The 55383-nt window shown below is 41.6% G+C and overlaps 3 protein-coding genes across 5 annotated transcripts; 1 reads left to right on the top strand and 2 right to left on the bottom strand.

Annotated features, from left to right (window-relative positions):
- Window positions 1-1380: 1380 nt before the first annotated feature.
- Window positions 1381-23484, bottom strand: abcb7 (ATP-binding cassette, sub-family B (MDR/TAP), member 7). 2 transcript variants are annotated; one of them, XM_053428243.1, is made up of 16 exons: window positions 23287-23484; window positions 21051-21134; window positions 20890-20967; window positions 19570-19689; window positions 16607-16739; window positions 14612-14880; window positions 13857-13945; window positions 12490-12577; window positions 10844-10967; window positions 10429-10586; window positions 7675-7838; window positions 7381-7510; window positions 6830-7001; window positions 5019-5122; window positions 4228-4335; window positions 1381-2846 (listed from the first exon to the last, which is right to left on the bottom strand). In XM_053428243.1, the coding sequence occupies exons 1-16, from the start codon at window positions 23434-23436 to the stop codon at window positions 2628-2630; spliced, it is 2190 nt and encodes a 729-aa protein (XP_053284218.1). In that variant the 5' UTR covers window positions 23437-23484; the 3' UTR covers window positions 1381-2627. The 2 variants fall into 2 exon arrangements, with proteins under 2 accessions (XP_053284218.1, XP_053284217.1); XM_053428242.1 differs by having other exon boundaries at window positions 10844-11018.
- On the top strand, window positions 23482-29313 carry uprt (uracil phosphoribosyltransferase (FUR1) homolog (S. cerevisiae)). 2 transcript variants are annotated; one of them, XR_008339475.1, is made up of 8 exons: window positions 23482-24029; window positions 25290-25332; window positions 25413-25482; window positions 25714-25776; window positions 26945-27106; window positions 27820-27918; window positions 28126-28273; window positions 28909-29313. XR_008339475.1 is itself a non-coding variant. In XM_053428246.1 (8 exons), exons 2-8 carry the CDS (start codon window positions 23809-23811, stop codon window positions 29013-29015), a joined length of 765 nt encoding a protein of 254 aa, XP_053284221.1. In that variant the 5' UTR covers window positions 23490-23600; window positions 23724-23808; the 3' UTR covers window positions 29016-29313. The 2 variants fall into 2 exon arrangements, 1 of the variants encoding a protein (XP_053284221.1); XM_053428246.1 differs by lacking the exon at window positions 28126-28273 and having other exon boundaries at window positions 23490-23600; window positions 23724-24029.
- Window positions 29223-35313, bottom strand: zdhhc15b (zinc finger DHHC-type palmitoyltransferase 15b). Its single transcript, XM_053428244.1, has 11 exons — window positions 35011-35313; window positions 34570-34596; window positions 34358-34452; window positions 34138-34258; window positions 33747-33816; window positions 33441-33473; window positions 32888-33008; window positions 32579-32711; window positions 32274-32400; window positions 31944-32062; window positions 29223-31175 (listed from the first exon to the last, which is right to left on the bottom strand). The coding sequence occupies exons 1-11, from the start codon at window positions 35180-35182 to the stop codon at window positions 31132-31134; spliced, it is 1062 nt and encodes a 353-aa protein (XP_053284219.1). The 5' UTR covers window positions 35183-35313; the 3' UTR covers window positions 29223-31131.
- Window positions 35314-55383: the final 20070 nt, after the last annotated feature.

Consider the following 55383-nt stretch of genomic DNA (forward strand, 5'->3'; position numbering starts at 1 on the left):
CGCAGGGACTAGGGTCTGGTGTGTCCGGTCCCAGCGGAGGATCCAGGGAGCGGCAAGGGTTCTCCAGGAGGACCCACCGCCTCCCTGTCCACGGAGAACAGGACGAGAGCGAACGAGGATCACTGCTGTGTTCATGGAGTTAACGTTTCACCTGTATCCAGAGGACAGATCGACAATCTGTTAACTAGCCAATCTAGAACTACACAAATTTCATATCTACAGATTTCCTTTGAACAAAGACACATATTATAATAAGTTGTGAGTAATTTGGTGCTTTGAACATATATTGAAAATTGGTTTGATCCAAAAACAAATTGAGGATATTTGGTTTGTCTTTTTGAACATTGCAGATGAGTTGCTTCAGAATGAAGGAAGTGGATGAGTTCTTGAGAAAATCAACAAGCAATGATTCCTCCATTTATACTAGACTGTGAATTGCGCCGACCATGCACATTTGTATTGTGTTATTTTCTATGACTCGTCTCTCTTGAAAATAAACTTTATTGACTAAGATATTGTCGCATAATGTTAGGTACAAACCAGTACACAACATAGCTGATAACAAGGAATGAATGTACTGAGAAAAATGTTCTAAATATGTACAAAAACATTGTAAATTCAAATAGAATAAAAATATGAACTAAATAAGACATCAGACAGACAGACATTGAAAAACACAACTTATCTGACTTCATGGGGGCTTCATTAAAATATTTCTGTAACATTCTGAAAACGAATGAATTATTTATTGTTTTTAAGACACCGGAAGTTGAGCATCGAGGTCAATTTAATCAAAAAAAGGGGGAAACGTTTATCATGTAAACACGTTGAAGAGAAAACCCTTCAATGTTCTCACTGCTGACAATATTCACACACTCTCTTGACAGACACTGCACGATTACAAATAAAATAACAGACCCATCTGTGAATAAACATTCAGCTCATATCAGATAAAACATTTATTGCTTCCATTAAGAGTTTTCAGTCGCGTTTCTTTGTTAGTTTGCAGGATGGATTACAACAGAACTTGGTGAAAGGATGTGGGTCAGAGAAGAACCCATTCAATGTTGGTGCGGATCTATTTAGCCTGATCCCGCACTGTCGTTTTTTATACTAAGCAAAGCTGACTGGTAGTTTAATTATAAGCAAAGATAAATGTCATAGCTTTAAATAGCATAAATTTATATTTACAGCTTGCTCACCATTGTTCTGGGCCCTAAAATGGGTTCTGATCCTAATGTTAGGAACCACTGTTCTAATACAATTACAGGTATTAAGCCTTACTTGTTATCAACTGTAAGACATCTTTCGTTTAATCATATGGATTTATTATATCATGAAATCAACAAATCCTGATCAGAATGAAACAATGTGGAAAGCTTGTTTATTTAGCCAAATGCCAACATTTATTGATGTGTCTGCAGTGTACTCATACAGTCAACAACACAAAGTCACAGGTTTTACATTGTGTGTATCGTACAAGTCCCAAATTAAAAGTTTCCAGATGATAGATACAACACCGTAGCAAGGTTCCTAACAACATGTGCATATCCCTCAGAAAATGAGGATAACTGTGTAGTTTCAGTGTTTAAATATTAACATTCACATTTTACCTCCAAGAGGAGGTCTTTGTATTCCGACGAAACAATCCAAAACGCTGTCACGGTTAAAATCTCAAACATAACTTTTCTTTAGAGGCGGCCCGTCTGCCAGGGCTAAATGATATGACTGCGGAATGTTCCCAGAGGAGGCTTTCAAGTCGTTGCCTCTTAATGTGGCTGCAGGGTGGTGGAATCCATTCATGATTTATTAGAGGTTCCACTTGTTATTCTCAGAGTGGTATATTTACATGAATGTGACTGTGACATATTGCTAATTCACTGGGGAGCTGTTTTGCACGTTCGCGCGTCCAAACATCCATATTATGATGCGATTTGTCTGAAAGACTTGATTATCTGCCAAAGTTGGTATTTTTAGAACAATATCATGGGCAATGTGCATTATGACTAAACGGCGCTGAGGTTTCAGCTTTCTCAAATGGTGTTTTTCAAACAACCTTTGTTGATCTGCATTCCAACCCCGATGGCAGAGCACATTTCTATATGTACACATCATTAATATAAAAAGCTAGCTATAGGTTCAGTTTATTTTGAAAATAATTTAAAAATGTAATTAATACAAATCAAGGCATATGTACATCATTACGTGTGCTCTCATCCTTTTCCAGTGCGATGGAAGATGTCAATAAACCTGATGTCAAAAATGAGGAGGAAGGGGGGGGGGGGGGGCAACCGTGTTGACTAACAGATGTCTTACACACACGTATGTGATATACAAGGTCTCTTATGCTTGGCTCAGCTGAGGCAACTGGCATAAAAGCTTGTTCTCTGGACACCAGCCAGTGCTAAACACCATTGCTCCCTGTTCTGCTCCTCCTCCTTCACTTTGGCGAGCACTGGCCTTTACTCACATGAGGAGGGGGAGGTATAGTCACATGGGTGGAGGCTTGGCTGGAGTTGGGAGTGGGTAGCGGGGACGTAGCCCCCCCTCCCTAATACCGCACAGACCAGGGATTCCAGCATAGGCCATCTGTGAAGGACCAAGAGACGTGGAGGTAGCAGCTTCTCTCAACAGGAGCAGTTCCCACAGCCCTTCACACCGTTGAGGATCTCCTCCTGCAATTTTTTCCTCTCCTCTTCCTTCTGGGACAGGCGCTCAGCCTTCGGCTTGAGCGAGTTCTTGCTATCGTTCAGGATTCTGCTGTTCTGGGTGTTCCACAGGTCTGCGTACAAGCTGCCGGGGGTGCTGAGGAGGGAGAGGTGGTCGCCACGCTCTGCCACTTTACCCTGGCAGAGAAAAGGAGGAGAGTGAAGAGAATCACGGAAAAATAGAAACATAAATTGGCTGAACATGAGAAGTGAAAACGAAGGGGCCACACACACTACGTCCTATAGTTAGCATATCTTTCTGATCACACAACACTGACCACATTCTCAGCAGAGAGTTGCCCCCCCCACCTAGAATCCCTGCCGCCTCCCCAACAACTGTTGCATTTCTTCTCGCAAAAACACGGCCTCGCAGACACACGCGTGCATCTACACGCAACAAACACACATCCCTCCCACACAGTCGAACACAAATGAAGGCACCCTCTTCCCCCACCTCCCATGAGCATGCAGAGGTGTTGGCATCATCTTTAGTGCACCCAAGACAGGCACGTGACTGCTTCCGCTCGTTATTTTAATGAGCACCCCAGGCAGTCCTCTGCTGGTGACACCAGCAAACGGCATGGCGACATCACACGCAAACATGCCTCCTCACCGCGACCCTCTGATCCCCGCCATCTGACTCTGGAAACACGGAACCACACATGCTCACTCGCCGAGGTTCAAAAGAAAGCTCTCCTCATTTTATCCTTTCTGACTCCACTGGTGGAAACTGTCACTTCACCGCTGTTAAATTTTTATATTAACTCCTGACCTCTAGATGATAACTGACTTTACTCCATCTCTTTGTGTGATAAAACATCTCAAAGCTCAATCGTTAACATGCTGCAGCATTTTTCCTTCACTTGGGGATTTGTCTGATACACAGCAGAGATTCACTGTTTCCACATAAAAACAAATATCCCATCTTTGTCTCCATGGCACCTCGAACCTGACTTTCACACGTGGGTCTAAAAACTGTGTAGACGAAGCGTTGCAATGACGATCTCTGATGAAAGACATGTTTAGCCCTGGATAATGCCTCATCAGCGTCTGGGAAGCTGGCCCATACATTATTAGTCACCGAGAAAAACAAGACGCGCCATCTGACCAAAACAGCCAGTTGAGTCTGACTGCTTTAATGAGCCCTTATGGAGAAAATAATACATTCACTTCAACTAACAGCACCCTGTTGTTGTTAAAGTTAATGAGAAAAGCTAAACAAAGCATGTCTTCATCACGTACAGTGAAGAAAGGTTACTGAAAATAAATGAGTGGCAAAAGCGGAGGCTACTTGTTGCTGGCAGACCTGATGCGCTGAGGGTCACGCAGAGTGCGGTCCATCATCTCTCCCTTCAATGCACAATCCTCTAATTGGACTTGCAATTAACACTGAGCAGGTTTTTACTTGGAAACTCTGAACCTTCCTGTAATTTGCTTTTATGAAATTGACGTGAGAACTGGAAATGTTAATCAGGGAAAGGTTCAAGATCAAGTAAAAAATAAACGGATGAGTTCTTACCTCGTTGAGCACTATAATCTCATCCGCGTCTACAATTGTGGAGAGCCTGTGGGCGATGAACACTGATGTCCGGTCCTTTATCATCACCTTCATTGAATTCAGGATGTTCTGCAAGACATAAGACAAATATAATAATCACTTGGTTGACAAGAGTATCCCCTAATCCAAAGGAAAATAGTTCCCCAGGTTTGCAATAATGCTGGTCGGCAAAAATAATAAGAAAGAAAAGTGCATGAATGACAGGATATATATGAAATGTACTCCCAAACTTTGATTTGAAAAAGCGGCTAAGTCAACACTATGTTGCTCGGCAACATCCACCTTCATATGTTTTTCTACCCAGTGTTTACATATGATGATTTATTTTGTGATGGGAAAATCTCAATTAACAGCCACGTCTACTGCCCCGCTCTTTTTCTTGAAGTTCAGAGAGGACACACTGAACTTTCTTATTAAATGTAACATTTACAAAGACTGTGGAGTTTAAGCTGTGCTGGAGATTAATGCGCAGAAAACAGTGGCAGGTGTCAGAGGAGAACGTACGTGTGTGTACGTGTCTGTGTCGAGTGGGGGGGGGGGGATATGCCACAGCAGGTATGTGACGCTGGAGTGAGCTGACTTACTCTGTACCTTCAGCAGGTGAGTGAGTGGGTGCTTGTTCAGATAAAAGTGTATACAGGGTCTTTTGAGGTGTCAAACTGTGAGTGCAGCAGAGAACGGGCATTTGATGGTAAGTCATGAACGCAGGCCTGCATCTGTCAGTGTATGTGTTCGTGCACTCTCAGGCCCACCTCTTCTGTGATGGAGTCGAGGGAGGACGTTGCTTCGTCATACAGGAGAATGGGTGGATTCTTTAGAACCGCGCGGGCGATGGCGACACGTTGCTTCTCCCCTCCTGAAACGGCGAGACAGACATCATCAATAAAAGCAAAGCAGGCTTAAGACAAGAGGTTTGAAATACGTGAATATACAGCAGGTCTCTGGCACCAGCACATCAAAACTGCAGCCAAAACAACACGGACGCTACAGGCTTCAAAGTGGTAGAAGCCACTTTAATTTAACTGTGAAGGAAAATCAGCAGGATGCAAAAAGTTGATTCAGCCTTTATTGCACATAAGTTGTGTGTGGCCTCCTGAAAGTAAGGTGAATTCAGCGGATATGAATATCCACCCAGTGGATAACAGCAATGAAGGAAGTGAGGAGCCTAACATCCCAGACTGCCCAGCTCCCTGAACCACTCCTCGCCCCCCCCCCCCCCCCCCCCCCGTCTCAAAAACTCACTGGCAGCTGTCACGTACAACAGCGGCAGAATTACTGAGAAGTTAGTTATGTCTTTATTTTGTCCGTTCGCTCACTCTTTGACTCTGTCACTCCTCAGAAAGAAATCTGTGCTGCCAGTAATTGCATCTTGAATGTTGAGTGAAAGTGCTCACAGTGTTTACATGAGCTAAATGAGTCGCAGAGTGATGCTAGCAGCCAAATACTACATAGGCTTGTGTTATCGCTGCACATCAAATAATATAACTGTAAGGCAACATGCCAAGTTCATACACTACATAGAGGAAGACAATGACAACATTAAGATGATGCTAGAGATTAACCCCTAATTCCCACCATGATTTTATGTTACATTTAATAATTAGATACATTTGAATTAGCTACATTTAGAAGAAAAAGCTCATAATCACAGTTTCAAAAGTATTTCAAATCCCATATTCCCTTATAAATATTCAAATGAATATTTATGCAGAAACTTGAAAATAATGTGGATCCGTTCAAACTTAAATCTTCCATGGCAGCGCCATACAACTATCCTGTTTATTATGCTAAAGTTGCTCACAGCAGACATCCCTTAAACTACTTTTCTAAATAAACAGTATGTCCTGTGCAGCGGGAAAAACTTCATTATGATGATTAGAAGAATTAGACAATTGAGCATTGTATCATTTCCACTAGTACCTACACAGAAATAACCAACTGTGTGAAATCTGCCTTCAGTTGTTTAAGAGAGCAAAACTGACAGCATCAAATATACAAATATCTTATACTCAATACCCTAAATAATAATGTTGGAACATTTCTGCTGTCATATAATAATGAGCAGGCAACTAACACAAGTCATGAATGTGATTAAGTTTAACAGCTAAAACATTATTAAAATTAGAAAATGTATTAACATTCACAGTAAAGCAACCCGGGACTAGAACTCATTAACCAGCAACTATTGAGATAAATCATTAAAGCAATAATATATAATTCACTGGTGTTGGATTTAAAACATGTTCAAATTGATTTGCAACTGGCTCTGACTGATTTCTGTCACCTTACAGAATCAATTAGTAATTAATCAATTGACAATATAAATAAATCTTTCATTAATATAACACTCAATCAAAATTGTAGAGAAATGGTCCAGAATATATATTTTGGAATAAAACTACTAGTAGCCAGCTATTCAGATAACAGCTGTATTTTTCAGTTTGTTTGTTGTTGTTTTTTCCAGCTTAGTGAACCATCCAGGCAATGCACAAAACACACAGCTCTTTCAACTGCTGGTGCTCAGAGACCATATTTTAACAGTAGTCAAAATGGTGCAGCAAACCTGACAGCTTGAGGCCCCGCTCCCCGACCTGGGTGTCATAGCCATGGGGCATGCGGAGGATAGCGTCATGGATGCCTGCTAGACGTGCCACTTGGTAAACGTCCTCTGCTGTCGCGTTGATGTTCCCGTACTGCAGGTTGTAGAAGATGGTGTTGTGGAACAGAACTGCATCCTAACAACAACGCAGTTAGAGGAAAAAAATTAGGCTTCAGAGAATGTTTTTATTGCAGCAGCGACAGAAACAGAGGACTGCGGTTACAAAGACCAGGGCAGGAGGGAGGAAGAGAACGAACGCAAATGACAAAAATACTGTTCATGGACCATCTGTTCAGATCAGCCTCTGAGCTCATTGCAGTTAAAACTTAATGGAATTCAGTTTATTTCTAATGCTGCTGTTAATGTTACATGTTCTAAGCTGCCAATTTGTTTTATATAATTATCAATAATTACTCTCAAATGCACATTTCATTTGTGGTGAAGGATGACAATCAATTTGATTATAATTCATTATTATCAAATCAATTCTTTGATTGTGTTGGTGTGTCTCATACCTGAGGCACGACCCCCAAAGCCTTCCTCAGGCTGTCGAGGCTGACGTCTCGGATATTCTGTCCCGCTATGTAGATGTTCCCCCGCTGGGGCTCGAAGAAGCGGAACAACAGGCGCACAATGGTGCTCTTCCTGCAACCAGACGTGGAATCAATCGTCAGCACCAATCTGTCTGTGAGCTGTACCCCCACAGTCTACTGATGATATCCGATGATACGACTGACTGCACATACAAATGAGATGACACACTGGCTAAAGGTTTAACAGTCTGTGTATTTCTGTGAAAGCAGACCCACCCAGACCCGCTGCCACCAACGATGGCCACCTTCTTGCCAGCAGGCACGTCAAAGGACACTCCGGCCAACACTTTCTGACCCTCCAGGTATTCAAAATATACGTCCTCAAATCGGATGGTGGCCTCCTGCGGTGTGATGGCTATAACCGGGGCGAGATCCTTCTCCTGGAGCAAACCATCAGAGGGTTAAGACAGATGAAACAGAAACAGAGGAGATTGATACAGAACAGCCAGTGGCAGAGAAGCGCAGCATGATGCAACGTTACTCCAACACCTTGAAAAAAGGGATAATAGTGGAGCACACAGGCTGCTTAAAGCAGCGGCATTCACATCAGATTCAAGAGGTCGTTTCAAAAGACCATCTGAACCTTCACACCCTAACCTTCACAGCGACGGATCAATAGGCGTGAAAACTTTGGGAACATACTGAGCTGAGCTGCAGTGCTGAGATGTAATCAAGGTCAGCAGTGAATAAAACACGGCCTTACCCTGAGAGTAAAAGCCTGTTATGCTCTGACTCTATTCTACCTAACAGAAAAATAATCCCCCCCATCATTCACCTCAGCCAATTAATACAAATAACTCACTGTCAATTTGTATAAACGGATGTAAAAAGCCGAAAATAAAATTATCTGACATCTACATAATAGGCACATGTGCTATACAAAAATAACCGAAGCATTCAGACAGTAATGGCGAGCTGGGCAGTGCCATTCTACAGGGAATCACAATGGAGAGGAGAATTACTGATGAAAAATAAAATACTTAAGAATAACTGGACAGACTTGTTTCCAGAGACGGTAACAACATTTACATTGTTAACCAGCAGGTCCACATTGGTGTGTGTGTTCTTCTGAGACAAGATGGGTTGTTGTGTTAAAAAAAAAAAAAAAAAAAAATAAGATGAATGAAATTAATAAGGTCTAACAATAACAACTGACAGGTTTTCCACTGAGGAAACACCGAGGGTTGAACGCTTAGGCAAATGTTCAGTCTAGAAAGATGAGCTAGTTTTACATGTTTGAATATAACTTTGTATTTTCTAGGTGACTTTAAAGATAGGCGGGTTATACCAACAGGAAGATGTAATTGGGGGTCTGGTCAAACTAGTAAAAAAACTGTACATTTTAAATAATTTGTTCTCAAAGGTGGCTTCTGTCATTTTAATAAGCTGTTGTAATGGATGTTTGTCCAACTGTTAAATTTTCCTGTATATTTGGGTTCAATTATTTAGTAATGGATATGGTCCCATTCCCTAATTGCTAATGCAAAGATTGCAGCATGCGTATTAAGGATATTTTGGCTTTACTCCTGGATAGTGGGAGCAAGTGGGGACACAAGCTCTTTATATACATTATCTGATCATATATTAGGGCTGCTCGATTATGGAAAAAATCATAATCACGATTATTTTGGACAATATCAAAATCACGATTATTCAAACGATTATTAATATGTGCCCTTATTCTGAAGTCTATGCTTTATTTTTTTTAATGGTGTGCTGCTGCCCTCCCTGCTTTTCCACTCACGCTGTTTTTTCACCACACACACAACTGGCCTCCTTCACTTTACAGCTGCTTGAGAGTGAGAGCCAATCAGCTGGGCCGCTGAATTCTTTGGGGGAAGGACTGAATTGCGCATGCGCGTTTCTTTCGAAAAAAATGTCAAATAATCTTTTCAACTCGATTATAGTAGTTTGGAGATCGTTTGACCCCATAATCGTAATCACGATAAAATTTCGATTAATCGAGCAGCCCTATCATATATGACCGCAAAGTCACTATTTAGGCATCCTGGCCTGTTGAGCGTATTTAGAAAATAATTTGATATTACCTTGGGCTGTTAAATCACAATAATTATTTCATAGACACAATGATTAATTGATTAAAATATGGAAATAACAGATTAGTCGATACTGAAAAAACGTGCAGTGTTCACTGAATAAATACAAATGAAACAGGCAAAAACCTAAACAAATAACATTTTACAAAAACAACTCCAAACGGAATAGTTTCTCTCTTCCTTCCTTAACCTGACAGAGCTCATTCACTCTCTGTTTAGAGGAGCCATCCCTGACTGAAAAGATTATCCGCACCAAAATCACAGGCACAACAACAAGCCTCTAATAGATCACTACTAGTGTAAGGTTTTTTTCTTCTTATCGGATTATCACCAGCGGAAAAATTTAATAAAATACACAACTAAAACAGTTATTTGTAAAACGTCACTGTGATTGATGACTAACACAATGAAACTGTTACACTCTAAGAAACCATTAAAAAGAAATAGTGCACCAATTGAGATTTCTACTGATTAAGTAAATACTCAGAATAAATCATCAAAAATGTGCCATTCAAAGCTCTCCTGCAATTTGTTATATCCAGAATATCTTAATTATATCTCTAATGCAGCAAGTACACTACACATGGCAATCAATCAGGAAGCACCTGAGTCACATCAAGCACATAATTACTAGGTTTGACTACAACCTATCATTTTGTAAAGCACATGCAGATAAGTTATCCATGTCGTGCAGCTAGAAGTGGTAGCTAGAATACCTCAGTGGTGAGTTAAAACACTAACCGATGCAATTCCAGGCTTTATCAAATTCATATTGGACAAAATATGCACTGTGCAGTGTGTACAAGTTCTTCTTCCCTGGTCTATTTTGTTAGAGGAAGAAAAAAATGGACACAAAACATTTTGCAAATAACTGCCACAGTGTGGATCAGAGCATGTCTGGCCAAGACGATACCTTGATCCTGGAGTCGATGCTGAGCAGAGTGAAAAGAGTGTTCATGTCTATCAGAGCCTGTCTGGTCTCTCTGTACACTGTGCCCAGGAAGTTGAGAGGGAGGGAGAGCTGGAAGAGCAGACCGTTCACCATCACCAGGTCTCCCACCGTCATCGTGCCTGCATGAATGCGACAGAACAACTTACAGAGATGCACATAATCTAGCTCTGTTGTATCATGCATCTTTCACTGGGTATATGATCTATAAAAAAAATGTCTCAAACAACTCCTACTATCAAGTTATTGAAGGAGATAACAAATGTTACAGGTAAATTCCAGTCAGGTGATGTTTAATACATGGATGGAATCAAATTTTTTGTAATGGTTTACAAATGTTGATGGATCGTTTTCCCAAAATAACCCCAAACCCACTCACCTGCTGCGATGCTCTTGCTGGCCAGCAGCATGATGGTAGTGAGGCCGACACTGAAGATGGCATTCTGACCAAAGTTGAGCATGGCGAGCGTGGATGTGGTTTTTAAAGAGGATGACTCATAAACCTTCAGGAATGCATCATATCTTTCAGCTTCATACTTCTCATTGTTGAAGTACTGCAGCAGAGATGAGAAACATGGATGGAGGGAGGAGAGCGAGGAGAGCGGGGAGCACAGGGCACGCAGACGGATTTACAAAAGGGAAGAAAGTGTAAGTTGAAAGAAAAAGAGGGAGAGGGAGAGATACAAAATATGGTTAAGGTTAAAGGTTAAGGAAGCATGGAGAGCAGTGTCAGGCAGATGGACACTTAAGTAGATCCTGCCTCAAGGCCGCATTTGTTCTCAGTGACCCCTCTGGGCATAGCCTGAGTCTCAGTTGGCCTCTAAAGCACTTTTTCATGTCTCTGTAGCTTCATCTTCTCCCCACTGATCTTAAAGGACATGGAGGGCGATGGAACACAATCCAGAGTCTGCATTACTGAGCAGGCTGGAGCTCTGAAGCTTTGGCAGAGGATAGTGCTTGTGGCAAAATAGTTTATAAAAATATTAGGCAGATATAATAATAAGTAATAAGTAATAAGCAAAAACAACACTTGAAAGTTAAATAATCACAGGATCTGTAGCAGCTCAGACAGACATTTACCCACAGAGCACAGATTGCTCTCTCAAGTGTCACGTCAAATAAAAAATGTTATTAAGACATGTAGCTATCATTTAGATGGAAAGCTTAATGAATCAGCGACAAGCACATCTTTTAAATTCAGCCTATAAAAACCGCAGCATGATCATAACAACCACCCTCCTCAACTCTGCTGCCAATTACCTAATATTGCTGTTTGTTTAGTTTGCACTATTGTTTCTCTGCTCGTTAAGTGGGCGATTTGCTTCTCTAGCTAACGGCACTGGTGCTGAGCTGCTACCGGCTTGTCACTGATTTACATATACGGAAATGCAGGGAACCAGAGCGAGAGACGGAGAAGGGAAGAAAAGGAGCACATTGAGGACGAACTGAAGCAGTGCAAGGCACCGCGTTCAGGTTCTCTTCCAGCCCTTTGTGAAAGTGGAACGGATTTCTGAGTGGGCGGAGATCTAATTACATATGCACACTCACAGCTCAGAGTGATGCTAAATCCGGCCGCATTGACACAGATGACACAAAATAACACAGAACAAAAAACGTTAAGAAAAACAGGACGCAAAATAATACAGCAAAGAAAACAACACTGATACCAAAATATATCCGGAATGGTAAACAAAGCAGCCGAACTGGAAGCTGATAATGTGTTCATGTGTTTTGTCTACAATAAGGGTTACCTCGAAAGAGACTTCGAAACAGCAGAAGGTTAAGATTTAGGATTACCGTGCCTGTGTGAGAGCTTTTCTTTGATTAGTAATCATGGCAGTGAAATAGTATTAACACAGACAAGTAAATAATTCTTCAAATCAGTGTTTTGGGCTTAAGTGAACAGGAAAAAATTCAAGCGACGAGGAGCTAAACAGGGACGGTTTGAAAGGAGGGTGGTAGTGTGCGTGTGCGTGTGCGTGTGTGTGTGTGTGCGCATTTACACGTGGGGAGGTTGGATCTTACCTTTACAGTCTCATAGTTAAGAAGGGAGTCTATAGCTGTGTTGCCTGCTTCATTGTCCGCTTTGTTCATCTCTATCCGGAAGCGAGTCCTGTGTGCAGGGACACATGCAGACATCACTTGTCTTGTTCATGATAAACTCTCCGTACAAATGGCGGACTAGAGCAGTACTAAATGTGAATTTGGGAGAGATGTTGAGATAGGTACACGGCAAACGATTAATAACTGTCAAGATAAATGGTCTGTAGTTATATAGCACTTTTCTAGTCTTGACGACCACTCAAAGCACTTTAAAGTACAGGTTTTTCCCATTCGCACACATTCATGGAGTTGATCTATGGTCAGCACTTTTTCTATAAGGTGCAATTTGGGGTTCAGCATCTTGCCCAAGGACACTTCAGCATGCATATGGGGAAGTGGTATCGAACCGCCAACCCTCTGGTCAGAGGATAGCTCAACCCCTTCAGCCAGATGGGAAGAAAAAAAATACTGTATGATCGAAATAATAAAGGTCAATGTAGTTCTTCTGTTTTAAGAGTAAAAGAGCAACAAAAAAGGAAAACAACGATTTGTTGACAGTTGATTTGAATCTGGAAACCCAATAATAGCAAATTAAAGGGAATTATAGTAGATTATTTACATTGAGTTGTCTGTTACTTCAATGTCTGTTATCTCCTTCAATAACATGACTTCGTGGCTCTCTTTCCCCTGGTGAAGGCTATTATAGTTCAACCCAACATTACAAAACAACATACTTGATCCATAGTGGTTTATCAAAACCAAGTGTGTCTCTGACGTCTCTTGAAGATGTAAAGAAGGGGTGAGAGCAGTTAAAACCTTGTAGACAAACATCAGAATTAAATTAACTCTGTAGCTGACAAACAGAAGTCTAGAGAGAATTTATCTTAGTTAGTAAATGAAGAAGAGTTGCATTGAGCTTCATTAATTAATACCCTGTTTGTTTTTCTTAAACCTGTGACCCTTGTTTGTTTCTACACTCAACCACCTTGTCCATCATTTTACCACCCTGGAGCTGTTTTTTGAAGGTTCAGTCAGGACCTGCTTGCAGATTTCTCAGCAGCATGATAGGAGCTAGATTTTAAGTTCAATTTCATGGCTAGACATTTCAGAGCGTGTCAATTAGTTCAGGCACTTGACAGGCACTGCAACCTTGCAAATGTCCTCCAGAACTGAGTCAGCTAAATGTAGACACAACCCTTGAGGAGTTTTTCTCCTCTGAAGCCCTCTGAAGATTTAAGAACATTAACCAAGTAGATAAGGAGCTGAACTTCACTTTCGAACATAACAAACAAGACAATCAATAGAATTACAGGCAGATACGGAAAAAGTACAAACATCCTCGTTGTTACCTCCACTGAGTGACGAGAATGGTGAACAGGGTGTATGATGATAAGGTACCCAAGGCCACTGCTGCAAACTGCCCACCGCACTTGTAATACTACAGAAGAGAAAAGCACAGTTCAGACAAACCATATTTTACAAGCTGTGACTCAACAGCTTCGTGAAAAAACCATCGGACCATCAGGCTCCACTGCTGGCGTCACAAGGTGTTCTGCGAGCGCAGTGTTTTTGATCATTCCACTATGAAATTGAGTGTTACAAATGGGAGGAAAACTACTAGAAGTAATCGTGCTAATGCTTTAGCTATTTGGGCAATGGAGTCTGGCGTCATTACAGGCAAGCTGACATTATAGTCCAGAGTGTAATAATAGCAGGAAGCTATAGAAGAGCCAGTGCTGGCCAAGGAGGGGGCATCTGTTTAGGGCATACTCTGCAGGAGGACATTAAGCTGCTACAAAAGCTTTGGGATTCATCATTGGCACTAATGGGCTCCGTATTGCCACCCAAAGTTCATGGGGATTCATATTCCATTTAGAATGCAAATGAGACGGTATTCCCACAATTAATTTCCGGACAATCTGCTTTGAGGAGGGTTAAGGTGATGGACGGTCCTGTACTAACATGAATAACTGATCAGTAACAGCTAAATGAAATAAGAGCCATGAGATTTGTAAGCAGTGTTTCTGGTAGTATCCTACAATAAGTTAATGGCCAGCGCAAATGACTACCAACATCTGTCGGTTAATTTCACTCAACAACTCACCAAAATGGCAGTGACGAGGCCCATCTCGAAGATCGTGGGTCCTAGGTTGAAGACGATCGCACTGAGAATGAAGGAGATGCCTCGTGTGCCACGGTCGATGGCCTTGGACAGCGCTCCTGTCTGGCGGCTGAGATGAAAACCCAGATCCAGATTGTGCAAGTGGAGGAAGACGTTCTTGGCGATGCGTCGGATGGAGCTCTGGGCCACCTTGCCGAACACAGTGTTCCTCAGCTCGTTGAAGAGGGCCGCACAAGCCCGTGACACGCCATCTGGGATAGCAGAGGAGACCGAGACTTTAGCACAACAGCTGTGAAAAGCAGTGCTGCTGGGTACTATCTGGTGAAAATGTATCCCCCATCCCAAACAGATATGACTGTTATGGAGCAGCAAAATAAGAATCTGACCCAAATCTTCGCTGTCCTGTATGATGTAACACAGAATATTGAGATTGTTAAGACAGGAACAGGCTGAGGTATGTCACATGCTCTAAAGTGAGGGCATGTGTGAGGTGGCTGGTTCAGTTTTTCCACTTCATCTCAGGGCTGCAGTTTCTCCAAGCCTCTGTAATTACAGAGCAGGATGCTGTCTAAAGCCTTGCTACTGTGGCAGACCAACACACTGAGGCAAGGAAATCTATGTACATGTAGTGTTGCTGAGTGTGCGTGTGGCGGAGAGCAAGCAACATGTTGTAGCAGAGTAATACAAGAGGGGGAGGAGGAGTTCGTAAGAGTGTCATGAAAGGATGTGACAATGAGTTGTCAATGAATGGGCTTGATTTCACCAGTGTCTGCGGCAACACTTTCTCTGGCTGATCCACACTGATGAGGGTGGATGCACTCAACACAGTCTTCCTATAAAATGTTATTATTATTGTACAATTTGAGTTTTGAAAAAGAATCGACATGGGAGTTATAATTCACTTAAATCACCACCTTAATCAAATCCAAGAAATTACTCCTATTTGATCCCTTTCATTTCTCAAACTGTTACACAAGCAGATTGCGAGCATGGCTGTCAGAAATTTATTTAAGTCCGTGTTTAAATGACACATGGCCTTTCTGTGGGGATTTCAGCGAGCTGTATCAATACTTGACTTTTCCGCTGAGACCAGGAGTCAGGTTAATAATTGCTCTGTCTGCCGGTCATCCCAGGGTTGTAATGTGGCGTTAAATAGGAATGCCCGTCTAAAGAACAATGTGTCCACATCTGACAAGGTAGGTAGAGAACTACATAACCTTTTCATCCGAATTACCCTGGACACCACTGGCTCAAAGTACCAAGCCACGCGAGTCGCAAGAAGGACCAAAAAATTACAATTTCTTTCTTTAAAAGCATATTCTTCATTCTTTCTCGTCATCCTTATTTGTCCTGTCTGGAGTCCTGTTCATGTGCTCCAGTTATTCAACACACAGCATTAGTGTGCAAGACCTAAATGGGCTCATTAAAATAACTGGCTAGAGGGCGAAGTGTACATTGCATCCATGCTGATCTCACTCAAGGCCGGAGTGACTTGCAGAGGGTGTTAGGTTCACAATACAATTTTTCATTTTAGCTTTTCATCAGCTGCTCAGAGTAAAAAGCAAAAATCATCTAATCATTCAAATTCACACTCTCGCATCTCAGTCCTCCTGAAAGGAAGACTCTCTTAAGGGAAGAAGTGAAAGAAATATCCCTGGCCTCTTGGCCACTTTCAAAGGGTTATTAGTAATTTTTTCCCCACTGCTTTGAAAATGTATCCAGCTCTGTTTGCCTCAGGAGCACACAGGTATCGTACTGAAAAGTCATCAGCATTCAAGGGAGGGCTGTAAGGATTAATAGAAGTGAACTCAGACAGAGCAGAGCACATCATGTAAATAGTGTGAGGGGGAGGCCGAGATTGCGGCGAGGCATTGATATGAATGCGTTGGGAAAGGTCGTCCTGTAGATAACAGGCCGTCCCACTGTCCCCTCCGATGAGCGCGGCACCTGCCAGTGCAATACAAGTCTGGGACTCACAGCCAATCAGCACGGCCGTTGCCATGGTAGCCACTGTGCTTGGCGCGTCATTCAGGTTCAGCATGTGTCCCGACATCTGGTTAAGCTCGTCCACTGCATACTTAAACATGAAGGGCACCGTCACATTGGTCATCTGGGGAGGCAGAGAGGGAAGGAGGACACATTCAGATGGGAGGACGAGAGAAAAACAAAAAAAGAGAGAGGGAGCATAGTTTCAAATAGCCCATTAGATAGACATATGCTCAATATATTCCAGAGCCATTCTTTGCCATTAGTCCGCTGTACATTATCCATGTATGTGCACCCCACGTGCTTCACATACATGCATATCCTTGAATGCACCTGAAAAGGTTATGTAGGATTCACTGCCTAAATGTATGGTATGCTGTGCGAGTGCTGATTCCTCCTGACTAGCTCTGCTGGTGCTTCCTGCTAATGGAATTGAAATGGTTATTAGGGCTAATTAAAAGCACAGGGACAGCTGTGTGACTCAGGATAGGCGGTCTGCAGTGCATTAGGGCAGCCGGAGAACACAGCAGCACACCAAAGCATTTTCATCTGAAACCCATTTCATTTGAACCTCTCAACCCCGAACACACGGGAGAGCTTCCTTTTTTTCTAACTTTTCTTTTTGTTCCATTATCCCTGTTAAATTCTGCAGGATATAATTCAGACAAAACAGTTAAAATAATCAGATAAAAATAATAAATAAGAGTTCAAGAAAAGCACGTAGACTGTTGTAGGACTGTATAAAAAGGCACCAAATAATGCACCATTTGTACTGCAAAGGCTACATCTCCAGGGATCTTGCTTTATACACATGGGTATTATACAATGGCCAAACAATTGGAGTCCTTCAAGAGAAAAAAAAAATCCTGCCACTTTGCTACCAAGACAACAGAACATGGCAAAAAAAAAAAAAAATCCTCAATTTTACCACTATCACACGGTAAGGTTGGATGTGCCCTATTTTAATCCTTTAATTTTCGACACGGCAGAGTAAATGGACACCGTGTCAATCTGTACCTGGATATATGTCATCTCATTGGAGAGATATTGTGTCATGTAATGGAGAAGAGGCTCCAGGCTGTCATGAATAAGCTTCATCCTATAGCATGACACACAGACGGAGGGGGCAACGGCCAACAATAACATAATCAGTTATTTGGAATGAAAATGTCACTGATAATGTGAAGTGCGGAGGGGTGATGCGCTGTAACCACATAATTATTTAGCTGATTTAAAAATTGCCTCTGCACTGCTGGTGGCTTCGTCTCAAACAGGCAAACTGGAGAAATCGAGTCTTACCCCAGCCAAGCAGAAAAATAGTGGAAATAGATTGGATTGCACAAGTGTGCTCTCTCCTACTTAACATACACTAGAGGGAGCCGTGGTGAGGGCAGCAGGACATGCTTATTGAGCAGCTGAGAGTGTGTGATTGTTTTCCAGGGTGCAAATTAGAGACCATCAACAAAGGAAGAGGAGATACATCATGCACTGATTAATGCTGGCAGTTAATCATTAAAAAAAAAATACTATCTGTTTTTAATGCACAGTGTTTTTGACACAGTGTAATTATACTGAGCCCTCATGCCGCTTTAGAAAATGCAACCCTATTTAACGGTGGTTTGGAGTTTACCACAAATAAAAATAATATTAATGTAACCTTGATCATGCTGTATCCTGTACAACTAAATGAATCTTGGCCTGATTGCCTAACTAAGGCATTGTTGCCTTGATGTCATCAGAAGATCCTGACCTTGGCTTAGAAACAACCTCAACCAGGGGAGGAAGGATCCAAATGTATAAAGAGAAAGTACAGCTTCCTATCGGTGTGCATATTACAAACCAACCTTTGTCTTGTGCACCATGCTCTGAGCATTAAAGTGTGACAATACTATAAGAGAGTCGTGTAAGAGAATCACGTAAGTACATTAGCTTAAAAAAAGCCAAACTACAAAGAAAGTGCAACTTAACTTAGACCCTCTTCTTAGCCAAGGCGTAGTTGGAAGAGATTTTTTTTTCAAATTCAACACTGCACTTCCTTGCCTCCTTAACAATACAAATGCCACGGGGTGAAGTCGATAAGATGAACATTTCTCAAGACATGCGAGCGCCAGACAGACAGAGATTTCAGGACTTATCGGACAAACTTAAAACCTCAGACTTCAATTTAGAACACCGACCCAATACAAAAAAATACTAAAACTAAAAAGAGAAGGTGAGGGTTGTGAATTTCATCAGCAGCCACTTACACAATCTATTATTCTTATTATGCCTGTGTGTATTGTTTACCTGACTGTAAGACATCTTTACATGAACAAATTAATGAACACCTCCTCAATTATGCATCACATCACAAATCCTAGAGATAATAACTGCACTGTCTACCATAATTTCACACTTTGTCCACATTTTTGTAACACTGTCAAAACCATTAATGTCACAAACACAGATGTGGGCAATACTGGTATTATGGGAGGTAGGGGTTGTGATTTCTTTTTTTGCTTTCATTTTATACGTCATTTAGATCAGTGCTATTATTGTGTTATGAGATACAGTATTTGCAGTATTCCTCTTGTGCTGTTTTACCATTTAAATATACCTTATTTACGTATACTGATGTTGTACTTTGAAAAAAAGTTAAAAATACTAATTTGAGTCCAACTTATGCAACAAGTTTTTATTGAGTCTTTTTTTTGGTTTTACCAAGTTGTATCTGAAAATGTGGGTCCTAAAGTAATCAAAAATTAACTACGATTAATTATTTCAGTTTGAAGGTGTTAAAAAGGCTAAATATAAACCAAAGTCTTCCTCAGTGTTAAGTGGCCTGATTAAAAACTAAAATATCTGCAATTGCGGGGTATGGGTGAATAAAACTACTTAGCACTGATTTGACAGATGGACGGGAAAAGTAAAATGGGAAAGTACATATTTGATGATGCCGCTGACGACAACCTTACCTTGGTTCCAGCGAGCAGGGCCAGAGAAATGGCCACACGGGCCCGCAGGTCAGGTCGGTCCTTTGGCCACACATATGTCAACATTGCCGACAGGATCTTGGCTGAATTCACCTCCTTCAGCTGTTGAGAAGAACAAAAGACTATTATGTCCTCAGATCATTGTCCCAAAAGTTTGATCAACTCATCTGTCCTGTGAGACAGAGATCAGGAGGGTATTTACTCTAATGTTTACTTTCTAACATTCCTGGTGTTCTCTCATTATCACAACTAACTTGCATTTTGTGTTCAGTGTGACAGTTGGGATGACCTAAACATGGCTCTCTGGGCAGACACCTGGTACATCAAATGTCAATGAGATTCCCTCGGGGGGGATCCAGGAGAAGCTACGACAGCAGACTCCAGGTGGACATGGGTATCCAGCCTGACACTAAAAGCCTGGGAGACACCTGAGCTGTCATCTCAGCTGAGGTTGAAGCCCACTGGTGCCAAAATGGCTGTTTACCCAAACTCTACCACACACCTGCCACTGGGACTCTGCACAGGCCAACGAATATGCAGTAATTACTCTAATCCACGCAATATGGTGGCATTATGTTACAGCACTGCTATAAGGCAGCACCTCTTATCAAATAACTGTGAAACTGTGCCCAACACCTGCCTTTAGCCAAAGACAATCAAGCTTTGCATGTCACTGCAAAGAGAAGATAAACATTAACAGCTGAGTGAACCACTGAAGGTGTATGCACCATATGTGCTGAAGGCCAGTTAATAAATAATAATATGTCTCAGTGATAGTTTATTAAAGGTCTGCTGCAGGAGAACAACTTTTAACACTCTTAAGACTGTGAATAAGAGATTTCAGTTGTTAATTTGTACTTATAGCTATAATGGTTGTTGGAAAAATTGATGGGCAAAAATAGCAAATGTTGTCTTTTAAAATTAAAGTTGTGTAGACAGACTAATCTAATCAAAGAACATAATTGGACAATTAAGTGTTAATGCGAGATCTGAAACTTTGTCATTGACACATTATGCATTTCAAGCCTACGCAATTCTTTCATTAGAGTATATTAATATATACTGTAAACAGCCATATATCAGCTTTAGATATCTCATATATTTCCTTCAGCTAAAACAAAACCTTGATGACTCCCTAAACCAAAGACTGAAAAAAACTGAAATTATTAGACGTTGTGTCCACTGCATTATTTTCAGTTCATCTGTGCTCTTAATTTAGTCTGCATATGCAGAAAAACTCCCCAAAACAATTGAAACAGGCATTTTCAATAACTTAATACTACAAGAGGATACTGTTCTCACCACATTTTTGGGATCAGCATTCAGCCTTCCCCCAGCACTTCCGTGCCAACATGTCCGTTTCTCAGTCACCTGCAAATGCTGTGCAAACAACATACATTGTTATTCGTGGTTTGATTTTAATAACAAATACTGATTCACAATCATTCCCCACATCTACTTACTTTTGCTGCCTCCAAAATCCGTCGACTGTTTTCGCTTCCCTTTGTGTTCCATGTCGCTGTTCGTAAGTGTGGGGGGGAACTCAGCTGAAACACATGAGATGGCTCATTTAGTTGAAGTTTACAATGCAATACATTTTTACCTCCACCAGGAAAGTCATTTTTTGGGCCATCTCTGTGTCTTTGATTTCCACAAAACTTGGTGAATGAATGGGAGATGGGCTAAGAAAGAACCAAGATTTATTTTTCTAAACATTGAAAAACAAGGCGTTTTCTGACATTTTCAACAACTTGCAAGGGAACAATTCGTGAATCTTGATGAATAAAAAAAATCTGCCATATTCTGGAGACCCCGAGATGTGTTTGTGCTATACGGTGTAGCTTGATTTAAACAGGGCCTTGGCAGAGGTCTGCGCTCTACGGAGTATAATTCTAGTTATGGATGTTTTAAAAATCACAAACACTAGAAACCCCATAAAAAAGATCAGAACTAAAAAAATATTATACAAAAGGTAAAATGCACAATAGAAACATAAAATGTGTCTTCTCTAAGAGTATTTAAAGACGTCATCACAGTTAAATATCACCAAAGTCAGAGTTAAAAGTTTGTAAAGGTTAGCGACGTACTGCCAAACAAGTTGGGTAACAGTAGGGTTTTTTCAGAATATATGTCACCAGCATAATTAACTTGAACCTACACCGTACATGAAATCAGAGGAGGCAACACAGTGTCACAATATTTCACAGATTTAAAAAATAATGTCAAAGCTTGTGGTTGTTAACATATTTTGTGGAGCTCTGAATAATCCATTTCATCTCTGTCACTGTTTACGAAGGATAAAAACAACTACAAACTGCTGCTGCCTGATAGTACTAAAAACACTGTGTATGGTTAAAGATAAGCATACAGAACCACAACTTAACCTGCACAGCAGCTACATAGTAAGAGGGCAAAAGAACATTACATTGGAACAGCCATTACTGAACATTTGCATCTCCTCACAGACATGTCAACACAACCTGTCCCGTTGTTTATGATCACCTAGTGTATTTGAACAATGTGGGATATCAGTATTTCAATTGAAAAATTACTGAAATTATGAATCTTTATGATAGTTTTAGATAATTTTTCGGTCGTTTGACTCAGTTGTTTATAACTTTAGTTAATGTAACTGTTTTCTAGATAAGACAGTTGCCAGTTTCCATGTACACCTCAGTTCACCTGGGCAATAAAATTACATCATTGATTATAGCAATATAATTTCAGCAATTGCAATATAACCAATGTTCACTATATCTTAATATATTGATTACGGGACTGTGTAAGCACAGGGAGGAGTTAGAAGATATAACTGATCTATCTCCAGTTTGTAAAAGTTTGTTTCTGTTTTGCAAGTGTTTGTTGTTAGAACCTTCACTCAGGAGCAAAGATCTGTCTTTAGACATGAAGACGCGGAATTTATTATGATAATAATACGAAATGTTTTGTTTTCATATAATTTTTGTCCATTTGGTCCATCCCTAGTTCACCTGGCTAAAATATTGCAATGACCTAGTCATACTAGTCCCACAGTCTTCATATTGAACATGCAGGTGAATCTTCACCTTGTGGAAACAGTTTCAACAAACACTGAACATTTAGCATTTGGGAGTTGGGCTACCTGGCAGGAAGCTGTCACGTCTAGTTTAACTAAATGTGCCTAACGAACAGGAAATTAGTTTTTGTTGAACAATCAATACAGGACAGTGATCGCGCCACGTAAGTTACATCAGCAGTCACGTTGGCTCCTCGGTGTCAATCACTTATCTAACATCACTGACCCCCTCAGTCCACACGTGACTGGGACCACTCACACGAGCACGCCTAACACTCACACGAGCTCTGACATGAACAACAGTCACCTGACATGAGGTCCAATGTTAAGAACAGACCGTGACATCACGATTCGTTATGGCGTCGAACCACTGTATCGATCTTTACCCAGACAACGCCACCAGGTACCCTTATAGCTAGGTAACATGCTAGCTGGCAGCTAACTTCACTGACATACCATTACACTTCACTCCATCAGCCCCTCTTGCGAGCAGACGACGGACTGTGACAGAACCATGACACCTAACTTCTCTCAAAGTTAGTTTCCACCACTTTCCCATCTCTGCCCTTGCGTGGTGACTGTGTCGCCCCCCAAAACACCGTGTCCTCTCCGAGCAACCCGACTCCCCGCGGCCCTCCACTCACCGCGGAGCCGCTGTGGTGCTTGGATTCGGTCCCCTTCCCGCTGCTGCTTTTATTCCAAACGTGGTACGAGCTCGTCTGTCGGAGGAGAAGTGCTAGTTTTCGTCTCTGAATGTGAAAGCAGCAATTCAGCGGTGCCAACATCGGCGCCATGTTGGACGAAGGAGGAAGGCGGTAACAACACGCCGGCTACGTCACATCCGATCCGTCTCCTACGGGCTGTCACTTTCAAGGCTAGCAGGCTAGCCACTACTCTACGTCGCGGGGGGGACAAACCGTGAGTTCGGTTTTAACACGACGTCGCTGGGCGGCTGGAGGTTAGTGAGTGTCTCCTAATGGCCAGTGTCGGTGTGTTGTAGCGTGAGCCGAATACAGCTCACTTTGAAACAAGGGTCCAAGCTAAAGGCTGAACACGTTGTGTGGCCGCTCGTCTTTGTCAGATAGCGCGTGAACCGTCAGCAAGTGGGTCGCTCGGTCAGGAAACGCTGTCTGGGCCCTTTCCGCCCCGCTGATCTCCGCCCCAGGATGCCGTGCCACAACCAGCAGATGAACAGTGTCAACAGTGGCCCGGACCACCCAGTGAAGCAGGTCCGGTTCGCTAACAGCGGCGGTGTCCCCCCGGTGCTGAGCAGCTCTGAGCCCAGCGATGCCACCACACTACCCAGTCAGGAAAACCTGGGACCGCAGCTCAAGCTGCTCCCTCTCAACGACCAGATCCGAGAACTACAGACCATCATCAGAGACAAGTGAGTCCCCACTCTCCAACCTTCACATCGAGACCACAACAAGCCACATGTGGCCATTAGAAGTGTTATTATTTATTCAGACATCAGAACCTCCAGTTCAGTTTCAAGACTAATCTTCAGAGTGTTCATGAAGAAATGTGAGTTAATGGGTTCTACAAAAAAGATCCTCAATATGAATATGGCAAAGAAAAGAAAAATCATGTTAGATTTATGGTGCGTGAAGTCCTGATGCACCAGTCTCACCATGTGAGCGCTGATGAATCAGCCTAATGATTCATCAGCAGCGATCATTCAGGGTTTTTGACTGATTAACAATAAAACCTACTTTACTATAAGCCCACACTGTGCAGACAAACACTGGTTGAACCCACAGAACCTCCCATCCAGTTTTCAGTTGATGATGCATGGTTTACAACAACACCAATTACATCAGGCTGAATTGTGTGTCGGACATTAACTTATGTTGGGTTTTAATGTTTGACTGTAAGAGCTTAACATAGCTAAAACAAAGACCTGCAACATTGTGACGTGTAAACTAACAAACTAAGTACACAGCATGTGTGATACAGTCAAAACTCTTGAATAAAATTAAAATAAATTAAAATTGGCTAATGGCACTCAGCAGAGCACATACCTCCACCAAAGCCCAACTGTCCCCTTATGAAACCACATTTAAATTCACTAGATCTGGATTTTTATCTGGATCTGCACCAAATTGCACACACGCATAAATATAAGGCCACTAAACATGCCTGTTTTTTTTTATCAAGATCCACAAATTATTTTAAACATTGAAAAACGATCTCGAAATGTTATTGAAAGTAAAGAAAATTCCTGTATTCGCCCCCTGATGTTGATCCAAACCAAAACTTTATAAGTTCTTCCCTGACCCATACGGCATTCTTACACTAAGTTTAATTGAAAATCCGTTCTGTAGTTTTTGCATAATTCTTCTAACAAACAAACTCAGACAAAAACATAACCTCCATGGCGGAGGTAGTAAAGGAAACAAAATCTGAAAAAGTTAAATGCCCCTGCCATAATCAATTAGTAATTTTATTATACATCAATGCGTTAGAGTAGCAATAAAATAAGTTATCAACATGAACATCTCCTGCTATTCTTAAGAAGTGTTGTGTAGTTACAAGTTCATGTTACACATACACATAGAGGGAGGATCCCTGTCCATTCCCCACAGTGCAGTAAAGATTAAAATTGAAAGAGAGATGAGATCTCTAGTATTTGTTTTTGTTTTTTCAGGACAACCAGCAGAGGAGATTTCGTTTTTTGTGCCGACCGTCTGGTAAGATCATGACTTCATTATTATACAGTGTAAATATATTTGTGTACATTTATAATATGCTTATTGCTTTTTTCTAACAGATAAGACTAGTAGTTGAAGAGGGCTTGAATCAGCTCCCTTACTCAGAGTGCACTGTGACTACACCAACAGGTGAGGATCTCTCTCTCTAACATCAAGTCAATGGTTAAAAGGCTGGATCCAGAATCTGATTCTTCTGGATCATTCTTGACAGAGTAGACTGACTGCAATAACATAAAAGGTCAAATAAATAAAGTTCTCCAACCCCTAAGCAGTTAACCTTCAGCATTGTAGATGTACACTAAGTGGTCTTGTTCTGAACAGCTACATTTGTGATTGTTCCACCTGCATTTCTCACCACAGGGTACAAGTATGAAGGTGTCAAGTTTGAAAGAGGCAATTGTGGAGTCAGCATAATGAGGAGTGGTGAGTTAAACCCTCTCTTCTATAAGGGCACAAAGAAGTATGTCTCCATGCATCCATGTGATTTGTGCCAAGTGTGTTATGCCGTACATTCGGCTCTGTACTTAATCAGAAGAATAGGCTATTCTGAGTGCTAACAATTACATACTTTTTATCAGAAGTCAGTTCTTTAATCTCAGGGAAAGGTAAAGATTAATAGAAAACTAAATAATACAACAGAAGCATGTTAAATGTGGAATAGAACAGATACAATTCTGTAGTAGGTGAAGGAACAGCAGTCAGTGGAAGAAACTCATTCTCTCTCCTTCAGACTGAATGCAGCTGTTATCAGTCATGTGTAAAAGCATATATGACAGTAATGCAGGCTAATTTCAGTCCTTTCAGTCGTGCTCCAACCTGCTCTAGATGAGTCGCTGTGCACTCAGCTGAGAGCCGTGTCCTGCCAGGAAGAGAGAGTATAGTCGTCTTCAGTGATTGACAAGTATTTGCAAATAATTAGGGGGACATTTTTTTAGATTTGAACTGATTGCACAGGCATGGGCCACCATCATTTATATGGTGTATATCATCAAGAATATATGATGTGTATGTCCTCGGTTATGCCTTGATCATGCATTCTGTGCCACACAGTGAAGTATGAAATCATACCTGCTTACTGCTCACAGGTGCAGAGCCTATTAGTAGAAAAGAAAAGTAAGAGGCAAGATGCCAACCTAAAGGAAGCTAGAGGTATATACCATCATTACCAACAATAGCAACTAGCATTGTGTGGCACATCTTGCAACTGTCCAGGTGTCAATGAATAAATAAAATAATGTCTAATGATTCTCAAATAATTATATTTAATATTTCATTTATTTATTCTGGAACTACACAAGAAACTCCTGAAAGCCGTGGCCTCTTACCACATGTTCTCATGGGAAATTTTAATTGAGTTTTACAGAACTGTACCTCGAGCAGTTATTAGGATAATAAACATTATCTCTGGCCCTGATTCCTCTCTGGATGGTATTGGCCATAAAAACAATCTCTTCACACTTTGGTTTGGACCTGATGTTATGGGAGCCTCACTGCCAGGGGAATAGTCAGATTAAAATCAGTACTGATGAAAAGGTATAACTGGATAGTTTGCTCCAAACAACACATATATTTAAATGGTGTCTGCCCACAGGCGAGGCCATGGAACAGGGTCTCCGGGACTGCTGCCGCTCCATCCGCATTGGCAAGATCCTCATCCAGAGCGATGAAGAGACACAGAAAGCCAAGGTCTACTATGCCAAGTTCCCCCCAGATGTGTACAGAAGAAAGGTGCTGCTCATGTATCCCATCCTCAGTAAGTAACAGTGGGCTGTGCTCAGTTTATCCTGCTGATGACTCCAGTTTACCTCCTTCAGTAGCTTGTAAATGTCAAGAGATGTCCATTTTTGTGCAAATGTAAAAACATTTCCATGTATTTATTCATTTTGAGAAATCTCCATTGAGTTGACCTTCACACCGACTCAGCATTTCCACATCATAGAGGGCCATTCACACTGTTCTGATAATTATAGCTCTCATAGGGGAAATTATATACTGCCTGGTAGATAGCCACCAAGCTGCTGAATAGCATAATAAGAGCCAACAAAAATAGAATCTTAATAGCCCTGGCTTCCCAATGTCAAAAACCTGTATTTTTCTGCTCTTGGTTTCTGAAAGAATATGATGGCAACCAAGTCAGTTTGAAGATGTGTTTTATTATGATGGAATGATGGGTTACACTGACATGTGCTGACAGGGTCCGAAATTACAGCCTGCCAATCGCCAGAGTCATGGGCAGATCAATCAGCACACAGCACAGTGTATTTTTTTCTGATGCTAACATAATGCATCAGTTATATGCAGTCATATTTTCGATTTGGAAAGTTTAGCATTTAATCCTTTTTTTCATTAACCTGATTTATTGTAAAGTGAGTTAGAAAGTTTTTGGGTGAACATAATGACAAGTTATTGAGTATAAAAGGTGAAATGGGAATCAAACGTGAAGCCTTGCTTTTTCTGTGTCTGCAGGTACAGGGAATACAGTGATCGAAGCAGTGAAGGTGTTGATAGAGCACGGAGTTCAACCCAGACACATTATCCTCCTCAGCCTCTTCTCCACACCTCATGGTAAACAAACACAACCAACACACTGCCATTGCAGCTCATCAACAACTAACTTTTACTTATGCACCATATCTTACATTAGATATACTGGTGGTAACCCCAATGCTGTTCAGTGGTAGTGATAATGGGTTCTAACCAGCAAAATATGAATGAACAAAAAGCTTCATTACCTTCATGTGTTTGTTTGTTTGTTTGTTTGTTTGTTTTCAGTCAGCAGGATTACAGAAACACTTCTGCACAGATTTTTATAAAGTATAGTGGAGTTATTGGACATTCCCTGAGGAGGAGCACATTACTCTTTTTAGCGGAGCCAGAGAAAAACAGCAGGCAGGATTTGTTTTTCACGTTATTTAACATGGTGAGTTAGGATGTTACCCATGGGGGAGGTATGCGCCCTCCCATTTTATTTTTTAAATATAAATCATTTTCCTGGAAATGTCCATCTGAAATCATTTTAATGTAATGTTATGTAGTAATTTGTGGACTTTTGTAGTTGTCTGTCTGTTAACTGAAGACCAGATTTCAATGACATTTAATGTGAATATTTATGGTTTCCCACAGAGGGATTTTTAAGCTCTTGACCTTTCAATTAACACCATGTTGCAATATGATGTGCAGGTTACCTGAAGTTTTCTAAATCCTTTAATGCTCTTTAGAGGATGACGTTGTTGATCTTATTAATCCCACAGACTTTACTGGGATTGAACAAAAGAGGTGTTTTAAATGCCTCCTAGTGGTCACTGCAGTGTTTGCATGTTGAGAGAATAATGGCAGCTGCTAGAAATGCTTAAGAACTGAGCATGAGATCCATTCGACAAGGCGGTGCAATATTTAATCCTGTGAGGACACATTCCTTGACCCCATTTCATTATAAAACGAACCATAGAAAACTAGTTTATTTTACTACAACTTCAACTACTGCTTACTAATTCTTACATATGGTAGTAATGCTTTGAAAACTCCACCTCATATGTTACTTTATTATTCTTCCAGGAGCCAAATCTATAATCCAGGAGTTCCCAGACATCACCATTCTGACCACAGAGGTTCATCCAGTGGCTCCAACACATTTTGGACAGAGGTACTTTGGCACCGACTAAACTGAGGAAGACCCGAGGAACATGATCTGCGACCTGTTGTGACATTTATTTAAATATTCCCTATGTTCTCCTTGTTGTGCCAAATACTGCAACGTGATCTTACAATTTCCCAGATTGATACAAAATTGATAGTGATTGTATTTATTATGTTTGTTTTGTTGCGGTGTATACTCATGCTATAAAAAGAAGAATACTCTGAATCATGAGGAGAGTTCAACTTGGAGCCTTTTATTTTGCATGTTACAACAAGTGATGGATCAATAAAGAATTTATATTTGTTAAAAGACAGAACAGAAAATGAATCAGTGTCAGTATTTCCGGTGGTTTGGGTGTTTTATAAGGGGAAGTAACACATTCACATACTCCAAAGACAATTCAAAAGAGACCACGTGTGCTTAAGCAATACTGACGTCCTGTTTGTATAATGAAAAAAACATTGTTTTTATAAATATCCTACTATCAGATAAAAGCACATTGCTTAGAAGTGTCACTTGATAGAGCAAAATAAACAGACACCGCCCGCAGCAGTTCAGAATCAATAAACAGGAACAAAAACTGATCATAAGAACAATAAATAGACACAAGACGACATGAAGCACTCAACATCCACATCCTAATGTTTTACACATGCACAGAATGACAAACAGTTTTAATTAATGTATTTCTCAGACATGAGCAGCATTTCATTTGGCTTACCCAGCACAGTTAAAGATTAAAAATCAAACAGCATCAAGGTTTGATAAGGGCCCGACTCACTCACAGAAATGGTTGTGAACCGAGTACAGTGGCCATGTCCATGAGCCTGATGGCCTTGATGAGAACAATCTGTTACAACGGTATTTAAAATTCCAAATACATAAACACAGTAAGTGGAAAAGAAAACAGAACCGCATATTGCAGGAGATCACTGACCTCTGCCAGCCAGTGGATGAGCGTCAGTCATCATTTATATATGTACAGTAAACTGCATGTCTATAAAGATCTCAATTAAGAAGAAGAAAACAGGAGAATCTATATCCTCCCCTAGGTAATGGAAACTATTATCACTTTGCTTTCTCATCTCTTTGCCTCCACACAGAAGTGTTATCTTACACAGGGATGACTGATATACTAGAAAACAAGTTTATGATATTTTCCTTTTTTTTTTAAATATCTGTTTGTTTTTTATGTTCATCGTAAACTTCAAAATAAGGTTCAGTGCTTTTTTTTATTTTAATCAGCATTAAAGTCATTAAACACCTTATATTCAGGATATGATTCAACTGGTGAATATTATGAATACTGATGTATAATGAGCAGTAGCTGCCAACAAAAGCAACAGTTGTAAGCTGGTTGTGTTTTAATTACCATCACTGGTCTGATCAAACATTGTTAATGGTATCACAACTCAAATATTATTGATAAAAAACATGTATATTTTGTAAATAGGCGCCTAAAATGGCACAAATGCAGGAAGCTGGATACATTCTTAGGAGAAGAGAATCTCCCAAAACACAGGTATAAATACAGTAATAAGGCGCAGGTATTCTAATATGTTTATAATCATTGAAAAGAAAATTAAATAAAATCTTATTCCGCAAGACCCAAACTGAGAGAGATATGTTGACTTAGTCTAAACAAGAGATCTCTGGAGCATCAACGGTGTGAGGTCCCTGCACAGATCAAATTCTTAGGTGCAACACTGTAAACTCAGCCCAACACTGAAACAGGGAGCGTATAAAACATCACAGTGTCGGACAGAAGCTTTCTAATTAACAGAGATGTACAGAGGCAATTATACAACCTGTGATGATCAACAGTTGCCTTCTTGTATGCGAGGTAATATTTGACAAGATGTTCGTTTTTTTTGGTCTGAATCGTCTGATGTGTTTCCATTCACGAGTGCAGAGGGGATCCATCCGTCCAGTGAGTTCCGCTGTTCTTCATTTTGTAAAATAACCAGGGTACGAGTTGCCATGGACAGTTCTTATCGACTCATTTGGCCCTCGTCAGATTTGTGTTTTTAGTGTCGTACATCCATATCATTTGGAATGCATCTACCATGTGGTACAGTGTGCACAATATACTGTATTTCTACATGCTCCGTACCAGTGTAAAATGTCCTTTTGTTGAATACCTATTCCTCCATCTCTATGGTAACAGAGGGGTCTTCGTTGTCAACTGGAATGAGACATGAAAATCAGCATGAAAATTATTATTTTCTTTCAGAGCTTTTCTTGTCACGGATTCAGCTCACTAGGTAGTTAACCACCAGGTGGCAGCAGAAGATTATTGTTGGGGTCTAAACACAGAGAACTGTAATACAGCGAAGGTTCAGACTTACACCTTCTGATCCAAGGTTGACAAAGTCAATTTTCATGCTTGAAATTCACTTAATATCAAATCATAGATAAATTGAGTCATCTCTAACTTACTGTCACACAGGAGTAAACTAATGGCATTCAAATATCTTACCAGGTATAGATAATATTCCTTATCTATCAATTATCCCTTTTTAATAGATCGGTATTTTTTTAATAGCAATTTTCTACCTATTCCTGCTTAATTAATTATTTTATCTGGATTCTACTCTATCAAAATGATGGCAACACTTTTCTAATATATTAATCATACTGTCTATGGTGAGCCAAGAAGCAGGAAAAACAGCTCTTATCAATATTTTTTCTGGTGCCAGCCATGTCCCATATTTGATATGGATTATATCTTGTCATAAACCACTTAACTGCCACATTTAATCGAGGTTAAACTCTCTTCAGACTCTGCTGCTACTGACAAATTTGGTTTATCAGGCGCCACTTGTCCTGGTTGATATTACAAATACTGTTCTATTTTTTAGCTTGAATAAAAAAAAATTGTGTTTAGCAAGTATTTGCACCATAGGTATTAAAACAAGAGTGTATTAGATAAAGCAACTTTAAAGTGACTCACCCAAGCTTACTTCCTCAGAGCCATCATCTGATTCCTCCCACATGTCCTCATTAGCCAACAGGGGATTATGGGACTCAGAACTCCGATTCTTCAAGGGGAAGTAGTGGCCGTTCCCTTGGCTGTCATGTACATTGTGTAAAAGAATATAGAGGTTGGTTAAACAGCAATGACCAACACCATATTCTACATTTTGTTCATTAATACCAACACTGATGTGAAGATTTTTTTAATGTTTTTGTTCATTCACAAAGTAAGTCTAAGGTATACATGCATTCCATATGCCAAATGAGCAGGGAGAGGAGAATCAGGTGATTATACATCTTAGCTCACCTTGTGCAGACGGGGATAAACCACAGTCTCCGATCCTCTCCAAATACCTGCCGCAGGTTTCTGCGTATGCCGACATTAAAAGCATTTCTGTCTGGTCCATTGCTGAAAACTGGAGCTGAGAAAGCCTCTAGTAAAAGGAGAAACAACCGTGGGTCACATTATGTTTTAATGCTTCAACTCTTCTTTTTTTTTAAAGAACAAAACTCAAAAATAGAGCTCCAGTAGAGATTTCACCTGTGAACCTGAGAACCACTTACTCAGCAAAATCCTAAGACTTTTTTTCAGGTAAATATGAAAACCCTCACCAAGAGTTGATCTGTTCTTGGCCACCAACCAACAGTGGTAGCCAAAGAGGAACATGAGACTGACGAAGAACATGAGTGCCACGAACATGAGGAAGAGGACATGGAACTTTGCAGGCCTATTTGGCAACTCCCGCTGAAGGAGAGACACACAAGTGAAAAATGGTTGTTTAAAAAAAAGGGTATAACCCATGACAGAATGTGACTTTGTTGTCTGTTCTTGGGCAAGGGCCTTCTTGCTGATTATGTACAACTCCAATGTGTCATATGACTGCTTTATTTGATGCGGAACATGAGACTAATGACACTCACCACCCAGAATTTGAGGAAATACTGCAGGACTGACGCTGCAATGAATACACAGTACACCATGGACCAGGAGAGGAAAAGCAGGAAAAACTTGTAGTTGGAAAAGCCCACACAGTTGTTAACCCTAAAAGAAAAAGTAAGTTAGGTGTCAGAGCTAAATGAATACATGAAATTATCCTTACTACGGCTGGGCAATAAAACAATATAAATAATTATTGTAATTAAAAATTATTTGAATTCATAGTAATAAACAAAAGTCTAATATGTATCAATATAATGTTTATGCATTTTGCATAGTGAGGAGGTACAACACCTAATGGATCAACCTCAGATTCCTTAGTGATTGTCATTCTCTGATCATAAAGAAAACCTTAAAACCACAACCTTTACTCTAGAGCAAAACTCAGTCTTTAAACTTAATATAAATCATAATGTGACTTTTATTTCGTCAAATATCATGATCAACTGATATGAACATTTTTATTGAGGTAAAATTATTGGCCATATCGCCCTGTTCTATTCATAAGACAGAAATACAGGTTCAGTTCTAACTTACCAGGGACAGTGGTGGTCCATCTTCAATACACATCTATAAAAGACAAAACATAAAACTCAGCACTAATGTCTTGATATAATTTTGCAACTCATTTTACTTTCATTTTGACTTTAAACAGTGTCTGCTTATTTCTCTTGGTAAACCGCTCTGATGGTTCTGATTGATCATAAGTATATTCTTTCCCAGAGATGTCATGTGAGCAAAACAACACCTTGTAATTAGCACAGAAGTCCGTGGTCAACGAATATCTCGTTGCCTGGTGTAATCTCTCTCTGCAAGTGGATTGGGGAGAAGAGGGGGACTTACGTTTCACAAACCGAGCAGTGGTGACAGCGGTCAGGCTTCAGTACCTGGCAGCGGTCGCAGAACCTGATAGCTGGAGACAAGAGGATGGCCAGTTGAATGATTGACATTTGAGCTGAGCTTACCCCTCCACTTACATCCTGCAGGCTCAAACTTGGTCTTAGCAATCAGCACTAATGAAAGAGATACATTGACTGATTACTCTGGATGGGGATGCTCAGGGACACAGGCATGAACACTCACACAAAGCTGATTGTTCTTGCCTACTTGCTTTCAGCAAAATGACGTACTGTTGCTAATGCACCTGCTCTGTGACCCCAGTGATTTGCAGATATGGCGAAAAAAGGGAATAATGAAAGGGTTTAAATATAGATCACTGGACGGGTCAGTCTACCTCCGGATTGGGCTCGAGTGGAGATGGGCAGCTTCTTTGCAATTTCAACCAGGATCTGCTTCTGAGCGTCCGGCCTCTCCTCCATCTCGTATCGTTCCTTGTCCGAGTATGAGAGCTGAAACTAGAGCAGCAAACAAACACCATGGTAAACTGCACATTGGTTTTATAATACAGACTTTAATCAGTGTGCGACAGGTAAATAACGTTTAGTCCAGGCTACCTTTTTGCATGGTGAAGCGGGAGGGGTAAAGATGGACATCCAGTAGGTCCAGGAGAACATCCCGAAGCAAACATGAAATACCAGTAGATAGACGACTGCAAGCAATAAAACACCAGTCACAATCAGGTGAACATATGTCACTGTAGCATTAGAGTTCATTGGTTGTCAACCTCCTTTTGAGCTTGAAGCACAAGTACTAGTGAGTTTCTCACCTTTTTCCGCTGTGTTGGTTATTGTAACTGTAAAAAAAAACAAGCACATGACATAGTGAATGCACGAGGCGGATTTCAGAGACTAGAAAGGGAGAAGCTATGTGTCTATGCTAACAATAGTTTATTAAAAAGAGGAACGACATTCAGTGGCTAACACGACTAGCCAGATTTAAAAGGCTTAGAAACCAAACCACCGGCCTCTCGATGAATAAACAGTCGACGCTGATATAACAGCGGTGACGATAGAGTCGCTTCTAAGAAGCTAAAACCTCACATTAAGCAAATAAGAGCAGCCACCCTACACTACACTTCCGCCTGCTTTGCTAGCTCCCGCTGTCTACATCGCGATTCTATGTCAACACTGCTGTGCGGCAAGATGCGACGTCCACACTATGAAACCACAACAACGGCCAAGTACCGCCGACAGCATGTCACACTTACACAGACACAGCTCAAAGACGTAGGCGTAGTAAGACCACAGCGCCACGGAGGTGATGATTAGCACCGGAATCCAGGAGAAAACCCTCTGACAGCATCTCAGACCTCTAGACAGAGCCATGTTCCATCCCCGCGCCGAGCGCATCTGCGATCCACTGCCAGGCCTGGGATTCATCCATCAGCCGCTTCTGGGAGCGATTAACCGCACTGGCCGCAGACAGACCATGAGACAGACCGGTCTCCTGGCGGTGGAGGAGAAGTAATCGATTTTATTACCAGGGGCTGTTCGCACCGGCAGCGTGGGGCCGGGAAGAACCGGGAAGCGCCGCGGCCACACACACACACAAGAACATCATCTCCTGTGGGGGGGGGGGCACAGGATCTAATACTATGTCAATTTAAATACAAAAATGTGTTTAACATAACCATTTAAAATTAATTAAATATATATATTTTTTTATTAAATTAAATTAAATAAAATATAAAAAATTAACCAAATATAAAGGAAATAAAAATTAAAAAATTAAATAAAAAAACTGCACGCGCAGAAGCCTAGTGTGCACATCCTGCGCCGAATACCATTGCGCACGCATTTTTTTTGCAATTATTGCCGGCATGAAGATATGAAAGAGCAGGATTCGAACCCGCGACCTTCTTGTCGGAGATCAAACGCTTTACCGACTAGGCCACACCACCTGCTGATTCCCTCCACGAACTAAGCACTATCAGTCGATGGACAAATTATGGTGTGTGTGTCCATGTCATTCTATGCTGCTGTTGATACACACTTCAGAGAAAATATTTTCTACTTTACTACATATATTTGACAGCCTTACTTTTATATTTTTGGATTTAGATACTGGATGATTTAACATGCTTTAAAGACCTATTGTTAGAGAATAACCCAATAGTTTTCCAGCCTTGTCTTTTGACGCCTGAATGACAGTGTGCGGCAGCTTGTTTCCATTTGATGTCCTGAGGCTGCCCCCTGCTGGCTGCTGGGTTCCTCTGCTGCTCTTGCTTGGTTTGTGCAGCTTGTGTTTAACTAAAGTTGTCCATAAAAGAAATCGTTTTTATCCTTCAAGGGCAAATTGATGTACAACCAGCAATCAGTGCACGACAAAAATGAACCAATATATACAATGTAAATAAAACACAATATTAAAACCTTATAGACTAAGTAGCAGGGGAAAATGACCACTCTGTGAATGTGTATCTTCACCCAGTGGAGGTGGACAACCGCATTTCACATTTAGCTGACTCATTTCTTTTTTCTATTCCTGGATACACATACATGCTTAACTTAGGAGCAAGTTGACAAAATGTTCAAGGTGGTCTATTGGTGTCAGGGGGATCTAGGGATTGAAGCACAAACCCTACAATTTATGGGGTTAGGGTTCATCCTCCCACGTGAGGCTATAGTCACATGAGTCCTTCATGGTCCAGCCCATAAGAAACTCTTTCTAATCACTACATTATACTTCAAGTCTTGGAAATCTTTCTAAAACCAATGAATAGATTCAAATGCAGGAATGTCAGTCCTCTTAGCAGGCGACACAGGCAAGTAAGAAGTTAGAAACAAACTCAACAAGAACAGCCTGATTAACTAGTAGTGGGAAGACAATCTGGAACCTGAAAGGGAAAAAACTGAAACTGGGAGGACTGATATGCAGATGAGACACAGGGGACACTGAAACATGGGGACAGAAAAGACAGAAAAACAGCAGGTGAGTGATTTGAAAATAAAGGAAAACCACTACAAAGAGTCACATGGAGATTTTCTTGTCGGTCTTATTGGGGCCATCACATAACATTGGTTCATTCCAGTATATGTAGATAACGATACTGATGTTTATAGGCTGATGTTGACATTTCGGTGTCGTACACGATATATATGATATTGATTCAATATGAATAAGAGATGACAAGCCACATAGGTCACCAACTGGAACTGAACCAGGGATTGATTTAATTTGAACAGAGCTATTTTTCAATTAAGAGCTCTTGTTTACTCGTGCGCTTGATGTGTAGGTTACACGACCAGCTGCGTTCTTCTCTGCAGGCCTCACACACAAACAAGACATTACATAATTGTTTTGACCTCCCAAGAGCTAAATTGGATCAGAATTCTTTCAAAGTGAGCCTCAAACGCTGCTGCAGTTAATCAGCTCTTTAACATAAAGAATAAAGTTCACCCTGTCGCTCAGTCAATGACATCATCTGGGGTTGTTTTGCGTTTGAGTTTAATGTGATAATTTAGCACAGACGTACATCACGGACCTCCTCAACTTCCACAGATATCTGGCAAAACTTTCAGATTTGAGTGGATTCAATTAAACTCTGAGGATTCTATGGGGTCATGGTTCTGCAGCAACAAACAGTAACTCGATACACCAGAGGAAAATATAATTTAAAAAGAAAAGAAGAGAGAAAGTAATTACCACCCAAGTGACAAATTCAGCTCTTGGACATTACAGTACATTATATGACCAATATGTACTCCAGTGAACATGTGTAAAACAACGGTAATAGTATCACTAGCATCAAAATCACTGTCATCTTTTAAACTAGAAATACCCCACAGCAGTTGCCTACAAACATTGTTTCCACACTCATATGAGGACACTGTCACTTTTGACATTTGACCCATAAAATATAATCAATTATTCTTTGAGGCAAACTGACAACTGGACACATTTGAAGACATTTCCTTAAGGCAGAGTTTAGATATGTCTAGGTAGACATTTGCATTAAATTTGAAATTATTTTCTCCTGACGTTCTTAAGACAATGTATTGAAGAGGCAAAGAGGGGATGAAATTCCCTTCTAGTGTTCCTGCTATATCCCTGTCACTGTGACCTTGACCTCTGACCACCAAAATCGAATCAGGTTATTGTTGAGCCCAAGTGAACGGCTGTACCCAATTTGAAAACATTCCTTAGATGTCTTCCTGAGATGTTCCCTTCACAAGACCAAAATAAAGTTCCCAGTGACTTTGAGCTTTGACCAACAAACTCTAATCAGTTCATCTCTGAGTCCAAATGAACATGTGTTTCAAATTTGAAAGAATTCCCACAAGGCATTATTGAGATATCGCGCTCACGAGAAAACGTAACGCCTCCATCAATGTATTGGACAGAGATGTGTAAACAGCGTTCTGTACATGAGCTGTATATTTCAGTGCAAAGTGTTTGTATCTCCGGTATCAGCGGCTCCTGTTCCCTGTCAGCCTCCTGGTGAGGCCATTTGGTCAGAGAGGGCTGAGGCTGTGACTGATATTTGCACAATGGCTTTCTGTCACACCTTGGAGGTAAGAGGTGGAGGCTGCAGGTGCTCCATGCATCAGCTCATCACAGAGGAGGTACAAAAGGCCGTGTGTTCCTGTCTGCAGGGTGTCGGGTTCTGCCAGCCTTTTCATCCGTTTGTTTATCCTGCTGTCCCCCCTGTCTCCATGCTATCTCCTCGGAACACCAGGGCTATGGATACTCCGGGACAGACTACTGACATTGTTCCAGCTGTATCTTCTTGTCCTCAATGCCACAGCGTTATGTTGTCAATGTTATCATCTTATTTGAGGCACAGAAGAATTCGGCAGATTTCAATTTTCTCACTATGTTGGGATATAATTACGTAGATATCGTTAAGGCACGTTTTTCATGTATATCTACTTCACTTGGGTACATCTAAAATCAAAAATATCTGCTCTGTATATGCCACTTCATGTTTTTATGTTTTTACAATGTTTAACATGTTGACATTGATGTTATACATGTTTTTAAATAATCAATAATGAGAAGGGAATTGGTCAATTGATACAATCGGAGCTGGCAGGTCAGAGTCTGTATTATTCTTATATTGAACAATATATACAGTTGGCACAGTTAAATATGTAGTAGACTATTGCATTATGGAATAGGCTATACTCAACTATTTAATATTTTCAGTCTATTCCGAAGCAATTTTTTTTTACAATTTCTTTAACACTGTGAGATTTTTAAAAACATTTTCATACATATCTTAGAGAGTAATTCATGGATTTTGATAAAAAAAAGTCATGTGCAGGGGATTCAAATTTACGAGTGGGTGTGAATTTGGTGCAGATCCAAATAAGAATCTGGATCTAGTGAATTTAAATGTGATTAAGGGACTGTTGGCCCCTGATGGAGGTATGAGTTCCCTGACTTTCCTTTTTTGTTACTGTGTTCACTTCTGGGACAAAATAAATCTACACTACATGCACTGTGCAGAGACCACCAGTAGGAGGCAGTGGGAGATTGTAAAACCCAATGACTTGTTGCCTTTCCACCACAAACAATCATCTAATCAGCTTTCAACACTTTTTTTACTGATTGAATCTCAAATTTAAAGATAAAAATAATCCAACTAAAGGCCAGCGCTAGCCACATGATAACTAATTAGCAGTGTTCCTCCCACTGTGTAAGTTTGGATACCTGCATCTAATGAGTGTTGAACATCAAGGCCTCCTGTTTGGATTGACTTAACATAGCTCTTCTTTCTGTGTAAGAGGAAACAAAGATAGAAAGTTATTTTATTCCAGGAGGACCTACACATCTGATGTCACCATCAGCACCGATTCCGGCTAAAGCGTCTGCAACTCTCATTTATAATGAAACACGTCAATACTTCCCCCCAACCCTTTAGAGAGATGCTGTTTCACAAGTTCACTCCATTTGTTCTGCAGATTTATGGCATGGCGTCATCCTCTGACGTGGCCGTCCAACACATTGCGTAGAAACCAGTGTAATCGTCTCCCCATTACTGAAAGCTGTGAAACCTTTCATCATGTCAAGGGACCTGCGAGTCGCCCGAGCGTTTAACCGTGGACCCGGACAGCCCACCAGGCCTGTCGATCAGAGACACCCCCACTCCTCTCTACGTAATGCAGTCTCTCTTCTGGGACAGGGGTGTGAGGTGATCAGCACCCAACGCTGACCTCCTCTCCTCCATCACACATGTTCTCTCCCCCTCTGTCTGTGGGCCTAGTCCTTTCTTTCCCTGACATCTTCTCCCACCTCACATCGTCAGCCGTTGACTCTCCATCCAGCTTCTGCTCTCTTTGTCCCCCCCCCCCCCCCCCTTCCTTCCTTTCTCTTCAGGCCTCAGTGTCGGCAGCCGGGCGATGACAGCTCCTCTCCCATTCAACCGCTCACTGGAGGCAGGGAGCGGCCATCCATCCATCAGCACGGCAGCAAACCCCTCCACTACAAAGCCATTGTGACTAGCAAAATAGTAACGGCCTTTTAATCAAAACATTTACCCCGTGTAAAAATAAAACACAAACAGCTCATATCAGCAGGTCGAGGCAGACTCCATGTCTCAGAAGTGTGTGTGTGTGTGTGTGTGTGTGTGTGTGTGGAGAGTGTTGGGGGCATTCCATGCCGCCCCGGTGGTAGTCTGCAAAGAGACAGTAGGGGCTGGATCACATCCCGTTTGGGGAGAAGTCATGCGTGGCTGCAGAAAAGTGCCAAAGGACCCGAGCTAACAATGCACCACCATGTAGGCTTTTCAACCGGCGCGAGGAGCACAATGGCTGATACAGTCCAGTGTTATTTGAGTTTGCACTTGGGGCTACTGCTCACTGTTATGCCTTGAAGATGAAGTGGCACTTTGAGTGTGCATTTCATTTGACCCCTGAGACGCTCATGTCATGCAATTGTGCTCTGCAGTCACGGTTGATGATGCTAAGCACTTGGGAGGGTGATTCATTTGGGGAGGTGTGCATGTGTGTGTGTGTGTGTGTGTGTGTTTGTGTGTGTGTGTATGTTTGTGTGTGTGTGTGTGTGTGTGTGTGTTTGTGTGTATGTTTGTGTGTGTGTGTGTATGTGTATGTTTGTGTGTGTGTGTGTGTGTGTGTGTGTGTGTGTGTTTGTGTGTGTGTGTGTGTGTGTGTGTGTGTTTGTGTGTGTGTGTGTGTTTGTGTTTGTGTGACGAAAGGGAGTGGAGATATTGCTTGTTTTTGTGGGTCTATTTTTTGCAACAAGGCACAATGATGCAACATTGACTTAGATAGGATTTCCATTTCATTCCCTGCATGCTTTGGTGTCTGGACAGGGAATTCATCATGTGTACTTCGGTTTGAAGTCAATATGGGGCACATATTGCATAGTCTGCATTCAAAGTAACATATTGCCATTGGTGTGTGTCCAGGTGATCAAAGAGCCACTGCACCGAGTTGCCAACATTCAGACAAAAGGTATGTGTGCAAAAATCAGACACAAGCACAGGAGTAATTAGAGAGACAGACCAGTGCAAGAAAACACAGAACATAGTAGTCTCACACGTCATTTGCAATTTGGCTTAAAATACTTGATGTATTCTATCATTAACATATTAACACCAATGCATTGCACTGAGAAATGGCCAGGAACCTTTCGAGGTGCATTATGCATGTGTGAATAAATAATGTTGGAACCAGGGAAAATGATGCATGTCTTTTCAGCATTTTTTATATCATGCAGCCAGTGTGAAGATGTGAGGATGACTACAGAGCCACAAGGTCTGGTTCTCACCCCGCTGATGGACACACCGGACTGCAGACGTCTGGAAAGCTGCTGGCCAGTGTGACATCAGCAAAACGGCACTCGGCGGAGCAGGAGAAGCCCTTAAATGAGGCTTTATATTTCTGCCTGGCTTCTGCTCATATTCACATTGAACAGCAGAACAAACAATGACAGGGCGGGGAGGAATTGCAGACACCTCACCCAGCATGTGTGAAAATAAATCTGCTCAAGGGTGGAGACCTGTGTGTCTTCAGCAATCATGGAAATTTCAATGGCCACGCCACGGAGGAGGACTGTGTGCGTTTCAATAAAGGCATTTCATTACGCCGTGTGCGAGTCATGCACTCGTGGGCGATTCCTGAATCACAATGAAAACCTGCACGGAGCTCTTTTCATTGCCTTGATTCCAACAGGATCTCAGCTGAAAACGTGTTTCATCGGTGTCATTGTTCTCGATCTCTGCACTTGTCCTCCAGTAGACTAATTGCATTTTGCTAAGTGATAAAGTCCCACATTGTGTCTAACCACATGATAATATTTGATGTGGAACATCAAAGGGTAATTCTAGCAGCTTTGTCGCTCTCAAGAGCCGCTTTGAAAGCTGAAACTCTGAGCTCTGTCTCAACTAAACCACCTCTTTGCCACTGAAAATACCTTGTGGAAAATCTGATCTGGAGTTTAGCCTTGTCTAACCAGAGATAGGGAGGACAAAAGACAGTCATCTCACTTAATGAACTCATTTCCATCACCCCATGTATCAATATGTGTTATTTTACTGGGTGAAAAGGAAGTGGTTGTTAAGTGCTGCTGGTGAGATACAAACAGAGGCCGGGGAGAAGAGAGTGCAGCAGTGGACATAGATGGCAGCTGGAAAGTCTATCATTTCACCGGATTAGATGCTGTTTGCCTTGTATTGTACTCCAGCCTCCAGTGTCCCTGAAGGACGCTTATCTGCGCACTCTTTCCATGCAACACAGACGCAGTCACAACATACAAAAAAAACCACACACAGGCAAAGTGTAGCAACAGGGGCAACACCCACACATTGGGATGTTTGGCTGCAGGTTATGGATTAAAATCGGTGAGGGAGAAACACAATTATTTTCTATTAAATTTGTATCGAGATAGAGCAAGTAGCGAGAACACGGAACAGCAATAACCAGAGCCCAAATATGTGAACATTCCTTTTTCCCATACTGCCTCAGAAAACAGATTACTCACTGATGGCGCAGCTGGGAATAGGCCGAGGTAGACAGTGGAAGGCTTCATTTGGTTCCGATGATCCAGTCCTACTGATGCAACCACGTCAGCTTCACATGGGAACAGTCTTCTTCCGCCTTCAGCATCTGTCACTCATCTCCGTGATTACACGCCACTGTGCCTGTATACACACATTTCATGACCACTATATATCAGTCACCTGCTCTTAGGATTAAAAACGAGGTGCTATTTAAGCATAAATAAACTTTAAAGACTCACTGCTTACTGTTTACAAGGCAATAATGGGAAATCCAGGTGGCACTTGGCAATAATGTTATTTTGTACCTGTTGTCTATCTTGCATTGTTGCACATTTCACCTCAGGGGATGGCTGTGGTTGTTCAGAGGAAAAAGTTTAACCCAAGTGTCAGCACCAAAAACTCTGTGTCCAGATGTGTGCAACTCTATCAAAGCCAGATCAGGCAAAGACCTGAGCTCTGACAGAGCAGTAATGTGGCATAAAGAAAATCTGGGTGACAACAGCTCATCTGTCTCCTGCTACGGCGGCTTACGGTAATTTATGAGCACCCCCATTTGAACCGTACACAAACGAATGCTCTCCAAGATTACATGCTCGTAAATATTCTGACGAATGCCGTGAGTAAAGAGGTGACCCCATCAATGACAGTAATTTACATTTCAAAAGGTTGCAAAAACATTTTAATGGCTTGGTCCTTTTTTCCCCCTTCCCTCTGAACAGTCGAGTTTGGGTTGACTGTTTTCCCAGCTCTGCATGGAAAGGGTCTGGAGTTATCATCGCGGAGGAGATTCCAGAGCAGGTACTTAAGGGAATCTGTTTCCATGCTCCAGTTTAATACACAGGGGCAGAGAGGTAGAGAAGCAAACTGCAAGAGAGGGATGAATAGAATAGGTGGGGGGATTAAATGTGGGTGGGAGAGAGAGATGGAGAAAAGGGCTGAGCAGTAATGAGAGTGAGGAGTAGACGAGATGGTAAACACAGCAAAGGTACAGGGATGGAAAAGGGGCTTGTTGTGTTACGAATGCAGCCAGAAGCAACCAAATATTGCACTGTCACTGAGTTGGTTGTAAAGCACATCATGGAATCCCAACCTTTGCATTTAAAGCCCCCTGATGTAGGCACCGATGTGTTCTCTAGTCCGGGTTACCAAAACAAACGGGGTGACCGGGTTTTGCTCCGTTTTGCAAGGAATGTAACAGATGCAGTCTGGAGCCGCAGGGGGCTGGTTGGTAGTCATAGCACATGTTGTTGACCTTGTCTGCACCCCCAAGAAACCTGGGCCGATACATACAGGCCTTTGAAGTGCAGACAGACAGACAGACAGACAAGCAGCCATAGAAATGTGGCACATGTGCCAGCAAAAGCACTTCATTAGCTGACAGTGCTTATAAAAATAGAAAATAATACATAAACTCACAAGCTCTTAGTCCTGTTGTAATGAAATTGAATCCCAATTTGTGCGATGATGCCTGACGCCTGAGGGCTGACATTGTGTAATCAGTTGTGATCATGTAAACGAACACTAACAAAAACGAGCCCGTTGCCAATGCAAACAGCAATTTGGATTCATTTGGTGCGATGTTTGACTGCTGGGACTTTTTCTACCCTGAAAAAAAAAAGGCAAGTGCATTCAGGTAGATGGGTTTTTCAGAAAATTAAAGACCTGGAGAAATCAAACAGGAATAAGAGTCTGTTACACAATCAGCTGTGTGAGGCTGCGAAAGAGACTCTATTCAAAGATGGACGACATGACTTCCCCCCGAAAAGTAAAGTTGAAGTGTCTTGTTCGCCACCTGGTGGTCGGCTGCAGTTTGGGTCCAAAGTCCTGCCTTCTCCATGTTAGCGGATGAGACATGGATCAAGCGAAAAAGTCTTATCACACTGATGTATTGTCAAGTGCTCATTTTTCCGATAAATTCTATTTAATTAGTTAACAGTTGACAGATGAGACACATGATTGGCCGAGCGCATGTATCACAGGACAGACTCTGGCTTTAAATGCGCAGGATGGCGCCATTGGTATGAAGGGTATCTTGGCTGTGGAGACTATTCCATCTTTGTATACAGTGTTGCTGCTTTAAGAGCTAACATCACCATACTCACAATGAAATTTCTAACCTGGTGATGTCTAGCTGGTCTAATATTCTCCATATATGATGACCATGGTATGCATTAGCATTCATTCTTTAACCTGCTAACGTGCTGTTAAGTTGGTGGAATTTGCTCAGAAACACAAAGTACAACTTGTGCTGATGGGTTAGTTTAGCTAGTTTTGGTATTGTAGTTTTGGAGGACAGTATTGGAGCTTTGGATACGTATTTTTATTTCATTTAAATTCATCAAGAAGGGGGTGCATTTCATTTTCAGGTCACTTATGGTGGTGTTTAAGGAAACACCAGGGGTTAACCACCGGTGTCATTTTATGATACTCGTGAAACCCAAATATTACAATGTCAAGCATTTTGTGCCGTACCACATGGACCACTTTAGGTTCACATCCAGTTTACACTTTGCCGAGATCATTGTATGTTTGCCAAAAAAGACTAATGTTTGGGCCACATTATTTATTTTACAAGTGGTAAACTTCAGGCACATATTTTTTGTTTGGACCATAAGACATTCAGAACTGCTGCATTATTGCCTGAAGTGGTCCTGATTCATGTGCTAGCTGGGAACAAGGTTCATGACAATTTATCCAGTGGTTCTTGACGTATCTAAGTCGAGATGAAAGTGGTTTATCGAGCCATACTACCAAGCCGCTGGTCCAGTTAAAACTGTGTAAAGATGAAAAGGTGTATCGGAGCATGAGTGATTGCTGTTGTTAGAATTAATTTAATCAGTAATTGACTTACATTGGCTCAGGAATGCTAATGAATGAGAAAGTCAGTTAATCCCATTCTTTCAGTAAGTGCAAAGAGATTTTTTTGTCAACAGCTTCTTTTATCAGCAGGGGAAAGCTGGTTTCATTGAAGCTCTTTCCACTGATGCATTTGAACCACTCCATCTTTCCATTGGCAGTGTCATGTAAACCCTGGCAGATGACTTTGTCTCCCCTGTGCTGGATCCAGTGTTACAGTCCCACTGCTGTCAGGAGCCACCAGCCAGCCTGACAGCTGCCTGGAAAGAGATCTCTTGGGTCCAAACAGAACCTTAGTTGGGGTCCTTTTGTTTCTCAGCGTGACTTTAAATCCTCATCCAGTCTATGATCCCAGACACAGATACATTTACTCCCACAGCAAGCGGACTACACCTGCAAAGACCCCAACGCCTACTATGGCATGCCATTCTAGAGACTTTTATAAACTTGACAACATAAGTAATCGCTGTCGATAGAGTGCAAACCCAAATACTTCTTAATGTGTGTGTGATTCATTGATGGGAAACGTTAACTGAATGGGTAGAAACATGTTTCTCTTGGATAGTCATGTGAAATTAATATTAAGAGCAACTGTTGAACGTCTGGCTTGGAGAACACTTAGACTAATAAGAATGGTACTACTGTGCTGTTTTGCTTCTGTTATTACAGAGCGGATTTTTGACATCAGTTAAAGTGTTGGAGTTTACCCGATTGCAGAATCCATACAAATGTGCAAAATCCACGTAAAGTCCCACTGCCAGGGGAAGTTGCCTCAAAAATAGATATATGCATTGTATATATATAGCAGTGTTTCTGTCTCCATGACTACAAATTCAACTTGCCCACATGTCATCAGGTGGTTGATAATGGACACGTCTTGTAGTGATGATGTCACTACCTCAATACAAAGGAGAGCTCGAGCATTAAATGGAGTGTGGAAGAGACTTCTCATTCGCAAAAGAGCTCTGTGTTGCGTTAAGGATTAGGGGGGAATTAGAAAGCCAGTGTCACCTCTAAATAGTTCTTCCATCCTTTAAAGTCACATAAAAAGTTAAATCTATGCACTTGGGCAGCGACGAGGACTTTGTTACATTGTATTTTCCATTTGGATTCAATAGCCAAGAAAAATATGGCATAAGCAGCAGTGCTACATCAAAGTCGGGGATTGCAAAGGGAGGAGAGGAAAAGAGCAAGTGGCTGACAGGGAGGAGGGGTATGCTTCATACTGCTCCTGTGTACCTCACTGGCTCTTCCCGCCCTCTGGCAAGTAACATGCACGCACTGCCTCAGTGCACCACTGCTGAGGCTATGAGCTGGGACAGCAGCCTAACTATTTATCCTCTGCAACTATACACCCTTCTCTCTGCAGTCTCTCAGCACATTAGCATTACAAACTTTCCACTTGTAGTAGTTCTCTCATAGCTCTCTCTGGTTAAGCAGGGTCCTTTTACTGGTGGATAAATGGCTGCTGATGGGACAACCACTATGGTCCATATGTGTCACTGGAGGCAAGGCCTCCTTACTGGAGCACTCTCATAAAGTCTTAACGGCTTGTGAAGGGGCCTTTCATGTTACCTGGCTCAGAGCAGTGCTCAGTAGGTCTTTCATGTTCATGTCATTATGCTCTAATACAAGACCTAGTGTTTCCATATTTAGAATCTCTTTTTAACATACGTCATGTAACTTTGACTGCTATGGTTCTCTCAATCAAAACAAAAGACCTACATCCCGAAGCCGTGTAGGATGGTGGGGGTTGTTGTTTTCACCATTGCCAATGAAAAAATGTGACTTTGGCGCAAATCCAGTTCTCGGATGAGGTAACATGTTAAAGTTGTATTCCTGTTATGCAGCAAACGGCAGTGAATAATCGTGAACCATTACAAGTGACCAATACAAACTGTGGGAGGAAACCACGGTAGATTATACCTTACTGGCTAGCTGTGTGTTTTTCCTTCCTCGTACGTCACTTGCCGCGGAAGTTATTGCAGTGACAACCAATTCAGTCCAGTAAGTTTAAGTGAAGTCAAATAGAAAAGCGCAACAGTGACAGCTGTCCAGACGACCTTGCTCAGGGGAAGGATGACAATTCATGTTTTGAAATTGATAGACACTGATATCGTCTGCCCTTCAGAGACGACACTCTTGCTGTGTCTAAAGAATAAGAGAACACACAACACACTCAACACTCCTCCTGATACATATATTACAGCAAAGAAATATCAAATCATACACGTCGGTTATGCAAGTTGTCTGACTGACCCCCTGTGTTTTGTTGCACCTGCAGCTTCGTAGCCACTGTAACCTTGAAAGATATTGATGAGGCTGTGTTGGTTTGTTTGTCACGGGTGACAGAGGGTGCTGTGAACTCTGTTGCACACTCTGCTGTGAACCTTTGTGTCTGGTCATGTCGAGGACAGCTGGGGTTGCAGCACCGCCCAGATAACCCCCATCCCAGCGCACGCCCAACGTCTGTGTTCGGCCCCTAATAGAAAACAGACATCATCAATAGCAGATTCCTGCCCGTGATTAATGATATTGATTCAGTTTTCCGAGCCTGTGTTTTTCTCCTTGTCTCCTTCTGAAATGTTTCATCAGTGTTGCCATGGCCAATTAGTCTGATTGCTCTGCGCTGGCATCAAAGAGCGGCTGCGAGAACCGACCTGATGGGTCCTGGGCTGAGTGTTTGACATGCTCAACAAGGACTGGAAAACAAGCCTGATGTCTCTAATTAGAACATATCTTACATAATCAAACACGACTTGTATCACCTATTTCAACTATGCTATTACACGTTCTTGCATTAATGGTTACAAGGACTAAAGTCTGCCCTACACAGCCTCCAGGGGGTTTGGAGAGGAAAAAGCTCCCGGAAGCAGAGCTGCAGAGGTAGAAGGATGAAAACGCTGTTAACAAAGGTGTCTCTAGAATCACATTTCATTATGCAGATTCAAACCTACTGTGAGTGATTGGGAATGCAAGATTATGGATAATGACATTTTTTTAATAATTAAATCCCTCATGAGAAAATGTCATTCAAATTTGTGATTTACAGATGCAGCCCCAAGACAAGCAGAAACGATGGTGTCTGCGCCAGGAAAAGACCGACCAATGAATCACAGACACCTACAGCGTTCTTCTTCTTTCAGCCTTCACCGGACACCATAGTTACTCCCTCTCTTCCATGCATTGTTTTCCTGCTACATTCAGTATTTACACCAAGAGTTTTAGAAGGAGGCTGAAAAGGGGAGCTACAGCAATGGAGAGTATGAGGAAAAGGACGAGTTTTCTGAGTTTTAAAGCATGAAAACCTTTTCAAGTAATAAACCAAATTACAATCATGAACCTGAATAAGAGCAGAATTTGTCTCTTTTAATGTGTGTAATGAACATCAATGTTGTAGAGCAATATCACACAAGCTGGAGAGACCCAATACGACTTGATGCCTGATTATGACCCCAGTTTTTGCTATATGATGATTTAATACATGATCATACAGATTCTTCATTTGTTTTACAAGATATTGCGTCTCTAACCCGGCTTTTTCTCTCCTCATAGCAAAGCCAACACCTCAACTCACTTGTAGAAAGTGAGTACCAACAAATACTGGTACTCTCTTTTCCCCAAACTTGAAAACTGTTTACCACACACTGCATGGAAGTGAGCCATGACTGATTTAAGAGCATTTTTATGAAAAATAAAGCAGGTAATGTTCAGGTATGGACTTACCTTACAATATATGCATTTCTCGGGGCAGCACAGAGCAGAGCAGGTTAACAAAACAAAACTTTTCCATTTACTCCAGCCAAGTTTAGGGTTACCACATCTTTTCATCCCTGACATGATTATATTTGTCACATTTCATGGAAAAGTGCGTTTCAATCTCACTGTCACTTGCTGCGCTATGACCGCATATTCTTTCCTCCTTTTGATCACTTCTCTCTCTTCATCCCTCACTAATATTTTGTTTACCAATCTCTGTTGCTTCCCATTACTTGATACGACTTCACAGAGACTCTCATCAGAGATTTTGCTTCTGTAATGTGCAACCAATTAAACTGAATTACCTTAGCACACGAGCTGCAGCACATGGCTCATGAGCTGTTTCTATTGGCTTTGTTGGATAAGACCAGGGAACATGTTTGCTGTGTGAACACGGGAGGTTGGGTACTCCATGAAGGGAAGAGTTTCTGTAGAGTTTCCCTCTATTAATACATTTTCTGTGTTCATTTATACGCACATAAGAAATAAAAATACTCAATTAGTTCTGAAAGACACCACAAATCAGTCACAATCATGTAAGAGAGTAATTTTGGAGTAACTACGCCAAAATTTGCTGCTTCTAACCAGAATGATCTGTGCTTTATGGCCCGAGTGGCAACAGAAAAGCACATAAATGCTGCTAAAATGTTTGCAACATGTGGTTCACAAGTAACATACCAGAGACAGACGCGGGGGCGGGGGTGGAGGGGAGGGGCAGGCGCTCACTGAAAGCAAAATGGAGCACCGTCATGGTACAGCGGCTTCCCGTGAACACAGCGGCGGCTTCCTGCTGAGCCTTGGAGTTGGGTGTTTGTTGCACGCCCCGAGCACAAACATCCTAACAAGCCTTTATCGATTCAGTTATGACATTGCAGTCCACTCTATCTCCACAGGGTGCCCCGCCCTAACTCAATCCAGATGAGCTCCATCATGTCATACTTGGAGGGGACCCAATCTTACATGACAGAAAAGGGTGGGTGTTTCTATGCTTCTGATAAAAATGAGGAGAGTAGGAAAAACATTTCTAAGGGGACACTCTATTAAAGAAAAGGCATGAGGCCTTTTCCACAGATGTTTTGCACATTGGTCTGAGTCAATGGACACGGCTGGTAATGGAGTGGTAGTGCGGAGGCCTGCTCCGCTGAGAGCCATTTAACATTTTTTCAGGGTGTTGGAGAAGAACACTAGCAGGACCGCACACACACACACACACACACACACACACATCTGTATGATTCTCATGCAGACACTGTCCAAGCTCTAAAGGAAAGACAGCATTAACATGTGATCGACACTTAGCATTTCAAATGAATCTTTTTTTTATAGAGAAACATGACACCCCCTCAAAGTGTTGTTCTTTCTAACCTCCAGTGGTTTAACGTTTCAGCTTGATGCAGTGATTAGCAGGTGTACTTCAGGATCCTGTTACATCACCGCTGGATGTCATTACAGGTATTACAAAGCACAGTGATGCTGATTGTCGTCAGAGGTGAAACAGGCTTCGACGTCTTAAAAGGGCAGTAAAACTCTGCCTTCTGCCTTGAGTTCTTAAAACCTGTTACATCTGTCTTTTAACACTGACGTTTTATCAACTTTATGCTGACTAGGCTAACGTGTCTAGATCATAAGTTAGAAGTTAGCTGTAAAAATGATAATGCAGCAGAGCCTCCGCCTGGGAGGTTATGTTTTCACCTGCGTTTGTCTGTTTGTTAGTTAGCAAGATTGTGCAAAAAACGACTGGACGGATTATCATACTCCAAAGTACCCATACAATTTTGGAATTCAGGAATTTAATTTTTTTTCACTTTCTTTAATGCGGCAATAAAGGGCATTCTTATTGATTTAGGGAACTGATGTATAGGACCTTGGTGGTTGTTATGCACTCTGCTAAGTTGCAGTTTAGGATGTTTGTCGGAAAATAAACTTCAAAACTTCTCAGGCCTCACATTAAGTTGCCACATCTTGCTGACTTCAGCCCTGAAGCAGAACACATATCTCACTTCTGCTTCCGGATTATGCTCCTGATGAGCCGGGAGAGTTTGACAATCTTGAGGTAGGAAATACAGAAAGTGCAGAATCCTGCACTATCACCATCACACACAACCACTGTACTGGACATTTGATATGGTTACTGTCAGTTTGTTAAAATAATAATACTAATGATAAAGATGCCAGGCTGTGCACAGCACAATGTGGGAGAAAGACAGGAAGCACAAAATCAGGAGGCAGGACAGGCCCTGGATTTAAGGATGATTTATTACTACTACTGTCATGTTGTTGTGTGGTCTATATTTTCTTGTTGGTGTAGTAAACAGCTGAGTCACACATTGGGATGGTGAATGCCTGTCTGTACAAGTCACTGCACACCACTGCCTTAGAGCTGAAGAGAACTGTAGAGTCAGGGGACATAACTTTGGGGCGTCATCTTTTCAGTTTCTTTTACATTACACATAATCATGTGATTCATTGTTGATCACACAGGCTTTGGGTCCGTCCTCTAAAGTCTGAGAGATGAACTTTAAGCAGAGTTTAAAATGACATTACAGCAAGCATCACATATTTTAGTAATTTCCAGTTGACAACGGTGAACAGAATTGTTCAGGGAACCAGCTGTTTCGACTGTCATCACTGTTCAGAGATCAGTGACACACTTTTCTTTTCCATGACTGCTGCAGCTCTGGTGCGTTCAGCAGCAGTCAGGTCTGTCCAGCAGCAGGCCTCTGACAGCTGGGCCCGAAAACACCTCAGACAGCTTGATGGGCCGCGTGGACTCGGTTCCCACAATTTAACTGCCTGCCGTGCGAGAAAACTCATTACCAAATGTGCACATCCAAATTCATTTGGATTCCAGAGCTTCGTGCGCGCTGATTGCCTCACTCAAACATTAGAGTCAAGAGCGATACCAAAACAGGCCGTAAAACTGTAATGTTACTGTGAAGTTTAGTGCCGTTTCTGGTGTTTGCTGTTCAGCACAAGACTTAATGTTTCCTCTCTCCACAGCCAAGCCTTATTTTAGAGCGTGCTCCACTGACCACTGTGCAGTTACACTCAGCAGTTTGTTCACTTTGTTCAAAACACACACACACACACATCCAGAATTATCTCTGTCCGCAGTGGTTGAGAGGGAGGATGGAGACAGACAGTTGAAGTTTGCAGCAAAGGTAGAGAGGGAGGAAAACAGAGGAATCAACAGGTAAAAGCAGCAGAGAGTTGTTATATGGAATGAAAATCAAAGATGAGTAAATACATAAATACAAATATGGAGTATCACTTTCTAAAGCTGTGGTTAAGCCTGACAGATCGGTCATTATGTGCATCAACTGTGACTCGGTGCAGTTTTCTCTTAAACGATTTACAGCTGCGAAAAATACAACCACAACCACACAAAGGCAAAGGAGGACGAGAAGAGGAAACACTAACAGTTTTACAGCTTTACAGCCTGTTTCCTCCAGGAGCAAAGCTTCGTGCTTGTCCACGCTTCGTTGCATCGATTAACTGTCGCAGATTGTTTTCACAAGTTCCTGCAGAATGTCTTTACCCACAGTCCCTGCATCTCCCTCCAGGTATCATCTGAGAACCTGACCAGACACCTGGGGTCAGAAAGTTCTCTGTGGGGACGGACCTGTTTGTAGTCTCTTGCCTCCAGCTGATCCATGCTTGTGCTTGTGTAAACTATGCTAAAGAAGGCACCATCTAACCTATAACCTTACATTTTCATTTTATAATCAATTACCTTATTAATGGTTAGTAGATCATTAAGTTCATCGACTCCTTATAAGCTACTTTATGCATTTATTTAATAAATCTGTGTTCTGGACTCTGGTGGTTTGATTTTCTTTCAATGTGCAAGTGATGCTGGAAGAAAAATGTTCTGCTACCTGGCAACTTGTTCTTTGATAACTTTCATATATTACAATGATAATCTAATTGACCTAATATATAAAGTGGAAAACTGAGGTATTGAACATTAATTGAATCATTATTTAAAGTTTATAAACCCTTAATAAACGGTTTATTGTCAGAATGTGGAACCAAAGATGAGCTTGTTTTAGCAAATTAAACGATGAAATGGCAAATTATCCAAAGTGTTTTTAATTTGTAAGTGGATTGTATCTATAAATCATTTTTATTTTACAGTACAAGTCACATTCACTCAATCAGACACACATACAGTCAGCACTTCTATATAACTGTGGCTGTTTGGGGCATTCTGAAGTTCACTTTTGAATTCAGAATGGAGGTGCTGGGAATCAAACTACCAACCTTCTGATTAGTGGATGACCCTCTCTACCTTCCTGTTCGTCTCATCCCAAGAAGCCATGAAATCTTTCAACAAAAAAATACAAACTGTGAAAATCATATTAAATGCATATAAAAGGTTTTCATGGAGACACACTAATTCATTCTCTCTGGCTCTTTCACTTTTTCTCTCTCTCTATCGCTCTCTCTCTCTCTCTTTCTCTCACACACACACACACACAAACCAAAACAGCCTGAACCTGCGGTTTCTTTTTTGTCCCTTTGTATTCACCTCATGATGAAGGATTTATACAACTGCGGTGGTTTCATTTGACTTCACTGTGCCTGTGGGAGCACTCAAAGTCAATTAATATACTGAACAATAAACAGCTCTACGCAGGCATCTCAAAGATGACTACGCCAATGACCTCCATCGTTCCAGCACATATAAAACACCAAACCATTAGGTGAAATCACAGAGAAATATCTGCTGAGGTTAGTCGAGGTCCAAGGATTCACTTCCCGTCCCCTCTGCTGCCAGACGCTAGGACTCTGTTAGTTCACACCTTGTAGTGCAATGAAACAAGCTTGTCTAGTTTTACAGGTTTTGGCCGGTGGTGCTCTGTGTCCACACTGACCCGTAAAAGTCTCAGAGTGCACAGTGGAAAGTCAAGGTAGTTGGCCCGTGTGTGCGATTAGACAAAGACAGTCAGGATGGGAGAGATGCACAGGCCGTCACAGCTCACCACGCGCACAATAATGTGACAGAGTGGGGAAATGAATCCATGGAAAAGACACATAATCCTCATTACAAAGGGCTTGGCCTCTCTCTTTATGACACATGTGACTGGCAAACAATTATGTATTCTCTAATCCCATCAACCAGTCAGCAGCCAGCCTTCTGCAGGCTTAACCTTTGCAGTTCAAACTGGAATCTCCCGATCCAAACAGGGACGTCAGGCTCCTCTCCCTCGCTGTCCTTATTACAGAGCATCAAGCAGCAATCTGTCAAATTAGCACATGTATGGACCAGTATGGAGAAAATTCATCTGTCTTATCGGAACGCACTTGAACAGGATAATAATTGGAAAATAGATTTCGTTGTCTTACGGGGTTCACATTTTTTTTCACAGCCTTGTGCTTTTCCTATTATTTCTTGTTTCTATGGCTACAGATTATTTCAGACATTTCTTGTCAGGGTAATCAGTGAGTGTCTGACTTTGTTTTAAGGTGGAGGAGGAGACGGGAGAAGACAGAGGCAAGTGGAGAGGCTGGCAGCATTGGTGGAAAGAAGACAATAACCCACTGATGAAGTTGCACGCAGGCAGGGGTGTGTGCACGTGTATAAGGTGCCTGTGTGTGTTGTCCTCTATCTGATGGGGTTCGCTCTGTGACCCTGTGCAGGGCTCCTCCAGCAGCTTGTCAGGGTTGGCGGCTCCTTCCCTGGGACCTCTGGCTCTCTTCTCCAAATTGCAGTCAAGCTTCAAAAATAAAGAGCCCCTGAGACCCATTCGCCTGAGCAGGCAAACCCTGCACCGACAATGCGTCACAAACTCCACATTGACACTTTCATGGCTGATTCCTTTTTCTTCATTTTTTCTTTCCTTTTGTGTACATTTTTTTACCAGCGCTTTGGAGAATTTTCCCGATTGTTTTCCTGTCCTACTCCCTCTACCCTTTCCCCCATTATAGTTTTTTTTCACCTCCCTGTCTGTTGTGTTGTTTTTCTGTTTCTTGCTCCTTATTTCTATGGCGACAGTG

The sequence above is a fragment of the Pleuronectes platessa genome, chromosome 8 (genome assembly GCF_947347685.1).
Source record: "Pleuronectes platessa chromosome 8, fPlePla1.1, whole genome shotgun sequence".
In the NCBI taxonomy this organism is placed as follows: Eukaryota; Metazoa; Chordata; class Actinopteri; order Pleuronectiformes; family Pleuronectidae; genus Pleuronectes; species Pleuronectes platessa.

Excerpts from the sequence above, each read along its gene's own strand:
- abcb7 (XM_053428242.1), bottom strand. The coding sequence starts at position 23,436 with ATGGCGCCGATGTTGGCACCGCTGAATTGCTGCTTTCACATTCAGAGA. Across the intron at positions 21,135-23,286 it reads AGCACCACAGCGGCTCCGCG|CTGAGTTCCCCCCCACACTT; the intron begins GTGAGTGGAGGG and ends CATGTGTTTCAG. Across the intron at positions 7,511-7,674 it reads GTTGGTGGCAGCGGGTCTGG|GAAGAGCACCATTGTGCGCC; the intron begins GTGGGTCTGCTT and ends GTCTGGTTGCAG.
- uprt (XM_053428246.1), top strand. The coding sequence starts at position 23,809 with ATGCCGTGCCACAACCAGCAGATGAACAGTGTCAACAGTGGCCCGGAC. Across the intron at positions 25,333-25,412 it reads TTTTTTGTGCCGACCGTCTG|ATAAGACTAGTAGTTGAAGA; the intron begins GTAAGATCATGA and ends TTTTTCTAACAG. Across the intron at positions 25,483-25,713 it reads CACTGTGACTACACCAACAG|GGTACAAGTATGAAGGTGTC; the intron begins GTGAGGATCTCT and ends TTCTCACCACAG.
- zdhhc15b (XM_053428244.1), bottom strand. The coding sequence starts at position 35,182 with ATGAATCCCAGGCCTGGCAGTGGATCGCAGATGCGCTCGGCGCGGGGA. Across the intron at positions 34,597-35,010 it reads CGTCTTTGAGCTGTGTCTGT|TTACAATAACCAACACAGCG; the intron begins GTAAGTGTGACA and ends TTTTTTTTACAG. Across the intron at positions 31,176-31,943 it reads CTCTGAGGAAGTAAGCTTGG|TTGACAACGAAGACCCCTCT; the intron begins GTGAGTCACTTT and ends GTCTCATTCCAG.